The sequence below is a fragment of the Antennarius striatus genome, chromosome 14 (genome assembly GCF_040054535.1).
Source record: "Antennarius striatus isolate MH-2024 chromosome 14, ASM4005453v1, whole genome shotgun sequence".
NCBI classification, from domain to species: domain Eukaryota; kingdom Metazoa; phylum Chordata; class Actinopteri; order Lophiiformes; family Antennariidae; genus Antennarius; species Antennarius striatus.
In genome coordinates, this window is record NC_090789.1 from 6999470 (window position 1) to 7062889 (window position 63420).

The 63420-nt window shown below is 41.2% G+C and overlaps 6 protein-coding genes across 7 annotated transcripts; 2 read left to right on the plus strand and 4 right to left on the minus strand.

Annotated features, from left to right (window-relative positions):
- The first annotated feature begins 1273 nt into the window (after positions 1-1273).
- On the plus strand, positions 1274-3444 carry LOC137607654 (proline-rich protein 15-like). Its single transcript, XM_068333559.1, has 2 exons — positions 1274-1835; positions 2234-3444. Exon 2 carries the CDS (start codon positions 2241-2243, stop codon positions 2622-2624), a length of 384 nt encoding a protein of 127 aa, XP_068189660.1. The 5' UTR covers positions 1274-1835; positions 2234-2240; the 3' UTR covers positions 2625-3444.
- Positions 3445-5165: 1721 nt separating this feature from the next.
- Positions 5166-11679, plus strand: wipf3 (WAS/WASL interacting protein family member 3). 2 transcript variants are annotated; one of them, XM_068333149.1, is made up of 8 exons: positions 5166-5465; positions 7047-7129; positions 7734-7866; positions 8439-8600; positions 8684-9346; positions 10382-10522; positions 10682-10786; positions 10884-11679. In XM_068333149.1, exons 2-8 carry the CDS (start codon positions 7064-7066, stop codon positions 10922-10924), a joined length of 1311 nt encoding a protein of 436 aa, XP_068189250.1. In that variant the 5' UTR covers positions 5166-5465; positions 7047-7063; the 3' UTR covers positions 10925-11679. The 2 variants fall into 2 exon arrangements, with proteins under 2 accessions (XP_068189250.1, XP_068189251.1); XM_068333150.1 differs by having other exon boundaries at positions 10685-10786.
- A 136-nt stretch (positions 11680-11815) lies between these two features.
- Positions 11816-15151, minus strand: LOC137607435 (peptidyl-prolyl cis-trans isomerase FKBP14-like). The gene is made up of 4 exons (XM_068333203.1): positions 14887-15151; positions 13694-13845; positions 13364-13491; positions 11816-12999 (listed from the first exon to the last, which is right to left on the minus strand). Exons 1-4 carry the CDS (start codon positions 15078-15080, stop codon positions 12841-12843), a joined length of 633 nt encoding a protein of 210 aa, XP_068189304.1. The 5' UTR covers positions 15081-15151; the 3' UTR covers positions 11816-12840.
- Positions 15152-15297: 146 nt separating this feature from the next.
- wu:fc38h03 (acetylcholinesterase collagenic tail peptide) lies at positions 15298-22260 on the minus strand. Its single transcript, XM_068333363.1, has 18 exons — positions 21994-22260; positions 21280-21391; positions 21073-21182; positions 20873-20983; positions 20650-20694; positions 20489-20515; positions 19557-19628; positions 19387-19449; positions 19281-19307; positions 19143-19187; positions 18805-18840; positions 18652-18732; positions 18396-18492; positions 18147-18286; positions 17952-18071; positions 17518-17647; positions 16907-17009; positions 15298-16146 (listed from the first exon to the last, which is right to left on the minus strand). The coding sequence occupies exons 2-18, from the start codon at positions 21377-21379 to the stop codon at positions 16077-16079; spliced, it is 1377 nt and encodes a 458-aa protein (XP_068189464.1). The 5' UTR covers positions 21380-21391; positions 21994-22260; the 3' UTR covers positions 15298-16076.
- Positions 22261-22613: 353 nt separating this feature from the next.
- cycsa (cytochrome c, somatic a) lies at positions 22614-24527 on the minus strand. The gene is made up of 3 exons (XM_068333346.1): positions 24349-24527; positions 23967-24144; positions 22614-23249 (listed from the first exon to the last, which is right to left on the minus strand). The coding sequence occupies exons 2-3, from the start codon at positions 24133-24135 to the stop codon at positions 23101-23103; spliced, it is 318 nt and encodes a 105-aa protein (XP_068189447.1). The 5' UTR covers positions 24136-24144; positions 24349-24527; the 3' UTR covers positions 22614-23100.
- Positions 24528-26534: 2007 nt separating this feature from the next.
- Positions 26535-27740, minus strand: npvf (neuropeptide VF precursor). The gene is made up of 2 exons (XM_068333625.1): positions 27612-27740; positions 26535-26888 (listed from the first exon to the last, which is right to left on the minus strand). The coding sequence occupies exons 1-2, from the start codon at positions 27738-27740 to the stop codon at positions 26535-26537; spliced, it is 483 nt and encodes a 160-aa protein (XP_068189726.1).
- Positions 27741-63420: the final 35680 nt, after the last annotated feature.

The following is a 63420-nucleotide window of genomic DNA, read 5'->3' on the forward strand; positions in this document are numbered from 1 at the left end:
GCAACCACTTTCTAATACTGCTTATATCAATTTTGATTAACCTAAGTTATGAATCACCAAAGAAACTATGCTCAGTGACCATTCATGCTGCAGGGCATGTGGTCAATCTAGGTATTTGGATAATTTAAGTGAAGGCCATGCGATCATTAAGTTGTTGCCTTTCAATTGAAAATAACGCAGAGCTGTTTTAAGTAAAAGTTAAATATTAGGAAGAAAATCTACCAAGATATTAAAGTTAAAATGGCACATTTAGCATTTTTAAATGTGACATTATCAAATAATTAATCAATTGTGAATATTTGCGTAAAGTGACAAAAATCAATGATAATTTAGCTCTTCATTTCTAAATTATTTTTTAATGTTATACCCCCAACCCACCCCCAAGCGTTGCATAAAGCATTTAAAATATTCGACACCTCTGCCAACCTAAAGTGGATTACATTATGAGAAGAATTTGGGTTTGAACACAGATTTTGCAACATCTTTTTCACTTTCTTTATCTTTTAAACAAAAAGTTTATCACATAGAAGCAGGTCCACTGACCACTGAAATTGTCCGTTCACTTCTAGAACTGAGATGGGGTAGAAACACCAATCTACCAACATACAGGTGAGAAGATGTTTTAAAACCCTCCATACATCTGTGAAAGGTAAGAATTATAGGAGCATTATGAAAAGCAAATCCGGATCTGCAACATAGGATGTATTTTTGTTGGTAACTAATAACAACAAAACATCCCAATAGAATGCAGGGCCAGTGAATTAATAGTTATTTATTTTTGGCATAGGAAGATCCTGATGACAACACCATGACGCCATCACCACGTGTTCCGTCCCTTCTGTGTTTGTCTGTATTTATGACAGGAGCATCAGTGCTGGAAACCCAGTCCCTCAGTAATTCCCACACATCCTAATGTTTTTTGTTTTTTTTTTAATAAATGGAACCCTTATCCTGGGCAGTAAATGATGAACCACGTGGGCGCGCTGGAGTCAGACACACAGAAGTAGAAAACTAACGATCCCTTCCAGGTGATCTGGAGGCGGACGCATCCGGACGCATGGTTGGGACTGGCGCCAGGCCAAACTGCTTCCCCTCATTTATTATTGTGAATTTACCACCAGCAACAATTTGCACGTCTGGTGCGGCCACGTCCCGACGCGGGACACCTGTGACGACACAGGTTGACGTCGCAGCTACAATAACGCGCAACCTGTTTTTTTTTTTTTTCACCTGAGCAACCGCATGACAGTCACAGGCGCTCATTGTTCGGGTAATAAACTGTAGCTGGGGTTGGGTTCTGCTGATACAAAGACATTTTTTTTTTGTCTTCCACTGAAGAGTCTTAAGCTTCCCATAGGCTATGTTGCCAGGCAACCTCAGGCCCCACCCACCATTACAGTGGCTTCGACTGAGCGAGGCTCACGTGACACGCAGCGCGCCTTCATCCAATCAGAAGCGAGTACAGGTGTATCGAGATGAGAGTTTCGAAGGCGGAAACCTGCTGGTTGAGTGGACGAAAGCCGCTCCTTAGAAATGTGTCAGTTGTTTCAGGACTTTTCTCCAAAACTGACGAAGATTTTTTTTTTTTTTCACGACAGCAACAAAAAGAATAATTAAACTGTTAGTCGGTGGGAGATGTGAGGAGGCGGGACACCTGGATGGTGCGTGAAATGGATACTTGCGTGACACTTTGAAGGGGTTCATTGCTGTTTTCCACCACTGAAGAAGAAGAAGAAGAAGACACTGACCTGTGGATTTAGATCTCAGCGTATCCATAGGTGGAACATTAACACTTGACACCTTGTCTTGGGTCCACAACACCAGTTGTTTCGCGGGTGAGTGTTCAGAGTGGGTTTTACGCATTGTTCACCTGTGAATCACGGCTGCTGTTTGCTCCCTACGTTGTCACGACTCATTAAACCTGTTTTACAGAAAGGGTAATCAGAGTTACACTGTTTAGTTTTTTTTTCCCCCCCTTGGAATCAGTTGGAAGGAGGTTGTTTTATCAGTGAGAAATGCTGATATATACGGAGAGGCAGCATAAAGTCTCAATGAAAGTATTTCAATTTGATAGGGCAAGAGATGCAAATAGAGAAATGGATATCTGATGAGGGCATCAGGGTATTATAGTGATAGGTGATCCTTCCCTAACAATGCAAAAGCTGAGGTGAATGTTGCAGCTACAGCTGATTTTCTGATGACATCTCATTTGATGACGCTCTCCTCCCACCAGGCGAAAGATGACGACAGAAAGGGCCAAATGGTGGAAAGCGTTCCTGCCAAAGAAGAAGTCTGGAGGTTCCAAGGACCCCGCTGCAGCTCACACCTTTGACCCAGACTTTGACCCTTTCGCACAGCCCGAGAAGCATATAGATCCCCCTTCGACAGCCAGCCACCCCAGCGGTGACCAACCCAAACAAACTCAGTGCGAGCCCAACAACACCTCCAGCCACTACTCCGACGATACCTACGACGACTCCAAGCTGGATTCGTTATTCAACGAGCAGTCGTGCCGCAGGAACATGAAGGTGTCACGCTCAGGGCGGTTTAAGGAGAAGCGGCGGGCCCGTTCAACCCTCCCCTTGCAGGAGAAAGACACAGAGATTTGTGAGGACAAACGGTGAGGGGAGGAGAAGAAGATGATGAAAGACTGCTTCATCCAGACGCTTTAAGTAAAGAAGGATTTAGGTACATGAAGATACTTCATTCTTTGGAGGCATACCTGTGTACTTGATAGCTGCTGTATTTTGGGTAGGGTGGTGTTGAAGATGACAAGGAACGTTCAACCTTTAGCCCAGAACTGGTAGGAATAATGTTGTGTTACGTGAAATATTTTTAAATTGAATAATTTTGTTTGTGGACTTGGGCCAGGGGACCACAGTGATCGGAAAATGTTTTATAGTTGTTCTTGATGATGGTTGATGAACCATCTTGAACAACATCCCATAATCATCCTCCCCAGAATGGATGCAATACAAATGTAGTTTGATATGTAAATGATGCCCCTTCTGTGTGCTTCAATATTTGGCAACGACCTAATGTGACTTTTAAAGAAAGCACAATCTTTCCGTTTTCTCTCCCTACACCAGATAAAGTGTGAAATGCTTTGGGATTTAATATTGTGTATATGATGTTTACACTTTCATAATGTTTTATGATGAAGAATGTTCCTTTTTAAAAATGTTTTTAAAAGGGGTTAGAGGATATTTATGAAGGTATAAAAAGGACTTTGTTTTCATGTGTGATTTTTAAAAAAAAAATCAATTTGATGGATCAAATTAAGGCTTTTAGTCTGACACACAGCAAAATGTGGCAGAATGAAGGATGGCGTCCTGTCCACATGACGGAGCAGGTCTGCTGAAGACAGAATCAGGAGCTTTGCGTTTTGCTTTGCAGTGATTACTGTACGTTTGTGATTTAAATGAAGGCAAAATATGAGTAATAAACTGGGAACTGCTTCAACTGAGAGTGCATGTGCTTCATTAGTCTGTTTCATCGCAGAGGTTTCAACATGGATAAGACAAGGAAACTAAGAAAACTTGTTTTATGTTTGATATAGTCGCACTGAAAAGAAAAAGAAAGATATTTTACTGTTAAAGGGTGACAAAAAAAAAGTTAAAACCAAATATGTGCAACTCACAACAAGAAAATTAGTTTTTTGTTTGTGTGTGTGTGTGTGTGTGTTTGTGTGTGTCATTCCCAGACATAATTATAATTATCAGGTAAAAGGTGCATACCTGGTTAGTTTGTCACTTCTGAGGTGTGTGTGTGTGTGTGTCTGTAACAGTGTTTATATTACAGGATTATGACTGATGCACCATTGATGGTTTGTTTATACGTCACTTTTTGAAACTCAAATGAGATTCATGAACATAGACTAGATAGACTCGGAGAGTAAAAAAACCTCCACTAATGCAGGTAAAACAGCCAGTCCAGAGCATTTTTTTAACCACCTTCTGTGACATATTGAAATATATCGCTGGTAGAATAGTGTTCTTTAATTTCTAAGGGAATAATTCATGGATTTTGATAAATCTTCATTAAAAAATAGGACCTATTCAGAGGAGTTGGTGTTTATGAGTGCTATAAAACACTCATAAAATTCTGGTTATAACACATAAAATATATTTTTCCAAAGTGTATTCAGGGTGAATGGTTACTGGGCCATATGTCTGATATTAGATGAGGCTTGACTGAATGAAATGAGACTGTTGGGCCTTGACGAAGATACACGCCCTCCCGAGTGTCATTCTAGTTATTAGTTTTTCAACCACAACAATATTTCACTAATGGCGGCTTCCTTCAGGATCCAGCTCAGTAACTTTTAAATATATCTCAAGTTTGTCATGTAATTGCCGCAAGTCTATTATTATTATCTGTTATTTTACAGTAGGGAATTTCCCTTGATCTATGTGAATTGAAACCAGAATATTACTGCATACATATAATCCTGTGGTGTGGGGAAGTAATCTTATGATTTTATCCTGACCATTGAAGGTATTCTGAATGACATTAGATAGAAAAACGCAAAATGATCATTATAAAAATGATGAAGATGGTGATGATCGCCAACAACAACCTTGGATGACCTTTCCGAAAATATCTTCCAGACATCAGGTATCCTGCTCTCCAATGAACATGTAGCAGATGACACTGATTTATTTAAAATGCAAAAACAATAGGGGGGTGCGACAAAACTTAGTCCTCTAGGTCAGTGCGTGTGTGTGTGTGTGTGTGTGTGTGTGTGTGTGTGTGTGTTTATGTATGTGATACGGCCTGTATACTGTATATGTGTGTGCAAACATATAACTGTGGAAAATAATTTCCACACAGGGATCACTATACGTTTAATACTGTACTGTACTCGTTAAAAAAAATTGAGGAGTTGTAATGCCCTATTTTCAACACGAGGGGGCGCAAACGCCACACAACGAAAGAAATAAGTTTGAGTTACACAAAAAACCTTTTAAAAAAAATAAAACTAAAGGACGCGCAGACTTCTGTTGAACGGAACCAGTTGTTCTGTATGCGTGGTATTTATTTTCCCTTAAATATATCACCTATAAGGTGAGAGAACCCAACTTCACCTATCAGTCGAGTGGATGACCCACGTCCTCATTGGCTCGTCGCGCCGCGCGTGGATGGGAAGGTGTGGCCTTGTCCTCGTCCTCCAACGCAACGAACGCGCAAGGAAACAATCCGTAAACTGTCAGAGCCTAGAAGAGTGTATTGTGGGGTCTGTCACGTTTTTTTCCACCAACTTGCATGTGGATATAAATATGAAAGTTCTATTTCTCGTACAGGAACCAGACACTGGATCAGTGTTTTGATATTTTTGACAATAAATAACTTGGAAGCTTTTCACTGACGCGCACTGCGGGGCGCGATGAGTCCAGCTCGCTGCGCTCCATCCAAAAAGTGAAGCTTTCCCTGCAAACAGGTGGACTTGGGTTTATTAGCTGAAGGTAAGACTTTGCGCATGCATACTCGTTATTCTTGACTGGTTATTCTTGTCTTGCAAAACCCCGTGATGAAATGTGTAAAAAAATAAGTCAAGGATTCCGTATTTACAACAAGTGAGCCGTGTTTTTCCCGGCACCTTCTGCTGTCTATCTGAAAATCAAGGAAAATTATGATTTTTTTTTTTAAATAAAAGGCATGAATATTTAAGAAAGGGAGTTAAAGTTAAAAAAAAAACAAACAAACTAGGCGCCAAAAAAAAAGAACATTTATAATGTGTTAAGTGTTAAAGTGCTTACCAAGATTTTGTTTACAAAAGTTTCCTCCACATACTAACAAGACAACATTTTAATGAATCTCCAATAAGTTAAATGACACTGTGTAGTTGAAGTTTGAGTAAGAAATTCAGCTTTAGAACTACTGTCAGCAACAAGTGTGGAAATTCTTCATTTGACTGAGACGCCAATCAGAACGTCGTGTCAACAACGATAAGGATTTGGTATTTGTGACCTCTTTTTTTTTTTTTTTTTACAAGTCTTCCATATAAAACAAGCAGAAAAGCTGCAGCAGCTGCTGCTTCCAGCTGCTTGTGGTTTTCAGGTTGTTCTGGCTTCAAATATAACACGCTGCACTGCAGGTCAAAAAATCCCAACAACTGGTTTGAGAGGTGCGAGTTCACGCATGTCCCAGCTGCTCCTCTAAAGCTGGGTTCACCCACATCCAGATCCCCTCCTGGCTCCCTTTAAAGTGTCACCGAGGCTGCTTGACACAGATATGAAGATAAAAATAGCAACACAGGATAGTCTGCTTGTTGTTTAGGTGGTGGCATGAACTGCACAGACAAACACACAAGGACACGCCACACAAACTTGGATAAGGGCATACAGATTCAATTTAAAAAAAAAAAAAAAAAAAAAGGTTTTGTTCAGTGTTTTGTTAAATTGGTCATGCGGAACGTCTGCAAATTCCAATGAGAAGAAAAAAAAAAATCGAGAGACAAATGAAATGCTGGCTTTCAGCTCCTCCAGAACATAAAGAAGTGTGGGCAGAGGTTTCAGTCACTGCTGTGGATCAGTTCATTTCAGCTGAAGTGTCAACAACACGATGAGATGTACACCAGAAGTTGCTTTTGTTAATCAGTTTCATTAATTTATCGTCTCCTCTGGACGGTGAAACCAAAACAAAACCTATATTTGTGTTATGTAAGAAAGGAGCGCAGTGTGTGTGTGTGTGTGTGTGTGTGTGGCTCCTTTCTATCCATGTTTTTACCGCCTTTGGTCACTGAGTGGCTGAAGGGTAGGGGTCTATTACTTTTCACACAACATACTCCATTGTTCCTCCTCAGAGCCAAAGGGCATTGTGGGAAGAAGAGGAGGAGGTTGTTGGTGGTGTGTCAGATTTCTGTGCAGAGGATGGAGCGTTCGCCGTTTCCTGTTTTTCTCCGTGCTTTGGTGAAAGCTCTTCCTTTCCAGAGTCGAGGTCGTGGAATGTTCCCCTTATCAGAGTAGAGGTTTCAGGAAGGGAAATAGAATCCAGGCAGTGACTGTGGTGCACGATTAGCAGAAGGACTCTGTTTGTTTCTGCAGGTATCTGAGGCCTCAGCATGCCAGCCCCCCCACCACCACCTCCGCCTCCCCCGGCTCCCCCTCCACCACCAGGAGCTCCACAGGTGAGGCTGTGTCACTCGAACTCTCTCATGCAATTCTAAACGCTCGCTCGTGCCCATCTTGGAGGTTGGTTGTTTTTTTTTTGCATTATTGATTAACACACACACACACACACACACACACACACACACACAGTAAGGAGGACAGCAGACTCCAAGTAGAACAGTGTTACGTTCCCGCAGCAAGTAAAACGGTTACCTTATGTTAAATACGATTAAGCAAACACTGAGATCATGTGAAAACACCCAAGATGTCAAAAAAAGATGTCATCAAATTGTCGCTTTGTTTGAGCATCAGTGCATCTCATTAAAAGGAAAAGCAGCAAACGGAGCGACTATATATTCTTTCTAAATGCGAGAAACTAATAATTGATAGACTAAATAATTTGCAATTCATTTAACATTCAGAGTTTATTAATTTTTTTCATTATACAACACATGGTTGTACAGCAGAGTGTACACTGTAGTTTTTTTCTGTGACATAAGGAAAAAACTTTAATTACTCTCAATTACAAATCATCAGTTTCTGCACTAGTACTTAACGTCTCAGCGACACATGCAGAACACAATACAGAACTCTTTTTTTTTTTTTCCTGCTGTGTGATAGTATCCATCAGAGCCTCCTAAGCTCCAGCTGGGTGGAGGAGGAGAAAGGAGCGCCCTGCTGGCCGACATCCAGAAAGGAACCAGGCTCAAGAAGGTCACACAGGTCAACGACCGTAGCGCCCCTGTGGTAGACAGTAAGATCTCACACACACACACACACACACACACACACACACACACACACACACACACACACACACACACACACACACACACACACACACACACACACACACGCACACACACACACACATACACACCCAGTTCACACTTCAGCGAGAAATGCTCTACAACAGAAAAGGATGCAGTCAAAAACAGAATGATTGCATTGAAGAGCAAACACAACACACAAGATGTGTTTGGAATTGGATTCAACTCATAATCTGTTTTAAGACATATGAGGAAATGGCTGAATGATAATGTTACCAGGTTCACAGTATTGTAGTTTACAGTACTGTAGTGTGAACCTGCTGAGGCGTAAAGAACCATTCCGTGTCATGGAGGGCTGTCTGTTGGCCCTCAGGGGTTTCATGTGATTTAGACGGTGCAAAATGTACTCATGTTCCTCGTGGTGTTGAGTTAGAGTTCCACACCCTTTAAACAACCGAACACATTAAAAACGGCTTAAAGTCATCCTGTGTGAATGTATGGAGCGATGAATCGGATGCTGAGACCGTTGTTTGGTTTTCTCTGTGTGGCTCCTCAGAGCCAAAGACCAGCTCTGCTGATGTGTGCAGCGGCGCCGGGGCCTCTCAGGGTTCCTCGGGAGGGACGGCGCCCACGGGACCCCCTCTGAGTGGGCTGTTTGCTGGAGGCTTTCCAGCTCTGAAGCCAATTGGACACAGAAACTTAGCAGGAAAGACCCCAGGTGGGTGAGGAACGCCTGTTTTAGTGGAGTCGATGTTTTTTATTCTCATCCATGTGACTCGTGTGTTTGTTTGTGTGTCCAAGTGTCGCGGTCCAGCTCCTCCACCTCCCTGAAGCCCCAGTGGAACGCCCCCCCGCCAGCAGACACAACCAGCTTCTCTGCCCCGCCTTCCCCCCCACAAAGCTCAAAGCACCCCGTCTCGTCTCCCCCGCCCCACCCCGCTCATCCCTCCATGCCTCCTCCGCCTCCCCCACCCCAGGCGTTCTCAGACCGCCTGGCCAGCAGGCCCCCACCTCAGCCCTCCAGTCTTCCTCCTTCACCTCCATCCCAGAGAACCAAGCCCACCTGGCTCTCCATCCAGCACTCCCAGCACACCACCATCTCCCAACCCTCAACTCCTCCTCCTCCTCCACCTCCTCCACCTCCTCCACCCCCTTTCCAGCCTCCCTCAGCTGTCCCACGGGACCGCTCCTCAGGGTGCAACTTCCCTCCACCCCCGTCCCCAATCCTCCTCGAACCTTCGAGGTTCCAGGTCATGCGGGACGGCCCCCTGGGTCCTCCTCCTCCTCCTCCTCCCCCTCCACCTCCTCCCCTTCCTTCCCATCCACCAGGTTCTTTTACCCCAAGTTCCCTGTCTTCCTTCCCCCCTCCACCACCCAAGGTGGCCCCAGTGGCCCGCCCTTTACCCCCCTCGTACCCCAGCAATGCTCCCACCCGACGACCGCCCGCAGTGCCTAGAGCTGCAGGTGAGTGGACATCCCATAATAACCTTTCTATTCAGAGCAAATTGAGAACTGTTTAAAAAAAAAATTAAAATAATATTAACGATTCTATTAGTAAAAGTAGCTGTAATAATAAAATTATTATCATTATCATTATTATTATTATTATTGTTTTTGTTAATAATAATAGTAATAATACTACTAATAATAATAAGTATTATTATTATTGTAGTTGCTGCTAATAATAATAATAATAATAATAAATACTACTACTACTACTACTACTACTACTACTACTAATAATAATAATAATAATAATAACAACAAATAATAATAATAAAAAATAACAATAATAATTATAAACCCGCCGTTAAAGTTTTTGAAATGATTGTCAAATAAGCTTAATTCCAAAAACAGACAAAAAAAAAACCCACTTTGGAGCCACTGTCGGCGTCCTCCTGGGTGTACCGGTCTGACCTGTCACAAAAGCCTCGGAGTTGACATATATGCAATTTTAGAAGCTCACAGGCACAAACATGTTGGAAACCGCTGCAGTGAGAATAAACCCAATATTGTTTGCAGAAGAAATGCAGTCTTTTCTTGTCAACATCAATTGAAAAAAAAAAGAAAATTTATGTCTGACGTGCTTTTGGCACTTATATAGTCTTTTGTTACAGATACTTTAGGTACTTTAAGGTATCTTAAGGGGTAAAATATGGTTGAAAATGAATGTTTCTAAGGTGTTGAGGTCTCTGTAGTGTTCGCATACATTATAGGATTTCATAACTTGTTCATGGTTGAAAAATATTATTTGGAATATTTTTTGAAATTGTTAGTTTCATGTTTTTCAACGTTTATAGCTTCTAACCAAGTACAGGTTAGAAGCTGTGGCAGCTGTTTTGTTGGTAGGGTGGTCATTAAATCTAACGTGTGCATTTGTCATGTAAACGTGACCAAAAAGCTTCGCTGTGTCACCAATCATTAGACAGGATGCAGGTTTTATTGCTGATACCCGACACCCCTTTGACTCCCCGTTTCTTTTGTCACCCATGGCAACAGGTGCAAACCGGCTGGCTCCTCCTCCCGCTCCTCCTGCGCGTTCGCCCTCAACTGAGCTTTCCAGCCGCATTCCTCCACCTCCACCGCCACCGCCTCCCCAGCCTCCTTCAGCCCTCAGGAATGGCCATTTGCTAAGTCTGGGTGAGACTATGAGAACCTTTATAACTGCATAACAGGTGAAGACGGTGTGTTCATTGTTGAAAAGACAGATTTGCGCCACAGGAGGCAGAGCATTAATAACCTTGCATAGTATAAAAATATTATCCTGTAATTACATCCTTACTGTATATCTACCTCTAGCAGATGACTTTGAATCCAAGTTCCAATTCCATCCCGTGCAAGACTTGCCCCCTCCCGATGAATTCAAGCCTTTTCCTCGGATCTACCCCAGCAAAGCAAACAGAGGTAGCAGTTCTGAGAACATTGTGTTCCACAGCTTTATCAGGACTACAATAACATCACCTCAGCTGCCTTTTTCCTTACTATTTTCTCTCTCTTCCAGTGAACGCAAAACCACCTGGGATAAGGACACACCTCAGATGAGCCAATGAGCCCCACCCGTTCATCTCCCTCACGCATCGGACTCATTGTTTCAATCCTCCTCCTCCTCCTCTTCCTCTTTCTTCTCCTGACAATAATGTAAAGCCACAGAGTTGGTTGCAGGGTCTGTATGTATGTTGTTTGTTTCTGGTGAATGTGAATATGTGTCATGCAATCGATGCGATCTATGTGGGAAGTATTGAATTTGTGTGAGGAGGGTCTCTATTTCTCCTGCTTATATGTTACATGACTTTTTGGATACATTTTGTAAGCATTCTAGTATATACAAACTGAAAGGAACATTTTATCAATCATACAGCTCTAAAGACAGAAAATTAATGTGGTTTAACAGGAAGCGCCGTATAAACTCCATAGGTGTCTATGGAAATGCCTGACACAACATACTCCTACTTTTTCCTTCTTGTTTTATTTTAAAAGTTAAATAAAAACAGTTTTATTTGTTTTAATTTTGAGAAAAAAACATCAGATGTGATCCCTAATAGCAGAATATAGTCACTGGCACTGCTGGATGTGCAAAGTTAATTTAATTAAATTCTCTAGTTAAAATGTATCCATAAAGATATAGAAAACTCCTATGTATCTGTTTTGAGTTGTGTTATATAATTATATAACTATAAAAGTTTTGTCTTATCAAGTGTTTTTATCAGCCAGCAATAACTTATGTGACGACAGTGCCACCTGCTGGTCCAATGTCAGAAGTATTAGAAGGAGTGTTCACCAAATAAACCAGTCTTATTTAAAAAGTTGTCACTTTTTTGATCACACTGGTTGTAACCCAACGTTAAAATCAACACTTCACTTACTGAATTTAGTTGTTGATGTGTTTACATGAAAGAAGTCGAGCCCAAAGCTACAGAAACAGGAAAGTCCAGATTCTCCTAGGTATTGTGTATTGCGCAACTTCAGACTTGAGACGTCCCAAAAGAGCCTCCAGTACACTGTTAAAAATAAGTACCTAGATTATCATAAGGACTCAGAATCAGAGGAAATCTTTTATTATGCATATTTCTAAAATGAAGAAGGAAAGATTTTTTTTTGCCACAGTGACTTGAAATGGGATAACATTGCAGCACCGAGTGGAGCAGTGCATTTTTCAGCATTGATATGCTAATGTGTGCATGTGTAATATTTCTCACAGGTGTCTCTAAAAACATTTATAATGGACGGATTCCAATTTTTTTTCTAGTTACACCTGTTTTTTTTCTTTTAAGTTCAAATGTTCATGTTAACATTCTTTGTCAACGTAAGACTTCAGAGGTTAGAAAATGAAAATTCACACTGCAAATAACCCAAATTGTTCTTTCCTCAAGTGAAATGCTTGGCTCAGAAGAGTCAAACAGTAAAGTATTGTTTTTCCTTCCAGAGGCTAGAGGTAAACTGTATTAATCCGGTAGTATTCACGAAAGGAAGCACTTTATTCCACTTATGGAGGATTTCACAGCCAAATATAGAAACAAGTCTTCTCACATTACCTGACAACAGGATGCATATTCACTCCTTTTGTTTAAAAAAAAAAAAAAAGAAGATACACAAGCAAGAGAAAATATAGTCCTTAAATGAAGTGGAAATTTTCTACTTTGGTCCACTTTTCTTAAAATTATGGAAATGTTCTAGAGGTGGTGTTCAAGTCAACTGTGGAAAAAACAACATTAAAATAAAAAGGCGTCCTAAAATAATTACAAAAAGCACAAAACATTTAAAAATGGATGTTTGAAACCCAATGGCTCAAATCCCACAACAAAAGTCTTCTCATGGACAAAAGTTTTAATATCACGACACACAAATGCAATTCTGTGTCAAAAAATACTTTCAGGAAACCTGACTCTGAGTGTTTCAGTCATAAAACTAGTATACAGATGAAAAAACTGCCTCAGTAAAATGTAGCACAGAAACAAACTTCAAAGTTCATCGTGTTTGTAAGTAAATTCTCTGGAGGATATGAAGCCGTCTTTGTTCTTATCCTCTTTGGAAAATATATCTTCCACCATGTTCTCATGCAGAGTGTCATTGGGAGGGTAGCCGTGACGCTCAAACTCCTTCCTCAGGTATTCTTTCACCTGGTAGAACAGAGTAAGAGAGTAAGATAAATAGCAATTCATATAAAAAATAATTAAATGTTACAAAAGAATAATAAGTCATAAAGCCTTTAGAGCCACAACCAATAAAAGCAAATCTCATTTTAGATCGTCCTTTTTGTTGGATTGTAATAACAGTGTAGCTTCATTAATATAATTATGCTGTATGATGATAGTATAAAAATATGCTGTAGGTATTACTGCTAAACAATAGATGATACTTGAATTATTGATCACACCAATGTTTCAATTTCAACTAGTGAACAGCAATGATATCCAGTGAATTCAGGGATGAGACGTTCGCCAGCTGATCTACGAAATCAAAGGAGGTGAACCTAGTCTTCACCTCCTGCTTGGAGAGCCTCCAGTCGTCATTCAGGTCCATCTCCTGGAAGGATTCATGCGACCTGGGCCCATTTCTGAGCTCAAGCACCTCAATGATGAAGGTTAGTGTGCTCTCAGGTGGGATCTTACCTGACCATGAACAAAAAAACAACACAGGATGAGCGGTCAGTCAAAACTCAGACTGGCTGTGAAACATACTCCAACTTGAAGAAAGGGCTGTGGAAATAGTGTACCTCTACAATGATGCAACACATTACATGCAAAATAGCAGGTTTTTTTATTTTTTAGCTGGACAGTATCAGTACAGCAGCATGCAGTGAGGCTTTAGTACCTTTCCCTTCCTTCCCATAGGCCAGAGCTGGAGGTATGACCAGCTTCCTTTTCTCTCCTGAACACATGCCTAGCAGGCCATTATCCCAGCCTTTAATCACCTCTTTGATGCCCAGTGTGAACCACATGGGTTGTTTGTCACCATGAGTTCGACTGGTAGACAGATGCAGACATTGGGGGGGGGGGGGTCATTATGATAATGAAAACAGAAGGACAAGGAGGTCTGACATAATAACAGGTAGCAACAGGAGAAATGTGTATTATTTCAACAAAAAACAATCATTATAGCGATGAAGCTCTTTTAAGTCAAGTGCAATCCAGGCTTCAGAGGTCACCTTTAATAACACGACTACTGTATATGATTATAAAAATTACAGACCGTCCCATAAATAAATAGTAATCTTTCAGTACAGGCACAGGGTGGCAATAATAACTAATAATAACAACTGGAATGGGAAAATATTTCCCCTTACATGGAATCAATAAAGCTGATTAGTTTTCTTCCATGATAACTATTATGAATGAGACAAAAAGCAGAGTTACATCATATCTTAAAGATATTTCAGAAAGTGAAACTCGAAATACAGTACACAAGGGAACTAACCCATGATATCCCAGTTTGATGAGACTGTGAGAAACATTTCAATCAAGCTCTTGTGTTTTGTTTGGAGTCCTAAAGACTAACTTCACATTACAATTTAATTTGCTCTCTATGGTGGAAAGTATCAAACCAACTTCACCTCTGACCTCTGCAGGTCTACCTTTAACCACACCTGGAACGAGCGTCCAGATGCCTTCATGTTCAATTTGCAAATGTTAATAAGATTAGAAACATCTGATCAAGCTGCAGGAAAGTTTATGACAATGAAAATGATAAAATCCTGTGTGAGTTTTCCTTTACCTGATGCACTGATCACATTGATATTCCTTCATAACCTCAATGACAGGTCAGAGATTCATATACTTGATTTTGAACTACGTTGATAAATTTGTTGTTGACGCATTCAAACAATAAAGGCGTGTTTTACCCTTCAAAGTGTGGGCCTGCTGCGAGTATATGTTCAAGGATCAGCATCTGTCCTAAATTATAATGTCCTGGAAGGGAGGGGGGGTCTGTGCCCCATTAGAATTTAATGTCTAGTAACGCCTCTGCAAAATAACCCAAGAAAACAACTTCCTATGCTGAAAACTTACCTGTTGTGGAACATGGTCCCGTTCTCAAAGTATGCCTCATGATGCACCAGCAGGATGTCTCCGTACTTTGACTTCCGATGACAGAGAAACGGTCTGTGCAGGACCTCCAGGGTCACCTCCGCCTCGGGCAGCTTCCCGCCGCTGACGGCCGCCAGCGCGGAGGCGCACAACCAGCTGAGCAGCGCCAGCAGCATCCCGCCACCACGACTCACGGACACCAACCGAGACCCAGCAGAGAGACTCGGCCATCCACGTGGCAGTTTCATCATACTAATGATTGTGGGAAATCTACTTCTGATTGGCTACTGTCGCTCACAAACCCCGCCCACAGCCTCCGCCTGGAGACTTCAGCAATTCGAGATTCCCGTGTGTTAGTCTGCACTTTATTCACATGGTGTTTTAGGAAATTCACAATCATGCAGGCAGATTATCCTCTAATAACATCTTAGTGAATTAAATGAGACGTAACCGAGCTGCTGCTCCATGCTTCAGCCACAATCACTGATTGGTTTTTTGTTTTTTTGTTTAAGTCTCTTTCTCCAGATATTTGAACATTCACTTCAAGAGGTCTGCACTTGGGTTAGTGCATTTATAAGCAGTCAGCTGCACATTGAAACATACTTTCATGCATTATCACAGCATTGCACCTCAGAAATACATGTTGTGTAATATATTGCACAGAAATAAACACATTTACACACCTGATTTGCATTGTTACAGTACAATTGTTTTCAGTATCATTGCCCCCTTATGTAAAAGGCTCCTTTTACTTCAGTCATTATAAAAGTAGTTCATAACATAGCTTATTTTCTGCATCAACAGTCAAGTCATACATATGGTTAACTATCATATGATACAATCATTAAAATGTTCCCAACAATCACCAGTGTCCATAACAGTGCTGTAGCCGATGGAGTGACAGAAACGGTTTCGCTGCTCCCTGAGGTCAACAAAAGAATCACACCTCCAGGTGAGCTCTGGGGGGAGTCGATTCAAAGCCGACTCCCATGACTTCATGGCTCAGAGCAGGAATAGGAGACTTCCATTCATACACTCTCATTCTCTCTCTCTCTCGCTGTCTCTCTCTCTCTTTCAGTCCATCTGTTTTTCAAAGGGTGAAACTTCAACAGAAATCTCAAGTATAATCCCTGCAAAGTTGCAATCTAGACAACTGCATTTCACTTCAAAGTTCAGGTGAAATACTTGCAACCCGTAGAATCAATGAGGCAGGAGTCGGTGCATCTGAGCTGTCCAAAGGATCTGCAGAAGACACGGACACAGAATTGATGTTGATATTTGGATAAGCGTAGCCAGACACACACTCATGAGACGTGAATCAGTCTAGATGTGTGACATGTAGGGGTTTATGTTGGGTTTATCACCAATTGACGTCTTTATAATCAAGATAAATAAAGCAAACAGATTCTGATGTCAACTATGTGTTTAAAATAAAATAAAATAAAATGTCTATATGTATGTATATGTATGTGTGTACATATATAGATATTGTTTTTTTTATTAAAAATATATATACGTATATATATCAGAAAAAGAGTTTCACTTTTTTAATTGCCTGAATATATGTTAACATATATCACAGTAATATATGAATGTATTATCTAGTGTTTTATTAATATATTTGTAGTCAGTATATTGGAAAATAAGGCAAAGTCTCTGTAAGTCTCTCTCTCTCACACACACACATAAACACACACACACACACACACACACATACACACACACAGAGAGAGAGAGGGAGAGAGAGGGAGAGAGAGAAAGACTAAACTTACATTTTAGAAACTTGCATTTTATCCACAAGAGAGTTTGATTTACGATTCTAAAAGAGAAACTGGTGCCAGGATGATGCACCATCGTTTCTAAATGCTTTCAGAGACTTTAAGTGAAACAGACACAACCATTAATTGTGTAGTATAATTGTGCTGAGGATTAAATGGAGTAGAATTGTGCTCTGTTGGAAGAGAGGAAGTGTGAAATGGTGAACCTAAACCGGTGAACATACCCAGGGAGATAGGACTTGCATGTCTGATAACCAAAGTCCTTTCCGTCGCACTCCTCCATTCCTTCATGCCGGTAGCCATCTCCACAGTAGGCCCACTTACAGTCTGAAGAGATGGAGGAAGGGAGACGAGGAGAACACAGTCAGGAGAGAGCGAGAGACGGGAGAGAGGATGATGTCAGTAATTGCTTTGGCACTCCTGTACATTTTACAAATGCCAATGCAGCATTTTTTTTTCTTGCTCATGAAACTGAACAGAGGAGTGAGAGGATGGTGGGTATGGAATGACCAGTCAAGGAAAGGGTTCGCAGTGCTCACTGCTCCTAACCTCTGACATGTGGGACAGCATGGTGGTGTTTGTGCAGCAAGAAAAAGAGTTCTTCCTGTTAAATTATCTTGCTGCATGAACAGATGATTTCACTTGAGTTAAGCCATGTTTTCATTCTTTATTTAATGACTTGTTCATGTCTTTTTGCAGTGACCCTGTTTTACGTTTGGAGAACAGTTCAGCCCTTTATTTTTGTGGTTGATTTCAGAGTTTGGTTTACATTATGCAGAACTTGGATTACCACAGAACCTGGGGGACACGACAGAACAACAGTTGTGTGACTCACTGAGACAAGCGTCCGTGACGATCTGGTTCCCGTCATCACACTCTTCTCCATGTTGGGCTTGCACTTTTCCGTCGCCACAAACGCCAGCTCTGTCCGGGACTTTCTCTGTGGACTGGAACGGCTGGAAAGGCTAGTGAGGGTGTTGAGGAAACAAAAACTGTACATGAAGACTTAGTAGAAGTCAGAGAGAAGATATTGATCAAATGTATTTTGATTAAAACATGTGACCAGATTAAAAACATAGATAACTATGATGCATCATAGAACTCAGGAGATACATCAACCAAGAGAGGAAACCTTTCTGACAGGTGTAGAAGACTGAAATTGATCAGAGACAGTGCGCACTACCTTACTTAGAACTTCAAGCACTAGTTAAGTGTTATTAGTGTTAACACTTCCTTATTGTAGTTACACAACACTCTAATAGCTGCTACCTGAACGGGCTTCCATCCCTCTTTGTCTTTGAAGTACAGCGCCCTCTGGTCTTTCCTGAAGGCTAATGCATTGTCGAGATGTAGACGTCCCATCTCTTCTTCACTGCTTACCACAAATATCTACACACACACATACACGTTCAGTTTATTCAGCAGTACCATAAGGAGACAGTTTGACGCGAGGGGTGTTCTTACAGCTGGAACTTTATCGGAGCCGCCCCGTTGTGTGTAGCTTCCAAAAGGAGCGTTATTTGGACCGAGAGAGTAATCACAGTTGCAGCGACCCGGTGGACCTTGAGGTCCCTTCTCTCCTTTTTCCCCCACTAAATAAAGACCTGCAAAATACAAAAAAAAAATTAAAAGACAATGGAAGTCAGGCAGCAGAAACATGTCTGTATTATATGAGATACTATCACTTTTAGTTGACTGTTTCAGTTACATTACCTGACGCAGGGGGACCAGGTGGTCCTGGATGACCGTTTGGACCAGGTGGTCCTGGGGGACCCATAACCCCTGGGATTCCAGTGTGGCCCTTCAAGCCCTGAGCAAACCAGGCATCATACCGATTTTAGAAAACAGAAATATTGTGACCTACATTCCACTGCCACTTGTATATAATTATGAAAATATAGTTCATGGGTGCAGTGTGTGTGTGTGTGTGTGTGTGTGTGTGTGTGTGTGGGTGTGTGTCATCATTCACTTGTTTGCCTCTTTTCCCAGGTCTCCCAGTAGGTCCTCTTTTCCCTGCGACTCCTTGCTCTCCCTTTGGTCCCTGCTCACCCTGTGAAAGGAGTTCAGGTATATTCAGTTTACATTAAAAGCTTGAATATCTTTATATCTGAGTCATTCTTACCTTCTGTCCAAGCATCCCAGGAAAACCCACAGAACCCTGAATAGAGATAAATTTGGAGGTTAATGTAAATCACCATCTAAGTGGAATAGGAACTCCTGAAATGTTTAATGTTAATAAAATCTGCTTTTGGGACAGACGACTCCAGAAGTTTGAAGTGTCATAAAACATGAACCACTTTGGATTCTACCCAATAACTGTTAAATGATTAAGTACATGCAATGCAGTATGAGCTGGAGCACTCATAGTCCAAGTACAGCATTAAGCTGAGCTTCCAACGGAACACGGGGAACTTTTCAAGGGACAATGTAAGGATCAGAAATATGTATTTTTTGCTACACCTTCTCTCCTTTCCGTCCTCCTGCTCCAGCGTCACCACGAGCCCCCTTTGTAAACAGAAAACAAAGAAAAATATTAACTAAATAATTGTCTTATAGTGTGAAACGTCCAAAAAAAAAAAGAAAAGATCCTGAACTCACCTTTTCTCCTTTAAAACCAGGTAAACCCTGAAACAATACAACACCAGACAAGTTATATCTTGTGTAAACTATTCATAATTATTTGATTGTGCACGATTGTTAAAACCTTTGTCCCTGGTGGGCCCCTCAGTCCTGGTAAACCCATGAGTCCCGGATCCCCTTTTTCACCCTGAACAAAAGAAATGTGAGAGTTCATATTGTAGAATGTGTCACGTACATTTGGGGTAAAACCTAAAAGATGTACTTAAATACATCCAATGACATCACAAATCCTACCTTGGGTCCCTCTGGACCGGGCCACCCTGTTAGTCCATGTTTCCCTGGGAGGCCTGGTGCCCCTGTGCGACCCTACAGAAACATTAGCACTCACTTAAATACTGAATGTTGCTTTGCTGCAGCTAAAGCAAAGCCACACAAAGACAATTCAGATTAAGTGATGTTAAGATTATCAAACTGACCACCAATGGTTTCAAATGAACAGTGACAAAGCACAAAATCGAGTGTGTGAAGGTTTGCATGATGGTTGAGTTTTGTTAATTAGAGGACGGGAATGAAAGTTTAATTGTTGCACTATTGCCAGTTCTCTCCAAGCAGCAGAAAATTTATAACACAACTGCCCTACATCTCTCTTCCACCTGGATGAGCATCCCAGAGCTGCTGCCATGGTAGCAGTGCGCTCTCATTTAGTTGGTTGTCATTAAAATGGCAGCCCGTGGAAGCGCCGCGGACCCGCTGCTGCTGTGTGAAGTGATTTATCATGGGGAGCAAAAGCACTTAGGGAGATTAAAGCGCAGCAGTGTAGTGCTGGAGAGCCTGGATCAGCATGACTGGGGTCCAGTATGAGGACTAATGGATCCAAGCCAAGGAACAGAAGAAAAGGAGATGTAGAGGAAAAAAGAAGGAATGATGGAGAGGTGTGTTAAGCGGGAGGATGCAGTAGAACACGCCGAGATATAATCAAACTTTTCCGTGTGGTTTGATATTCCAGTGAGACTAATGTAGCCTCATGACCCATTTAGTAGAAACAGAGGTTATTCTGAGCACATCCACAGACAAATTACATCACGGAGACGTGGGGATCGTGGAGACTGGGGGGTGATGGGAGGGTGGGGGGGTATCCAGATTCCATTACTTCAAGGGCAATGCAAGATACACCAGAATGAGATAAGTGAGAAGAGGAGACATGCAGAAGGGGAGGAGTGGCTCACCTTTGACCCTGGACGTCCAATTTCTCCCTAGCGAAGAACAAATGATGGGAGAGGATATGTAGCACATATTAGAGCATTAAGGACAGCAAAGACACACATTTCTGAGGAGGAATACATTAGAGACATATTTCAAGATGAATAAAAAATGAAAAATTACACACCTTTTCCCCTTTTGGTCCTCGAATGCCAGGTAATCCGCTGTGACCCTACAGAATGACACTAAATTTAGATCTGTAGCATTCTTTACTGGAGCATGATGGAAATGTCAGCTTCATTTTAATGATTATTTTGGAATATTTCCCTTTTCTGTGTATACGCCAGGCTGATACATCTGATCAGACTGAAAACTGGCACAACCACTAAAGTGCAAAAAATGGGCCTTACCTCTGGGCCCCGGGGTCCTGGAGGTCCTGGGGGTCCCGGCAAACACTGAGTTTTCTGATTTTCCTTTTCCGTGCCTCCAGATACACTTCGCTCTAAGATGCTAATTTCAACCTTCAATCAAATGTGCACAAAATCCAAGAGAATACAGTCTCAGAGCGTGGAAAGCATAAAGAAGATGTCTGTAACGTGTGAGGACTTACGGGACTGCCCCTCTTCCACAGCTGAGGCGGAGGAGGGAAGAGCGGCGGCGGAGGTGGTGACGAGAGACAACAGGGTTCAAACCTTAGCGGCTCATCCAGGAACCTGAGAGCTGGAATGGGATGGAAGGGGGGGGGGGGGTTCACGGATGATCTGCATTGAAGAATCTCAGGACATGCAACATACATGTTCTCCTGTATCATACTCACACATTACAGAGCGGATGCTGTCCATAGACGACTGATGGGACAGAGACCACACAGAGCAAAGAAGAACATGGAGGGACACGGCAAACTTGACCAGCGCCATCCTGACGGCTCCCTACAACACATGCAAACACTCTATTTCTGCTGCAGGGTTTAATGCAGTTACTGGCAGCTGTCACTTTTCCTTACTCCTTCTGGAAGGTGTCACTATTTGATCTCCCCCCTTTCCCTCTCTCCCTCTCTCTCTCCCTCTCCCTCTCTCCATAGCATAATAAACTTGTTGCAGCTCCACACTGCAGCAGATGCACCCACCTCTGTAATTCCAGTCGTGCCCCTACCCCCCCTCCACCACCACCCACCTCAGTTTTGTGCCAGAATTAGACCTGCGGGGGAGGATGATGACTTCTGGCACTAAATGACTGAAGTCAACAATAGTCAGGTTGGTTCACTTATGCAAACATTTCCAATACCCTCACAGGTCAGTCGTAGTGGATGCAGGGAGATCGGAGTACTACAGGATTATAATCTCGTGTTGGTCCACGTGCGTTTTGCAGGAAAAAAAAAATGCTGCACCGGATTGAAATACAGTGATAATGTATATTGACATTCACAAAATGACAATTTTGTCAAAATGAAATTAAACCTATAACATGTTTTAATATGATGCGGGATTATTACATAAATAATATTTTTTTATTGCACAAGATTCCCTCTTACCTTCCACTTGGAACTGCGCCGTGCTGGTCGACACGCTCTCTGCTGCTCCTCCAACCTAAATGGATTGTGTGTTGTGCAGCCCCACAGACTGTGACTCCTCTGACATTTAGAGAGCTGCAGCCAATATGTACCACTAATAAATCTGATCTCCTAATCGAACTACTCTTTTCCCTCCTCCGGTCAATACAGCACAATTGTGCGGGAAGGACCTTATCTTTCAGTGCAAAATGCCCAGGAGAGGCCAGTGAGGGGTGGCAGTTCGGTCCCGGCGCGTCTGGATCAGAAGCTCAGTGACTGCCGTGTCGTCTGGGTTCAGTACAGCTGGCTGGATACAATGGTTTAGCCCTGGTATTTTAAGTCAGCATGCCTACCTTCAATTTGACACATTTCATTTGGCGCTGATTTGATTTCAGCGTTGAAATGGCGCCACCTGCTGTTTGTTGGATAGTATTTCAACCTCCTATTAGCAAAAAATAAATAAAAATATGTAAATAAATATCATCAGGCGACATTTAAAATTCATAAAAAATCTAATCCTAGAGAGGAAAGACACTATTAAAAGACAATAAGAAAGGCTTGGCACTGGTTGTGATTAGACCCAAGAAAACATTAATGTCCTCAAAATGGAATGTTTAATTGTCAATGACAAATATTTCACCAAACTGTTCTGAAGACCAAAACAGAAATACATTATAAAAACATACCAATTTTAATCTGCACCTTTATGGCAACATTATACAGTGAGAAAACAGCACCATTTAACACAGTTTGTGTCCCCAAGTCTCGCCATTTTAAGTACTAAACATACTAGAAAACTCACAACCCTAAGTGCAGAATGAGTTGAAGTGCATTAAGTACAAAGTGCAAAGTGTCTGTGTAAGCAGAGGTTAAATGATTAGGTAAACGCCTCTTTTTAGCAGATCCCAAAAGACAGTCAAAGGCAGATTCTTGGTATTTATAAATGAGACAGAAAAACAGCGCAACAGCAATGTGGTCATGCAAACCCGAAAAAGCCTTGTAAAGTAATAATAACTGGAATTAAAATAAACACTTTTTTATTTTCTAAGTAAACATGTGGTAATGTAATGGTTCTATGCAGAAAATATATTAGGATGAAGTGGCTTCCTTTAAATAGGCGATGAGGTCTTGTCTCTCCTTTGACTTTTTGAGGCCAGCAAAGAGCATCTTGGTCCCAGGAATGTACTTCTTAGGACACTTAAGGTAGATATCCAGAGTTTCCTCATCCCATATGATACCTACAAACAAACACACACACGCACACAGACAATTCATATGTAAAGTTTGAACTCTTTATGAGTTTTATTTTCTCATGTTACAGCAAAGCTCTGTCCTGCTTGTTCAGACCTGCTTCTCCGATTGTAAGCTACATAAAACACAAACTCCTTAGCCCTATAACTAGAGCATAATTATTACCTGAACACTCAGATTAATATTTATATTTTTTGGGGAGCAAAAACTAATTCCACTAAATGCAAGTCTCATTTAGAATCAATATAACTCAAGACTTTTTGTAATTTCGATGAGATGGGCTGTGACTGTGTCTTCTTCCTGGTTCTCTGGTGTGTGTCTCCTCCTCCTCTCAGTCTGGGTATGTGTCATGGGCGTATCTTTGCTCACCTGTTCTTGTTTAAATGGTCAAGCAGCACTTCAGGAACCCCAGCTCACCTCACATGCAATGACTGATTATTCAGCTGACGACGTGACAACTGACTCCACCCTTTCAAGTATTTATCTCTATTTCTACGTGACCTCAGGAGTGATTTCCATGTGTTCAGGGATCCTGCATCTGTCATCCCTCTAGTTTCCATCTCTCCATCCAGAGCGACAGAACAAAACACATCCAGGATGTCTTTTTCTATATTCATACCTGATGCTACAGTTTCATTTGATAACTTATTTCCATGAACAAGTCAACAGATCGTTTATTCCCATGAACCAGAAGTTATTCATACCTTTTTCAACATTGGCCTTTGTGTAGGTGAAGCCAGGGGCCTGTCCCGTCTTCCTCCCGAACAGACCCCACAGGTTGGGTCCAGTTTTGTGGTGTCCCCCCTCAACCACCGTGTGGCACTGAGCACATTTCATTACAAACACCTTCTTTCCTTTGTTGACGTCCCCCATGGCAGGCAGCTGGGGGGAGAGGAGCAGTGATCAGTGTGTGTTTCAGTCAGCTGGAGGAACTACCCATCCCATGGATGAACGAGAAACAACATCCCTCCTTTCGCGTGTATTCCTCTAACGTGGAAACAATTGCAGATCTTGATTAACTAATTCAATGAAGCCTCAGCATTCAGACGCGTCACCGCCAAACAGGTCTATCAGCAAAGGTCTCACCTGTCAGGTAAGTATAGTTGTTCAAGCTCCCCCCAGGTAGAAGATCCGCCTCCCTTATCGAAGTCTTCTGTTTGTGTAGTCGTGTGTCGCTGTTTTGGTTGTGAACTTTTCACGAATGGATTTGAATCTCGACGAGCGGAAACTACGGGTCGACGAAAAAGTTTTAAAGACCGACGGTGTTCGTGCGTAACTGGAGACGACAAACACGTGTCTGAGACACACCCATCTGGCTTCCACTGCCAAGTGAAGGAATGTAGGAAATGTTTCTACACCTACAGCCGTAGCTGCGGTGAAATATCATCACACCCCCCAGTGGAAGCTCGCCTGGGTTTGAAGTTTTGGGAAATGGCAGGATTGTGCGCCCCCACGCCGTTTATTCACCTCCAACCTGGCTCCAAACTCTATGTGTATGTGACAGGCTGATGACCTATGGCGTGTTTACACTTAAAATGTCATATTAAAAAAGATTACTTTGATCACATAAAATATTAAAAAATCATCGTTCCGTATTATAATACTGCCAACGCGGCAAAGGCGTTTCACTAATACAAGGGCAAAGAGCCCTTAGTCCCATTTTAGCAATTAACAATTTTCCTCATTGAATTCCTGTTGTGTGTAATTCGACAAAGTTCTAGCTTTTATTTATTTCTTCATTATTATTTTCCTTACCTTTAGCCATATATGTACCATTCTTGTAAATATGAATATTTCATTCTTTATTTTGACTACTACCCCCGTGTCTGTTCCATTTTACATTTATTTTAGTTTATGCTGTTCTATTTTGTTCTATTGAACACTTTACACTCTCCATCCATCCATCCATCCATCCATCCATCCATCCATCCATCCATCCATCCTCTTGTAAGTGAGACAAAATATCCAACATAAATTAACTGTACAGTTCGGACACACGGTAAATCAGTAGCGTTTATCTCATTTAATGTTATTTTCATAAATCTGTAATATTCTGGAAGATGCCATTAATTTGCATACATGAGGATCCAATGTTATTTAGCAATTTTCTTCATTTTTCCTCGTCCTCGTTTAATACCACTCTCACCAAATTTGCAGAAAAACACAACAAACTCGATTTTGATGCTTCACTTTGAAGAGGTGACCACACGTCACACTGAAACGAGTTGAACCGTCCGACTTTTATTTGGTGTTTGTCTCCCTCTAGTGGAGGAAATAGTTATGGCAAATCCTCTGTCATACTTCACTATCACTGCTGAGGGGTTGTACGCTTGTTGTTGTTGTTGTTGTTTTTAATTTAAAGAGGCTGATGGGCCTGGAGGTGTTCCACAACACCACAAGACACAACCACATATATAAGTAACTGTTTCTGTATATCAGCAGGTTTATTTTTATTTATGTTTAAACTTTGCTGCATTACAAAACTTAACAACTATGCAGTACATATACCAATGGAAAACACTTATTTAAAATCAAATTAACATTTTTGTTTGGAATATTTGTATATGAATTTGTATACTATAATACATATTCTCATACAGACAGACATTAGGCAAATATGTTTCCAATAAGTGTCCTTATAATGAAAAAAATATATAACTCAAAAATAGAGAAATAAACCCCCAAACAGTTATTTGAGTTTTTATTTGGCATTTTCCATCAAAATAATGATTTTTTCCCCCCAACAAGACTGATGAAATCAAATATATCAACAAGTTAAATTATTCTTGAAAATGTCCCTTCAAGAAAAAAAGGAGAAAAACACTGTGCACTAATACTAAAATGCTACAATCGACCATTGCGTTGGCCTACATACTCATTTAATATAGTTCTTTCTGTTGCATTGCCAATGCGTCCGAGCTGGATGACTAGTCAAAATCTTCAGCCCTGTAGGAAGAGAGTTATTATGTCATTCATAGTTCTAAGTGGAAATATGTGCTCAGGCTATTGGGGAAAACAATCTTGTCATAGATTGGTGTTTCTATTCATAGTAAATTATAGGAAAATCTGGACTGAAATCATGAAGAAAATCTTACATGTGACTTAATGCAAAACAAGTAAAGCAAATTACGTAACTCACTAAATAGATGAATCAATACTGGATAAAACAATGTATGTTTCAAATGCAAACCATTTAGTTCTTGCACAATAAAGGAAATAAATTACACATCAGTCATCATGGGTAAGAGTTACCTACCGTGGCAAACCAGTGTTTAGTAACTGTTCCGTCTTAGAGACCTAAGAAGGCTCTGAAACAGGCTGCTTCTCCCGGGTCTCTGAGGTTTCTTTGGTGCGTCCTGGATATTGGAGCAGTATGTACACGGCTGAGTCACTCCCCAGGACCTTCCGAACCTCTGGGGCATGTTGGGGGTTGAGTTTGCCGTTCTGACTTCATTGTCGTTACTATTCCTTCCAAAACGCAAGGGCAAGTTGGTGTGCAGGTGGAGAGGATTAGAAATGGGTGGGTCAAGCTTGAGGATGTTTGGGAAGGTGATTTTGCCGGTGGTGGGGGTCATGTGTACTTTAAACCTCTGTAGATCCAAACTCCTGCGAAGTTCTTGTTTTATCTGAAGTAGAACATTTTGAACTCTCATTTGGTCATCTGGTTATTTTTGACATAAAAAACATTCTTCCTGATTAACCTTTAGAATCACTGTCAAATTAACAAATAAACAATATACTTGTCAGGGTCCTGCCCAGAGTTTCTTCCTCAATGAGGGAGTTTTTCCCCTCCACTGTCCCTTATGCTTGCTATGGAGGGTTCTGTTGGGTTTTTCTGTCTGTCAAAGCTCTTTGAAATTTCTGTTGCCATGATTAAGCGCTTTATAAATAAAACTTGACTTGATTGATATAATGGTAAGTGAAAAAACACACAATTTAAATGCATATCGGTTTGTCATTTTGTCCATTTGTTAATAATGAATGAACAATTATGATTCCACTGTTGTTTTATAATATAATAAATGTTGTTTGGTGCCATAATGACAAGTAGCCTCAGAAACTAAGATAATTGTCATTATTGTGGTAGTTGTAATACAGAATAGAAATGATGATAACTTGCAATTAACATTTTTTTTTAATCTGAATGTTTTTTTAAGAATTAAAATAGAGAAACAAGTCTTAAGATTTCTTGCCATATCTGACCAATTGTTCCAAACTGCTAAATAATCAATTTGCCATCAGATCTGACCCAAAAAAAGCAGCAAATCCAAGATATTGTAGGTATTTTATTTTTATTTTACCGTAAATTAACTGAATTTTGCAATGATCTACAAAGTGAAACAAAGTACCTGTTGATGTGGCTGTTTCCTCACAGAGTGTCTTCCATCGTTGGTGCTCAAAGTTTTATCACTGTGGATCGGTTTCCCTCCAAGCCTGCTCATTATCAGGAAAGTTGACAGAATCACGGCGGTCAGCATCTTGACAACAGGAGGCTCCTTCTTTCTGGACAGAACTAGAACATATGTCTTGTTAATGACTCAGCCATGGAAACATTAGTCACCTGCTTTGTATGATAGAGACGCCCCCACACATATACAACATCCCCCTCATTAAACTCATTAAACTGAACAAATTCCCATCTCATTAATCATCCCACTTCACAAAAACCTATTTGAAAGGGAATGTTTGTCCTAATTGGGCTACTGAATGAACTGGTGGGCCTTTTTCATCTGAATAAGAAAGTTTTCAAAATACTGAAAGGCAGCATAATGCCATGTTGTTCTATACATGGTGCATCATACATACAGTATATTGTAGCTATACAACTAGTTTATATTAGGAATGGATAGGGGTCTTAACAGTTGGACGGAAAACCCATGAACACACATCAATGAAGCACTGAAGGGACTGAAAATTACATTTTCATTAGTTTGAGTTCTGTAGTCTTACGTTTATTTCCTGTCTATTTGATCAAATTCATAATACAGTGAAGGAAAACATAATAGAAATAAGTATTTCTGCCCGACATTTATGACTTCACTTCAGACATGTACAGTATTTTCCACACTATAAGGCGCACTGGACTATAAGGCGCACCTTCAGTGAATGGCTTATTTTAAGTAAAATTTCATACATGAGGCACACTGGATTATAAAGTGCACTGGATTATAAAGCGCATCTGAGAACTCATCTTTAATGAATAGTATATTTTAAAACTTTTTTCATATATAGGTTACATTGGATTATAAGAAATTGAAGAAATTAAAGGCTTTTAGGTGCGCCTTATATTGCGGAAAAAACTGTAGTTAACAGGGCTTGAAGTTAACAGAAAATTTTTATTGTAAATGCTTTCAGCAAAAAAGTAATGACAAAGTGAATTCTACATTCAGCACTTAATATCAAAATAAATACATAAATAAATGAAAAGTCACTGCGACTCTTTTTTCAACATCACGTCTTTGTGTGAAGTCCGGTCCATGTTGCATGGCAATTCTGTGAAGGGGAAAATAGACTTCCAATTGTATACAACCAGCAAATATAACATCGAAATGAACATTGCAGCACTTAAACTATAGAATACTTTATGTCAAATGTTGCACAGCAAGAAACAATTACCTGTTCTCTGTTCTGTCACAGAAAGTCTTCCTCCTCTTCCTATTTGTGTGTTTCTGCACTCTGAATGAACTTAATCTGCCCAATTGGTCGGATCACATTGAAACAAGCGTTAAATTTGGAGTTGTTGCATCTAAAATGTGACAGCTGGAGTTGTGTTTGCATGTTGCTGTCAAAGCTTGTGTTTAGTAAAAGAGACCAGATGAGTTTTGTACATAATATGTTGTGTCTGAACATTGTCTAAAAGTATGTTTGATTTGAAAAGTGAGCTGAAGCCACAGAGATTTTAGTTTAGAAAATTGGGTTTGGTGTTTTATCAGCTGATGAAAACTGTATCCCATCTATCTGAACATGCATGGATTGTGTGAAAAGGTGCAACGTGTCTTATGTTGCATTCATGGGTTTGATCTGGAACAAACATCCTTTTAAAAAAAGGATGAACAACATTTGATATTTTATCCCCTCCTGTTTCCTACATGTCATGGCTATTCATGAATGAAAACTATTGTGTCTATCCTCGACAAGTATTTGCAGCAGCGGAGTGGGAATGGAATCGCTGCCGCTTTGATGGCTTATTAAGATGAATCCAAGGAGATGTGTGTGTGTGTGTGTGTGTGTGTGTGTGTGTGTGTGTGTGTGTGTGTGTGTGTGTGTGTGTGTGTGTCCAGCGTAGGCAGAATGTGAAGAATGCCCGGTGTGAGTCACAGGTTGATCATTACAACCCACGGGGAGCTTTAATTTGATGCATGCATCATGACCCCGACATCGTTGCCATTTGCCATGTTGCCATGTCCAGTCCCACCTCTGAGGATGGAGAACATTTAATACAAACAGTGAAAAAGGTATCCAAATCACATCTGGGTTTAGTGATTCATTATCAACCTTAAGATGTTTTTTATGGCCGTGGTCTATCTTTCTGTATTATCATTTACCTCCCACCTCCACTCAGCCATCTCTTTGTGCTCTCCCTCCTTGACCCCAGCCCCGGCTCTCAGACTATGGGGTTTGGGATTTATGGATCCTGTCTCCAACACTTATCCACAGCCTCATCCACAGTGGGTTTTCTTGTACCTCAAGCTCTTCCTTTGTTCTTTCGCTGAGCTGCCTGAGCACTCCCTCAAAGACCTTGTTCTCTACCACAGTAATTCTTTCTTAATGTTATTAAAACGCATCCCTCACCACTCTGGCGGCCTTTTCATCTTTCCATTTTCTTACTTTCGGGCTTCATCCTCCTCCCCTCTTCTCTGACTCTGCATGCTGTCCACTTGCTTGGAAACAGATGCTGTTTCCTTGATGGAGATAATTGATTTAATAAATAATGATCCCTCCGTATATAACACGTTTCAGGCTCTCTTGTTTCATAATTTTGTATTTTAAGAATTTATCTGAAATCTTCAAATGTATTTTTAATTATTTAATTGAAATTCTTTCTGAACTCTTTCTGAATCTCTCTCAGACAGGTAGACATACATGTGGGTAGATCCAGAGAAAGAGACCAAACAGGAAGTAGAATGATACAGGTCACAGTGGTTCAGTTGATCCTCATCTCTCTTCATGACTGGGCTTTGGCAACGTTCCCAAACTTGCTCTCCAGGACCGGGACATCCTCAGATTCCTGGGATGATTTGTGGGAATGTGCTGTTATCCCCCAGTTGTGCTGATTTATGTGGAGTTTTATCTTCCTCCTCACTCAGACATCAGCCGGGTCATCATCACAACACTTTACATGCCCGTACACTCAGTGAGGAGACACATTCATCACGCCCTAGTGACGGGTTATAGTTTTATCAATGATCAAATCCATTTCTGCGGGATCACTGCATTATGATGTATGGGAAGTCGTGTTGACGCCGGACAGATGCTCACACGCTCACACACAGACACACACAGACACACACACACACGCTTATAGTATCGTAGGTCTATCAATAATTCTGTGTTGGGATTGTGGTGGATTCATGTCTCTCACAATAAAATAAGTGGCAGAAAGTGTTCTGGGGTTGAATGTGCAGAGGAAAATGGAAAGACAAAAGTTTGCAAGAAGAGAGAAAGTTTGAATAACGTCTTACAAATGGAAACATGACTGAAAGCATTTGGAACAAGACAACAAACTGAGTTGTTCACTCCTTAAAAGCAGTAAAGGTTTTTAAAAAAATACTTTATTCAATCAAAAAAGTCTTTATTACCTAATAGGCAAGGTTAACAATATCTTGAATTTTCAGGATAAAGAAAAAACTATTAATGAAACCATTACCAGGTCTCACTCAAGACATGCATCATTAACAGAACAACAATTTTATGTGAAGTTTAAATTAATAATTTATCAATGGAGAGAGCAGCTAGTAAACATTGATCACATTGTTTCCAGCTATATAAGGACCAATAACTGTATAAAAATATACTATGTTCATAGTGGCGAATCCAGTCAGCCAGAGCAATGATAAGTGTTCTCATAGTTTTGGACAACATTTCTGGCACACTCATAAGCTTTAGAGGGACCAAAGAAATCAATTCATTCATGCTTTAGCCCTCACAATAGATTTGTTGATGGGATGGAAAAAAAAGGCACATTTAAAAACAAACCTTTATTTGTTGTTATGGAGACGTATCGAAGCTGCATATATAGCTGGTGGTAGCGATGCATACGAATAGCAATGAAATGCAAACATGTCTAGATTCTAATTAAATGTTAATTTTAATGTTAATTTTTAATCACTAATACCCTCAGTTGAGCAGTCTGCGTAGAAAATGTACATTATTTGTGATAAACAACAAACAAAAACAAACCCATCTAAAAGACACTTTCTGATAAAATAAAAAAACGTAAAGAAAATTTCATGTGAGTTTAAAACCTACACCCCTAATCATATTTAAATTCATTATAACTTTACTCAGTGAGGTTTTGATTAAATGTCATTTTCAGCCCTGAAACACTGCCAATTTTCTGCAGAATTAAATAAAATATGGAAAATAGTAAAATAAGTTTTTTTTTCTGTCATCTATAGTTTACTGAAATTTAAAAAAATATTTTGTCTTTTTTTCCATTTATTCGTGCACTGTTTCCAGTTACACCACTAGATGGCAACCTCAGGTTGTGTGATGAAATGATCCACAGCTCAGACTTCCGGTTGTGCCTCTTGTCCGCCTCTCTCTCTCTCTCTCTCTCTCTCTTTCTCTCTCTCTCTCTCTCTCTCTCTCTCTCTCTCTCTCTCTCTCTCTCTCTCTCTCTCTCTCCCTCCTTTAAAACCTGACATGTTTTAAACGTGTCGTCCAGCAGGAGGCGCTCTAACACCCTTGTTGTCTCATCCGGAGGAGGAGGAGCATGTAAGAAGAGGCGGAGAGTCAGAGGAGGAGGTCTTAGTGAAATGAGGAGGGCCTTATTTAATTGTGGGCGTTTTCATGACGGTGGGCAGGGGGAGGATCTGAAACCAGGGCCAATCAGAGACTCAGAAGACTTCACCAATCAGAGACGGGGAAGAAAAGCCAGGAGTGGCATTCAGGAAAGGGAGCAAATGACCCTTAATGAGAGAGGGCAGGGGGAAGATGGGAAGGATGAGGGGAGGGAGAAAAGGGGCCCTGGGAGAGGGGCATGTGTGTGAAAGAAGCATAGGCCTGTTTTTATTATAAGATATATTCCTTGTTCCTTCATTGAGCTGCAGCAATAAACCACAGGGACAGTGATGAAATAAATAAGAGAGAATATGTATTGAGAAAATACCAATTTAAAAGTTGAAAAAAGTTGATGTTAAAGTAAATGCATTTAGAAAATTCCTTGGGTGGGGTGGGAAACCACACAAATCCCTGTTATTTTGTTGTTTTCCTTTCTGCTGCTCATTTTAAATGTTTACACTTTATCTGCTGAGTGAGTTTCATGATCCTTGAATGCTGGAAACCTCTTAACTCTCAGATGCATAAATCCTAAAGACACTGGAGTCAATAAGGAAGTAACCCTCAATATCTTCACTCGTGTTACCAAATTAAGGAGCTTATCTTTTGTAAACTGGATTCATGCTGGATTCTGTGTGGACAATGTGTGAAGAAAGGAAAAGAAAAAGAAGTAAAAAGGCTGAGAAAATCCTCTTTCTCTTAGTGTTTCTCCTGACCTCTGGACCTCCTGCTCCCAGTTGGACTGCCACTTTGGCTGCTGTTGAGTAGGTCAGAAAGGGTCAGAAGTCATCCTACACACCCACACAGAGAGCTACACTGTGACCTCCAACCCGTCCCCACCATGCAGCTGAACCCCGCTCAGCGCCTAAAGCAAAGCAAGGCAAGAGGAAGGAGGGAGCAGGAAACGCTGCCTTTTTTTTTTTAACACATATAAATCAGATTTGTTTTACTCCAAGATGTCTTATCCAAGCTACTTGTAATTGGCCGTACGGAATAAATTAGAACAAACTAAAAATATTGTGTAGACATGCTTGTGTCTTTCACTCTTAACCACAATAACTGAGATGTGGCCGTTCAACACGATCGCTAATTGAATACATGAGACTGTCTTGCAGAGACAGGAAGCACAAACCGATTCATTTACTGCTTTCTCAGTGTTGAGTGGTAAAGAGGCAAGAAGGCTCAAGAAAAACATCACAAGATAAATACCACATTTAGATTTTAAAGGAAGATTTTATGTTCCTCAACTGAACTTTTGAAAAAAAATGTCATAATGTGGCTTTATGTGGTGAATATACAGGTCCTGGTAGGTTCCAGAAAATAGGTTTTTGGAAAATGAATAGGAAAAGCCCCATCCACCAACACAGATAATAATGTCTGATGAAAACTTGGATTTTAAAATGATTATATAACCATAAATGAATTGTATCTTTTACCTTGTTTAACATATTAAGCTTCCATCAATTGAAATAACAAATGATGAGTAAACTTTCTGCAGGTAAGGAGACCAATTGAACTTTAAAACGTTATACATATTTTAGTGTTAAACCTTAATTTGCATTATTTACACAAAGTAGGAAGTAGATGCATCTTCTGTTAGAGGAAGAAACTCCTGATGTAAATCAAATACAAGACTTGTCAAGTTGTCCAATGAGAAAGCTGCATAGCTACAGGGACTGAAGTGCACTTAGTTCCTGTAGGAACTCTTTGACCTCCAAGAAGCTTTCCACCTCAGATGGATTAACTTCCATAAATTAAAAATGCAAACCATTCATGCAACAATGTAGTTAAAAAAACAAAAACAAACACAGACTGATCTCCACCTATTGGTGGTTTGTTTTCTCTCAGTTGTTTCTGCAAAACGTGAAATGTTATTTGCAGGTTATTTCCAACAAAGTTTTGTGTGAGATATTCACAATAAAAATAGGGGGGGGGGGAACCAGGAGGCAAGAGTTCAATGCTTCCATACACTGTTTCAAGTGTGTTATATTATATTGCTTCACTCGTGAAAATCAAAATGTAATCCTTTCCAATTCTTGTACATTTAGTCCTGTAATTGTGTTACAGATTCTAAGAAAAATATTGTTATAACAGGCACTTTGAGGTGTACTAATTATGAAGATCAGTAGGACCTCCTATTCATGCAGGGGAATTATCAGACAGTTTAATGAAAAACACAAGTGCCTTTCAATTTGATTAAAAATACACGGTATGCTTTTTGTAATATGTCACAATATAAAACGTAAACCCAAATCACAGGCCTTGGAGGAAATTTGGTGTATCTGGCTTCAATAAAAAAGGAAGTGTCGGCTTAGATAGAGCCTACCAGGTTGATTAAAGCAGCATTCTTACATTCTCCATAAAAAACTTGCTGCATCAAAATAAAGTCTCTATTAAAAGCAGACTTTGTATTTATTCTTTGCATGCAATCACATGATTTGTGGAGAAATACTGAGTCAAAACAGAAAGCGTGACCTTATTTCCCACGATTCTGACTGATTTCTAAAATGTGATTACTGTATTATAATCATGTGACAGGATATACTGTATTCTGAATTGTCTAAATGCAACTCAGTACGAAGAGCCACCCTGTTTTTTTCATCAGCTAGAGCAAATAGACTATGTGAAGGGGCTAAAACCTATGGAGCTCTGATTTCAGAAATGTTCATTGTTATATTCATATTGCTGTTATTTTAATATACATCTATCATGAAGCAATTTATCACCATGGCCATGTTGGTAATCATTCAACCACCTTTCTTTAAAGGGAAAGCAAGTAAAATTGCATTGTGGGTAATGAACTTCTAATCAGCGCTCAGGTATGACTCATGTCCATATTCAATTTCTTAATTTTAACTCAGGATTCAACGTGTATTTGGTCAGTTATGTTTGAATAAAATACTATAAACCTCTGATGGTTTGTGATGGTAAAAGTATCCCCACTTCCCCCTCATTTCCCCTCCCTTTCCCACACTCTCCCCATGCCATTCCCGTCAGCTACAATTGGAACATACAGAATGTGTATGTGTGTGAGTGTGTGTGTGTGTGAGTGTGTGTGTGTGTGTGTGTGTGTGTGTGTGTGTGTGTGTGTGTGTGTGTGTGTCTTCCATGTACACACAGAGGGAACTTGATACAGACAAAGCTATCAGCACAGCCTATAGGACCTCCAGAGCTTTGCAAGAAGATGTAATTAAGGAGAGGGAGACAGTGAGAGACTCCAATTTGAACTCAACAAAGCTTTTCAGTAGTGTACACACACACACACACACACACACACACACACACACACACACACACACACACACACACACACACACACACACACACACGCACACACACACAGTGAGTGGTAGGGACAGCTGTGGAACAGTGACATCATCTCCAGTTGCCAGTCTGTGTGTTTGATCAGGGTTGAAGAGAAGATTGAAACTGAAACAACCAGAATGCTCCCTGGACCAACATCCTCTGCCAGAAAAAAAACCAGCACTGTTTGTGTGTGTGTGTGTGTGTTTGTGTGTGTGCGCGCGCTTGATTGTAAGCGTGTAAAGGTTTAAGAGCCCCAATAAACCACAACATCGAGCCATACACTCTCTCCTCCTCTCTCTGTCTGTCTCTGTCCGTCTCTCCCCTCCTGCCTCCACTCTGATAGATGTTGTATATATTCCTTGTGGTAATCAGATCCTGATCTTCCAGAGGTTGCTGTAAATACAGCCTGCTAAAGTGCCAGTCTGCCAGGCAGACTGTCTCTGGTGGGGATTTAGCCAACCCAGTTTGGGCTGGCATTGTGCTGCGGAGGCCCCCCGAGGGCATGAAGGAGCACATGATGCCTCCCTAGCACGCTAACTGTGATTTGTGCAAGAGAGAGGAGTTTGTGTCAGCATGTATGTGCACATTCATTAAGCGTGTGACTTGATCTAAGCAGTAAATTAGATGTTACATGGAAATGAGGAGTGGCGAGGTGGTGCGCCAATGCTACTTTTTGCAGCTCAGTGAAGATGAAAACAGATGGAGCGCGCGCGTGTGCAAACACACACACACACACACACACACGTACACAAATATAACAAACCCAACCCTGTGCCTGGGGTAAAGTGCAGATTTAAACCGAGACAAATAACCTCTTCCACAAATTTAAAAGTCCACTAAGCTGTTTAAAGAAAACCAAATACAAGCACACAGACAGAGGAAGGATGCTATTCATGTCTACCTCGCCTGCTAAATAACATGGGGCCATGTCTTTTTTAGTTTTGAGACAGTTTCATTTACATAAAGATCATCAGAACCAGCAGATGAAATAAAATGAACAAAGATGTCAGATTGAATGAATTGTGTCTGAGCTAAAAACGAGTAAAGCCTAAAACAATAAAATATGTCCTCAACTTTAATGCTTACACTAATATTAAAAAATTTTTAAAAAGGCAAAAAAACATAATTATACTTCAAATATGTTTTCAGTACCCACACATAAAACAAAATGTTCAAAGGAAATGCAACTAATACAATATATACATTTTTCTATTAACTAAACTGAAGCACTGAGATGCAAGAGGATGACAGACAAAGAGACAAAGCAAGAGAAGCTGATGAAAGCAAGCAGAGGGATACCACCCACTGAAGCAGACAGCACAGACTGTCTCACTCTGACCAAAGTCAGCATCCACACAAAAGGTACAAATGCCATCTGGGCTAGGCAGCTACGCTACATCCAGAGACAATAGGGGCTCATTCACGCTACCCAGTCCAACCAAGACCATCTGCTCTTGGTGAGAGTGAGTGGGAGATGGGACCCCTTGTACCTCCAGGACCCCCAAAGGACCAAAAATACAGCAGGACAGCAGTCGGAAATCAGCATAATATTCAAATCAGTGGAAAATATAAATGAAGATGATCAGCTGTGTGAAATGAATACTCAATAGAGGTGATGACTAAATCAGTTGCATGAGGCTGCTATGTTGGGAAGGGAGACACGTGTGTTGGTGAGACAATGGTGAAAGGGGAGCAACTGTTACAACAGCGGGGGAGAGGTTGGTGGAAGAAGGAGCGTGGATGCATGCAAACATCTACACATATAGTATGCAAGCACAGATGCATGCAGAGCAGCACAACAGTGACAATTCATCATGTATTGGAAAACAAAACAAAGACATTAGCAAACTCAATCTGGTATTGTTTGGGTTCAGAAGTATGGTAGATGTATGGAGATTCACATCCCACTCAAGCTACGGGAGGTCTGTCCTCTGGTATGATGAGTATTCATGCAATGATGTCATGTCGCTCCATAGCATGACAGTCAGACGGCTGGAAAGTGAGAGCATGTCAAGAATTCGAGTTTGGGATGTGCAGGGCACGTAGGAGCGAAACCACACTGACACACATGAGCACACGAGTGGCTATAAATACTCTATATATACAGTATATCTATATGTGTATCACACATACTGCTCATGCACATTACATGCAACGATCCGACACATGAACACATGTATTGTCCTCATCATTTCCCACTTACAATCTCACTTATTCTTTATTGATTCTTTTTCAGAGACAGCTATTCTAAAAGTTTTTAAGTTACAAATGAAGATGCCAAAAATGTCCAACGTCACAAAAAATGTCTTCGAACTTAGTTTGTTAGTAGCTTTGGTTCCAAAGACCAATACTTGATGTTTCTGACATAGGCTTTTAACTGATCACATTCATTTCATTATCTTAAAATCATGACATATTTACATATTACATTTCCATGTGGAATGTGAAGGTTATTTTTGTTTGAAATTATACAACAATGCAGCAACGAAGACTCATCTATGTGTTGATTTTTCATATTTACAGTGAACATGCCAAATAATGTAAAATGCCTCTGAGGCTGGTGACACAGATGAACTTATCTGCAGAAGCAGAGGTGACTCATACTTTCAGCTGATGACCTATTAAAGCTTATTGAGAGAATGCCCAGAGTGAACAACGCAACAATCACAGCAAAGGGTGACTATTTTGAAGAAACCAGAATATAAAACATGTTTTCAGTTATTTCACCTTTTTTTTTGTTGAGTGCATAACTCCACATACATGTTTTAGTTTTGATGCCTTCCTTGAGAATTTACAATATAAATAGTCATTGAATGAGAAGGTGTGTCCAAAATTTTGGCCCGTAGTGTATAACACAGCATCATCTGCATCTAGAGTGACATTTTGCATATACTGTATATCATTTGCTTTCTCTGTTACATGGTGTTTGACCTTGTCCCCTAGTCCTGACCCTGCCATATTTACACAGTTTGCATATATTTGATTTTCTTTTCATTTAAGTTGGATGCTAACTGCGGCCAGCTGTTTGGTTATTTTTTATTTCTAAATCACACCACCACACCTATTTCCTGTCACACTGCCTTGCTAGCTGACTCTGTTCATGGTGACTTGGTGCTATTACTATCTCTACTACTGGCTGAGAGGTGGAATAACAATGATCCTGTGCAAAAAGGGCTAAAGGAGGCAACTGACTAATGAATTAATATTTATTCAGTGATCGGAAACACAACACTCAATGAATGCTAATGTCAATTTGTTCTTCACCAATTGTTACTGAGGCCTGTTAAATTTTATGAGATGATAATATTGTGTTTGTGTGAGGCCACACTGCCACTGTGTCCTTGTATAAGGAGAAACTGATGACAGTCGTTGCAAAAATGCGTTTGTAAGTCGGAGACAATGACAATTATTCTTTTGATTTATTACTGAAGTGATCAATTAATCAAAAAAATGACAATACATACCCTGCTTACGAGTGTGCCATCTTGTTTTGGACAAGCCCCTATACCAAGATGTGCTGTTCGGTTCTCAGTCACATCCAGTCAGCATATCCTCGCTCGTTTCATCCTCTTGTCCTCTGGCTCCAAACAAATCTAGATATTTATGGCCTTCATGTCAAAGTGGAAGCTTTGAAACTGCTGTTCAAAAAGTGATGGCTGACATCAAGACAGGTTTACACTTGTCTTACAGCCAGCTGCTCTGCCCCCACGTGGTTAGAAGGTCAAGTCTTGGTGGTTTCACCAACAAAAAAACATTTAACTGTGTTTGTTTGCACTTTTCCATCGACAAAAACAACAGTCTAGCTGAAGTTGAGCTAATAGACCAACACCAACAGCTGGCTGTCATCTGCAGCTATTGTTTACTTGGACCAGATGCAATCACAACATGTCAGATTCATTTACGCCAATGTCAACACCATCGGCTCAAAGCTTTTGTGTATTCATCCAATGCTATTGACAATGACTGCTTTCACTCCTGAGGTTTGTGCATACAGGTTAGCAAATTTTCTCAGCCTGTGTTAAAAGAGATGGACTGAGGATTGTCTCATTACTTAGAAATGAATGCCAACGCGTGTAACTGTACAGCTGTCTGCGAAAATTTACGAGGGGCAGCTCAAACACAGACGTCAACCCAATTGCTGATGAGAGATCTCTGACAAAATTTATGCCTTGTGTTAACGAACAGGTTTGTTCTCAAACACATCCAGAGACAGAAAGTGTAGAAATCCCCTCTTGGTTGTTGACAGACAGCTCTCAGAGGCCTCAGATAAATGAAGTAGTCTCTCAGTGAGCCAATTCCCGAAGGCTGACATCGTTCACCCGCAGGTCTTATAAGGCCTAGAAGTGTTACAGACAACACAGGAGCTGTCAAAACTGAATACATGCCTTCGAAAAAAAGCTTTGCTATTTTACGTCTTTTTAAAAAATGTATTTCCTGCATAGAAAGATCACCTGATTGCACATAAATGTCCATCGTGCATTGATGGGCGGAAACAGGTGTCATTTCTTTTCATCTAATTTAATTATATGTTGGTATTCCACACAAACAACAGAGTTAAGTAATTTATCAGCGAGAGGTTGGGTTTTTTTTTTGTGATTTAACTGGCCTTCTTTTTGGATATTGTCCACAGATCTTTCATCATATTTTATCACACAAACTTCATCTGTATTAACTAAGAAGAGAAGACATAGATATGTCTGTTCCACATTTAGTTTAACGTCTGTATTTAATATGTTTATTTCTCTTAAAATTTAGTTATATGTTAAATTAGCAGTTTGGTTTACAGTAAACATTTTTAATCATTTCAACCCAGCAGAGGCCTTGTTTGTTTTGAGGGGATCTTTTGAGTCACTGCTGCTTTTGACTGTGTGTGTGTTTGTGTGTGTGTGTGTGTTGTGTGTTGTGTGTGTGCGTGTGTGTGTGTGTGTGTGCGTGTGTCTGCGTGCATGGTTGTGTGTGTACATCTGCAGGGTAGAAAGAGGTTTGTGACAAGTTTTGACAAGTATGGCGTGGTGATAAACATCCCAGCTGTCAAGAGAACAGACAAAAACTTAGGAAACAGGACATAAGGCGTGATGATAAAAAGCAAGGAGAAAGACTGACTGAAAGCTAAGCTGACTGTGATGGATACAGAAAGGCAAAACACTGAAACAATAAATTACCGGCTGTCACTTTTTCCTTTTTCATCTAGCCTGTCTCTAATTCCTTTCACCTCCCTCTCCAGTGTGATTCCCTCACTTAGCTCCCTCGTCTTTCAGTGACCGGTCCTTACCTGGACAAATGGTGAAACTGCACCACGCGCTTCCTTTTGCACGGGCAAATCTAAATACACCTCAAGTGTTCTGAATTGTCTGAACTTGCCTGAGCATGAGAGAAGGTGATCTGTGTGTGAGCATACAGAGAAATGGAAGGGTCAGGAGGGAAATAAATGTGAAGAAAAAAAACAGAGAGTGCATTATGAAAAAGGTAATGCAGTGTGGTGAAAGTAGGTGAATAAGAGAGGGACGTCTGACGGTGTGTGCATGTGTGTATTTCCTTGTAGAAGGACTGTTAACAGTTTAGTCTGGGTGTGCTGTCAGTGCATTTCACCCTGACAACCAGGCCTGTATTTCACTCACTCTCTAAACAGAACGACCAAGAGAGGCCCCTGGCTTCTAACCCCATCAAACCCACGTATACAGTCCAGTACACACACATACGCGCGCACACACACACACACACCTCACACACACATAGCAAATTCATCCTCCCTCTTCATTTAGCTCGCCCAGCTAGTGATTCATTCCACAGAAGTTACACAACCTGTTTACGTCGTGCTGAAACCCTCCAGTGTGTGTGAGAGCCTCACACAGGAGCCGTGGCCCACCTGGCATGCCAGATGAAAAAAAACAGAAAAGAAAAAGGTAAGTAAGGTCAGGGGAAACCAGACTGTCTGTGTGTGTTTTTTCCCCGTGTCGCGAGGGTCACAGGTGTGCCTGGCCTTATGGCTGTGAAAGCATGTGTCCATATTGGTGGTTTTGAAGCGTTCTTCACTTCACATCTGTCACCATAACTCAGCAGAGAGAAGTCACAAGATCACAACAACAGCACCTCTAAGCACAAAAGACAGGATGGACAAATGAATGGAGAACAGACGCAGTGAAAAGCAGATGAGTTTTGTACCTTGAAAGACGAATCGTCTGATGGACAGATCATTTAAGCGACAAGAGAACTGACAAATGCTGCTGGATAAATAGATGGATTGACAGATAGATGAGAGACCAGACAGATGAATAAAGACACAAGGCGACAAAAAAGCTGGCAAAGAAAGAGCAACCTGTTTTCTGTCAGGCAACAGCGGAAAGAAGATACATCTATTCAGAAGGCGATGACCATCAACCCCCGACTCGAGCGTTGATGAAACATTTTAGGCTCAACCTGAAGCTTGAAGTGTTGACAGCTTTCAGAGAAAATGACAACCAGCTTGTAAGTCAGCTCTGTTGGCCAGCAGACTTCCGATTTCTCCTGCTTGACTGGGCAGGCAAAATAGAAGTGGTGAGATTGGAGATGATGGGGGTGGAGGGTGGAAGGTTGGGGGGAAGGGGGGGGGTGTTACTGGCATTCCCTTGCTTCCCCCTCACTCCAGCCAGCTGACACTGAAAAAGGGGAGATCTCCTCACTCCCTGCCTCACCCTGTCACATTTATCAGTGCTGTGGCTGAAAGGCGGGAAGCGGAGAAGATGGGTGGGCGCATTTGACTAATACATCTGAACTCCATAATTACTCCTACCCTCATAAGGCTTTTGCCAGTGGTGTGAGTGTTGACATTCTGCTATTTATGTCCCTGCTGTTGCCCATTTGTTTTTCCGTTGTCTGTGTTAACAGCCTTTTGTTGCTGAAGACAAACGGTCTTGTAGGGACTGTTATATTAATCACTTCCGTTACATATTTATTGAGAATCCAACCCACAAGACTAGAGTTGGTTATTTCTATCCACACTTATGATTTCCTTTATATTTTTATAGAATTCACAGTACAGAAACAACTTTTTTTTTTTTGCATCCATGCAGATGTCCTTTCAGTGCGAGATTCTTGCAAATTGATTGTCAAAGTAAAACTTTTCTAGTCACCAAAAATCTGTAAAAATTATAAACTTTAATCAAAGTGGACCTTAGACTTTTCTGAAATCTCTAAAATAAGAAAGGACAAGCTTTTTCCCCACAGCAAAAAAAAAAAAATTCCATTATATCTCATGGTCCAACACCAATTACAAATAACTTCATGAGTCCAGACTCATGGCTTGGAGGAGGTTGAATCCAGAATATGCCCCTGCCTACTCATCCATGTCTGGACTGGAAAATGGAGCGAGGTCAGGGAAAGATGTGAAGAAAAGGTCTCATTGAGACCAAATAAGCCATTGCTGTGAAAACACCATCATTCCCATTCATTTTGACTGTGGGTTGTGTGTTCAGGCTGCGGTGGAGCCTGTGGTGAAAAGTTGAAGCAGACTCAACTTCTGGTGGTGCGCAATTTGATGTCATGCTGCAGTGGCCTGTCATGATGGTAGAAAGATCGGGTGATTAACAGTCCTGTTGTTCAAGTCATTTGCAACTTCCTTTGAGTTATTATGTTGGGCGGTACATCAACCGACGTTGTGGTGCCGGGGAATGCGTCAGCATTGGAGGAAAAACCCCAGAAAAAGCCTCTCTGGAAGAGTTGTTTCATCCAAGCCAGGAGCTGGAGTGTGAAACTAAATGATGATGTTCTACCAGCATTGTTACACTAATCAAACCCTGTGATTTGTTCTGATTAAGTCTAATTTATAACTTTCAGAAAAGGTAAATACAGTGCTAAAAGAATTTGACTGCAGTCATGGAGGAGTTAGTTTCGGCATACCCAGTGAAAAATATGGAATAACAACAGAGGCCATTGAGACAGAGAGGACGTAATGGAGGAAGAGTTAGCTGGTTCACGTGGATCAGGATGGGATACAGATTCTGGATTGGGTTTTTTTTTTGTTTTTTTCTTTGTTCCTGCAGATGTTGCGAAGAAAAATAAAAAGTTTCAACAAAAACACACACATGCTGATAACAAAGTTCCACTGCTATATGTAACTGAACCAGGACCTGGAACATCAGTGGAATCTGTTGATTAAAAGATATAGCCTCTTTCTGGAGGGGGGCAATATGTAATGCCTCGGGGTGGAATAACAGAGGAGTAGACTCATGACTTCTGAGGCAGCTGAGATACAGCAGATTCAGGGTTCTTCAAATGGACTTTATTTTAGTCTTTCACAAATTCTAGCTGCTTTTGCGATGGCTACCGGTCAAACAATGCAATTGGTGACACACAATGGCACTAATTGCTATTGGAAACGAAAGGGGCATCCTCAGAAGGTCTATTCATTCACATGTAGATGAATTTATAGATACACAGTGTACTTGAACTTCATTCGGTTGTAGAGATCCTGTATTTATATATTTATACGTATGCATTATATTATGTGATTTCTGAATAAAATAAAGGAACATCTGAAAGGCTTTTTATAATATGCGCTCTTTTCAATTTATGTACTAATTGTGGCACCTGGGTGAAAACTACAGTCTCAACAAAGGTACAATACTGTTTGTTGTCCATTAACATTGAATACACCTTTGCATTTTAAACAAATAGATTTCATATCTGGAAAAAAGTCCCAATTTGTCATGTTTTCCCTTTTAATTAATTTTCTAACAATGAAATATTGTGGGGGTTTTTTTTACTACAAGCACACAGTTGGTGGGACCACAGTCCTCCCTCGGGGTTTGAGAACATCATTCTGATTTACTGCTAGTTGAGAATGACATCTGCCAAGAATATTGCGTTAAACCCGCTACCCATGTTTTTTGGGGGGTTTTTTTTGGATGCTGAGGCAGATTAATTCCTCTTAGGTTCACATGACAGATCTACTTATGCTTGTCATTTTTAATCCGATGACAGACTGATATATTTCTTCTTTCTGCTCGTTGATAGATGTGGAGCAGCCGGAATCGTAAACTCGCCCATCAGTGAGCTTCAAGTTGAAATTATTACAAACATACACATGCAAATAATCATTCTTTTCTTTTTCTGTTTCATATCATGCACAGACAAGACTAATATGCACATACACACGCACACACACACACACTGTATGCATTCGTCTGCTGACCCCTAGGTCTTGTCCACACACATATATTCAGGTCTCTCATTCATTAATCTTCATTTCAACACAAACTCTGGCCGCCGTCAGCACATGTGCTCCCAACGATCACTTGGCACTGTGCACTCTCTCTCCCTCTCCCACCGACACACACACATAAACATGCTCTCAGAGGGTGAGATCTGATTGCTGACACTGATATCAGGCCCCCTCCTGCTGCTAAGCTGTCCATCTGGCTGCCCGATCAGAAGGCAGAGTGGGGTCTTCGCAGCGGGGCTCCTGTCACTGCGTATTAAGAGAAAGCTGACGGCGGATTCGAGCTGACATTCAAGATAATATTGGCATCAACAGAATGCTCCGATGCCTGTCTCACATCAGGATTTTGGTGGATCATGATGACATCCAAGTCGGCCAGGTAGAGATGTTTGGTTTCCCCGAATCAGCAACACCTTTTCCTGGATTTTGAAAAAAGTTTGGGCTGCGTTTGTGAAACAAATCTCCCTGGAGTGTATGAGAAGGTGGCATTTTCACCTTTTACCCTATTTCCAGGACTACATTTGACAAAAACTGATATTTGACTTTTCTACATCATATTTCTGTTCTTTCATCGGATTCATTAAATCAAATCCTGGCCTCAAAAGAGGTATTTTGTTGGTAAAAAAAATAAAAAATCACAAAATACCCACATTGATGAAATGTCAAGCCTCCAAATTTTGTTCACAATGACCCCCAAATGTTTGGTTGAATCTATTTTCTAACTTAATCCAGTTCTTTCCAAAGCGCTGATTCTCTCTAACAGAGACAAATAAACTCCAATCCTGCATTCGGCCAAGCCAATCAGTGCCGCTGAATGATTCAGTCCCACAGTTTATTATGATTTTTACGCCATGCATTCCAAATGAAGCCCTGAGCACGAACAAGCATGTAGGAAAAACAGACACTTGTGTTTTGCTTATTCCTCTTTGCCCCGTTTTCTGTCACAGCTCCGTCAAAAAGCCTCTTGTTCTATGAGACACATTTTTGATGCTGTCATGCTGTCATAAGGGTGAACTATCTTATAGAAAGAAAAAAAAACACCTTTGGTTTTAACTTCATTAAATGTTCATTCACAAATTGTACTGAACAGAGAGAGTTGTGTGGGCTGCTGTATTTTTACCCTGGCGTTCCCAGCTGAGACTCGGCTGTCAGTGAGATATTTGGGGGTGCTGGCCGGGGGCGACAGGAAGGTTTAGGTGTTGTAATCAAACCCTCCTAATTCCCCCCAGGCTCGTTACAAATGCTCAAATTCTGCACTAATTGCCCCACGAGTCACATGGCAGCCAGAGACCCCGTCTACGCAGTAACCCTTGGGGATAAACGAGAGAGGGTATTTTCTAGACTCGAACGAAATCATCATTTAAAACGTAGCATGTTGAAACAGGAAATACAACAGACTACTGTTAGGATGATTGAAGCGTAAAAATGCACGTTGATCAGCAAAGTTATTACTGAGAATTGAGCTGCTGCTGATGAATTAAGCACAAAATAAAGTGTGTTATGTTGTTTCGTGAAGGTTCCTCAAGATGACTGCAAATGGTTTATGAAACTAGAAGTGAATCCAAACATGACCAAGTACTAAAAATAATAAAGTGTAGCACATAAAACCATTGTGATGCACCACTGTTTTTCAATAATTGGAATTGGAGGATAGACAATCTTCCCTCATCTGCTCTTCTATCTGAGGAACCACCCCCACATTCATCTGCCCTCTACCTTCTTCTTGTCCAATCGTCACTTTTCTGTCGGTGCCTCCCTTTCTGAGGTTTATGGTCATCCATACTTTGACTGCTGAACCGTTACTCCAAAAAAGCAACAAACTGATCCATGGTCACACTTTATAAACTGTCAGCTGAACCGTGCTCCTCCGCCGACAGGTGAGGAATGCTTTCATTCACCTCCTCGCCACGCACATACACACACACACACTTTCACAAAAGGCTAAGAGCATCTTTTTTTCTCAGCACCTGGGCTTAGCACTTAAAACATGAAAGGAGCAGAAGACGGTGAATGAGAGGCGGAGGAAGGTGCGAAAGGCGATCCATCAAAAACAAAAAACAACAGGGTTTCTGATTAAGCACAAACATGACTTCTTCTTTTTTTTTTTAAGGGAAAGATAATAGTTTGGGTTAAAAATATTTTTTTTGGTCAATGTTGGGTCATCTTTGTTGTTCTGGCCAATTTCATAGAGAAAAGAGGAATGAAAAGCAGGTTGATTGTTTTGTTATCCCATCCTTACAACCTGAGCATCTCACAACTCTGATTCGCCCTGTGCACACTCTATAGATACTTCTTCCTCCTTCGCCATCAGACACATGACAATGATTCTTACATGAAAGGAAAAACATTTATTACAGTTCAACCATTTAAAAAAAAATAACAACCACAGTTTGAGAACTCAAACCTTTAAAAACAGGTTCTAGATATAATCTTTTGAAGAGAAAGTTATTTCCAAAGTATATCTGCTGCACCAATACTGATGATGTTGATTTTGAAAAGTTACACCGCTAACGTGCTGCTATGAAAAACTTTCTGTAGTTTTTTTCAGATCTAAATGCAGGATTAATTTCACAGAATGCGGATTCTTTTTTTGATAACATCGAAATTATTATTTTTTATTATTATTATTTATTTTCAAATTCAGCATGACTCACAAGACAGAATTGTTTAAGCTCTTACAAAACATTTTCTCTTAGTAACAGAACATAGCCTGAAGTTTGTGTGGCTGACATTAATTTTCTTCTCTAAGTTTGGCTTGTAAGCTACGCTTTGTTCCATTTCTCTTTGTGTGGAGCTGTATGAACCATGAATTACTTTGTGCCTGTGTTTCTGATTAGAGGGCGTTCGATGAAGGCTTAGACTTCTTGGTCCGACAGGTGCCCACCCAGTTGCAATCTTGGGTAGCTGCTAATGGAAGAGAAGGATTGTGGGAAAACATGAAGACCTGGGGTCTGCGTGTCAACATCGCTCAGCATTCTTTTGACCTCGTTGCAAAACTAAACACACACACACACACACACGCACACACAGACACACACACACACACACACACACACACACACACACACACACACACATGCATATACACTGTCATACACATTGGCCAAACCATCAGCTTGTATGTGACGTTAACGCTTTGACAAAGTCAAGCTGGCCCAGCAAGCTTGATTTTAACTAGCTCCAGGTGAGGATGGATGTAGGCCACTTTGACTGTGTGTATGATAGTGTGTGTGTGTGTGTGTGTGTGTGTGTGTGTGTGTGTGTGTGTGTGTGTGTGTGTGTGTGTGTGTGTGTGTGTGTGTGTGTGTGTGTGTGTGTGAGTGCGTTTAGGCTTGTACCTACAAGGACACAAGTCAGCTTGGTTATGTGTCTACTTCTTCATTCCCTGCTCCTGTGAGGCATAGTTTCCTCTTCACAGAACATGGCAGTTCACCATCAGGGGGCAAATGGGCCTGTTGTGAATGTACGTGTCAGTGTGTGTGTGTGTGTGTGTGTGTGTGTGTGCGTGTGTGCGTGCGTGTGTGTGTACGTTCTCCAAACAATGTGGAATTTTAAAAAAAAGTCATCTACTGAAAAGGGAATCCAACGCACTTGCTGCTGATTGAGCCACATCTCCACCCCTTTGCTTTCCTGCCTCTGCCTCTTCTGTCCCCCCTCCTCATCCTCATCCTCTTCCTCCCCTTCCTCCCCTGCTCAGCTGTGAGTGATTAAGTTGAGCCAAAGGGGTGGGTGGGTGGGTGGGTGGGTGGCTCGGTGGGGGAGGTGGTGTAAGGGTGAGAGGAGGGGACAGGGTACTCAGTCACTGGCTGAGTAATGGCTTCCAGAGACCCCGACTCCCCGGCTCTGTACAGCACAAGGGCTAATCAGGAGTGACGGCCCGGCCCATTTGGACAGCGTAATAGCAGCCCTGCTCCTGTCAGGCACAGACTTGGACAGTCACCCCCCTCCTCTTTCCCCTCACCACAGGACCCCTGCTGCTAGGCTGCTAGTCCATGCCACAACCATCTGACAGGGAAATGTTGGGTAAGAAGAGAGAGAGAGAGGAGAAAAGGCTAAAATGAGAGATTAATTTAAGCAAGTCGAGGCTGCTGGAGAGAGCACACTGCAAGCCCTGTGCACCGAAGAGGGGCTGTTGCCATGTGTTGGTTTTGTGCTTGTGTGTGGTTGTGTATCAAATTGACTTTGTGTGTTTAATGGAACCTCTGAGCTGCTTGGGGAAACCCATCATGTTCATTTAACAGTACAAATCTCAGGCAAAAGCAATACTGAAGTTACGGTGCCTATATGAGGCCCGTGTCCACACGCGTACATGTTTGCGAGGGACACAATGCGGTCTGCTGATTTGTGCTGTTTCCACGGTGATTGGTTTCCATCACCAGTCCGAGGGCTAAACCATCGACAGCGCTCCCTCCTTCCCCGCGACCCAACTTCTTTTCATTTTTCAATTTCACTTTCATCAACCGCTGCCGCCTGTTTTTTCATTTTTCCTGCTCCCGGCCGATGACAGCAAGCGTGTGAAGTGTGAAATTAGAAAGAGCGTGTGTAAATAATGGCGTGTAACACGGAGAACACACGCGTGAAAAAAAAAACCTCTATGAATACATACGTACGCTATTACATAAGCCATGAGACAAAACTCATTACCTTCAAACTGAGAGATAAGAAAAACTGAATCAAATGCATACGCTTGTCATCGAATAACATAATTTCAAATGGAATATGATAGACGGAATTATTTTTACTTGCTTTCATCAAGTGGGCATTCATGATATTGTGCAAATCTTAGGCCTGAGTTGCTTAATGTCCCCGGCTGAGACATCACCAGCAGAGATGTGTGTTATTCTGTTCTTTTGGTTCTCTGAGGAAGAACTGTTCAATGTACCCTCTTTGACTGACAGACAGACACACACACACACACATGCACTCACAATCATCTTGTCCCCCCACCTGGATTTAACTGTCAGAGTGAATTGGCACGATGGAGGGCTGGAGAAGGAGGTCAGGGGCGCAAGGGCAGTCAGGTCCCTCAGACGTCCATCAAATTGACAGGTACCCCAGCCTTAAAACTCCTTGACCCACTCAAAAACCTAGTTTCCCTCCTTTTAAGCAGACGTACACACAAATGCGAGCACACACCCACACACACAGACATTGAAAATACCAGGCCTAAAAAGTAGCCCCGCAGCGAAGGAGACCAGCTCTCTGCAATTAGGACATTCTGTGGCCATGAAATCATTCTGAAAATTAGCTCCAGGAAGCGAGAGGAGGGAGACGGAGTCCTAAAGACAGACAAAAAGAAAGGGAAAAAACGAGTGAAAGAAAAAGTCAGGGGAGAAAGAAAGTGTTCTGGATCTCCTCAGCAGTCAAATGGACAGGCCACATGTGCTGGCAAAAACGAAAGAATTTAGAATTATCCCAGATAATGACTGCTGTTAAGATTAACTATTAATCCTCTGGCCTCGTGACATGTTAGATTTAGATCTGGGCAAATGACTCGTTTAGGTGTGAAAGGGTTCCAAAAAGAACTCAGTCAGCTAAAGTGCTTTCTCTGTGTATGTGAGTGCCCCAGTGGCTGATAGTGTCCAGGCCCCAGGTCCTGACAGGAGAAGGAACCAGGGTTTGGATCTCAACTCACAACCGAAATCTTCTCTGTTTTCCATCCATCCTTGGACTTGGCTAAAACGACTTATGTTCTATTTTCTGTAGTGTTTCTGTCACCCCCGGTTTACCCTGCTGTGACCTCCTGCCATTACACAAACAGCATCTGCCAGTGATCAGCCCCTGAAAAGCCCTACGCAAGGCCCGCACAACATTACCCAGTGCCACCGCAACCCTCAGGCTATGCTGTCTCTTACGTTAAACATTTGAGAGATAGACTTGGGGATCACTTGCTGTTGGGCGTTTATATTCACTTCAGAATAAATGGATGTGTGTGAGCCCAGCTGTGGGTTGTTAGTAGCAAACTTAGCTCAGTGGGGAAGGGGAACCAGATGGTTGGCAGGATGGAATGATTGAGGGTTGAAAGGAATAGGTGTAAATCGCAATTAAAGAAGACAAAGAAAGTCCTTTGGAACGAGGAAACTTGGAGAAATTGAAACAGCCATGAGCCAAAGGTGTACTTTTCCATCACCTTAATCTTCAAGCATCCTGCAAAGACACAAGCTTCATCAACCGACATAGTGTCTTTGTCCATATGTGAGCGTAAGTCTACTATATATGAGGAGGCACATGCCTGTTCACGCATTACTATGATCGTGTAAAGGCAAATATTTCTACCTCGACACGCTTTACAAACTCACTAAGCCCAAGTAATTCCCAAGTACCTCTGCTAGTCTTGCAGGGAAAATGCGAGAACATGTATTGTGGTTCTGTAATTCTCATCTTGCAGAAAACATGTGTTTTTATTGGACTGGGAAAAGTCTTATGGTTAAGACAGGATTACACAATTGAGTGAGCTGCTAATCAAGTAATGGGTGATGCTGGGAATTCCTAGGAGGCCAGAAAATGGAGGCAACAGAGAAACGTTGCAATACCCAGAGCAGAAGTATTGGGGGGAAAAGTCCAGCTGAACAATCTCCCAATGCACACAACATTATGTGACAAATGGCATGAGAAGTGTCCATCTTGATTACAGGTTGTATGCTAGTGATGCACAGCCTTGGGGGGCTGTACGCTTAATTTGTCCGATGACATGTTTCTTTCTCAGTGCTGTCAGCATGTATGAACATGTTAACTTGCTTGTTTGTGGTACGTATATGTATATACATGTCTCCTTACTGATTAGCTTCTGTGTTTTTCAGGTGTCGCTCTTCTTCCATTTCTTTAATCAGAGCCACGGCCCCTGATATAGGCGGAAGGAAACCCGGTTTCAGGAAGAACTTGCTGATACAATGGCCTCACTGTGGCCTCCGCCAATCGGACATCTCTTCATCTGGGGAAGAGGAAAAGTGCCATTCCAATCTGCTGTCATTACCAAATCCCGTTACTACAGAATCCTGTCCTGAATGGGAGGTGTGGTCTCCTGTGTGGTTGTTTTGGGCTCCATGATGTAGATCTTGTTGATGGCTTTGACAGAATACACATTTGTTACAATCCATGAATCAACACTCCTGTATAAAACTTTCTCAGGAATGTTCTTTTTTTTTTTTAATGGGTCAAACTAGAGTTGCTTCTAAAGTGCACCATGGGTCACCGAGCTCTCACTCAGGTGCTGATTGATGATGTCATACCAGGGAAACCACTGGGACAGAAGGAAGGAAAATAAGAGCTGTAGCATAACAAGAGGGGAAAAGACTGAGATTGGAGGTGACGGTTCTGATGTGAATGAGCGTTTCTGGGATCGCCTAGCTGAGAGTGAGCAGTCCAGTTGCTTGCTGGCAGAGTTTCTTTTTTAATAAACAGCCTGTTGAAACATGACGGGAATATTGGGTGAAATCATGGTTGTTTTAGTGCAAAGGTTCCTTGGACGTGGGAGACTAACCAGATTAGGAGAGGGGTAAAGCAGAAATGTTGGTTTTTATTATCATCAGCGGTGACATATTTGGTTCCACTACATTTGGACAAATTGGTGTGTTCAGTTCTGAGTATCAAGTACACTTCCAAACACGGTTCCATGTCTGCCAGTCAAGAATCCATATGACTCAAAGTAAAGTCAGCAATGTACGCCAAAGTGAGGCAGCAGAATGGATTTGAAGCATTGTAGTTTGACCAGTATTTCTATGCACACATGCAGGACCTACAATGCAGTGAATGCATCAAAAACTGTCTGAAGGTGTGCAACTGTATCCCCATTTGAACAACAACAATACCAAAATCAAGTTTTTACCTAATTTCATTTGAACAATTTAATTTGGCCTAAATTGTTTTGTATTTCAGTGCTCATACAATGTCTTGATTGTACAAACGTTAGCATCAACCAGGTAGAAACATACAGATTCTATTTGCACAGAAAGACAAGTCGACCATAAAGGTTCTGTGTAAGACTTATCAATTGTGGGACATGGAATTATAATTGTGGTATTAATTCTTATGTTGTTTATTATTCATTTAGTAAGGCAATAGAAAGAGAAGACCCTAGTTTGCATATTGGAACACAATGTTTCTACAAATCCCCATACTGGATTTTGGAAGAGATTTTATGTTTTTAGTGACAACCTGTGGTTCGAATAGGATGAGAGGTTTGATTGCAATCTGCAACCACCCTTCAAGATGTCACATCAAACTGTGCCTTTAAATCCTACTTGAAAATACAATAATTTGACAATCTTCCTCTCGCTTTCCTGCATCTATGGAAAACAGAACAAAACAGGGAGTGCCAACCACCATCCCATGGCACTGGGGGCTTTCAAAGGCAGTATGGGAGACATTGAGAATGCTGGGGCGAGCAGAAAACAGCCTGGCCTGCCCCGCTCTCTCAGCAGACGTATTATGCTGCTGTTAGGGTCATGGGTGAAAGGTTAGAGGTTAGAGGCAAGGGGGAGGGTATGGTGCTGCAGGGGAGGGGCTTGCCTCCGGATGATGACTCTCTCCTTCATCCACAGACCAGCTGCCCCGACAGACACAAACACACACACACACACACACACACACACACACACACACACACACACACACACACACACACACACACACACACACACACACACACACACACACACACACACACACACACACACACTGACAGCCATGCATAGCCCACTCATACGTGTGTCCCCCTGAACTATTTCAGCATGATGCCAGAATAATTCACACTTTTTAGGTATTTTTTAGGTATGCCAGATTTGTCATGCAGTCTGCTGCTCTCTTCAGCTCTTTTTCACACAGTTTCAATAGCAGCTAGACCAAGAAGACCCTCCTCTACAATTTATAATCATGTGTGTGTGATTTTGAAAGGCATGAGGCTGAATGTATAGGGCATCGTGTGTGACATTTTACTTATCTTGAGCAGCACCTGGTAACAAGAAGAAGACATGCAAAAATGCCAATTTTCCTTTCTTGTTAAATAATCAATCTCTTCTGCTGAGAAATGAAGATGATCCCAGATCACACACTATCTCCACAACCTGAAGGCGTTTTTGGTTGATCTTCTTCTTTGTATTAGCTACTACCAGCTGGTGGCTGCTTTCTAAATCTAACGTGAGTTTCACTCATAATGTGTGGTCAAATCATCTCATGTAATTTGCATGTTTAAACACTAAGCTACTGTCACAACCTCTGCCACCAACAACCATACTTTTGTAACCACTACAAATATTGGTGCAGTTCTCTTCTTACAGTCTGATAAAAGGGCCTTTCTGATGTTGTACAGTCTGGTGTATACAAGCACAGTAGCCGTTTGATGACGATGCCATGCTTAGTGCCAGCACCATCCAGATGCTGCTCATAGGGGCAAGTAGCTAGGAAACTAACAAGCAATGGGCGCTGAAAGGCTGTGAAAGACACAGGTCTACAGGGCAGATGTTAAACTCACTGTGACTGAGGGGCGACAGGTCTTAAGACTGGACTGTCAGAGCATGACTACCGCACCAAACAGAAAAAAAAAACATGCGGCACCTGCCACACAAAATGGAAAGATGGAAAGAAGAGAAAATGTTTTCATGTTTCACTTTGAGCAGGTTCCTCTTTCAAGATCAGACCTCAAAGTATGAAACATCTGCCTGCTGATCAAGTGTAATCAAGCTGTGATCAAAGGGCTCACATCTGGGAAATGAACTGCATATCTTTAGTGAAGAGATGCACTATCAATTTCCTTCCCAGTGGTGCCATGTAGGTCGCAGCCATCAAGATGATGGAAATGAGCACAGGCGCTGATCCGTGGTGCCTGATCGACACGTGTGCTGATCCATGGGCACTCCAAGGATCTCCCCTTCTCCTTCTACTTTTCCTTCTCCGTCCTCCCTCCTGCTTTCCCTTGGTTTCCTCCCATGGTTTATTATTACGGTATAATCGCTTCCATCTGCCTGTCAAGCCACCGGGTAGGTCGAGATCAGGAACAAAAGAAAATGAGAGCAAGAAAGAACGAGAGAGCAGAAGGGGTTTTTCCTCTCCAATACAAACACATCTCCTCCCTCTCCTCTCCTTTCCAAGTCCCTCGTCAGACCAAATCAAAATGCTGCAGAGTCACTTTTCTCCCTGTCCGGGATTTTATAATTTAGAATGACTCCTGGATTGATTCATGCACAATTAGGAATTCAACAGCTCCAGGCAAAAATGTGATTTAAATTTGTTCTGTATTACATTACTGTTTACTTATGATCTATCCTGCCATCTCACACCCTCTCAGTTTCTTGTTGAGGCTGTTTTTGTGTGTGTTTCAATGCATGAATTCACTTGCATGTATAGTATATATGGGTAGCCAGTGGGGACTTTTGAACTTAAACTTCCATCATTGTCAGGGAAGTTGTAGCTAGCAGCATAAACACATAAAAGCTGTCAGGTTGGTCTAATCCCAAATCACATGCCAATGCCCAATATCAGTTGTGTTACAAATGAATGTGTTTGATGTGTACATCTTGGGTCAACAGAGTGGCAAGGGAGTACTCACTCACAAACCACACAGGACCCCCAGTCCTGTGATCTCGAATCAGATTAACCCATCGCCCCAATTACAGCCAATCACAGCCAATTCAATCCAATTATAACCAATTACGGATAATTTGAATGCTCTGGAGATTGATAGCACAGAGACATGGGGCAGCAGACTGTCACTTTGAAGAAACCATGGTGCCTCCGTTTCTGTCAAAAAAACACAGACCTGAATCTTTTCAAATCTTAAAAAGGAGACCGACATGATTGCAGAGCAATCGAAAAAAAAATAAAATAAAAATAAAATCACACAGAAATGCATTCAGTTTTTGCTCGCTAGCCCATCTGAATTCTTTTTTCCATTAGATCCGCATCACGGAGATTCCCACTAGAAACTCAAATTCTTTAACAGAGAAAAGAAAGACCACCTATCTAAACTGTACGGTTCCCATTGCCGATTCAAGGTGGTTTTTCTCACTGCTTTTGTAGCACATATATTCACTTTGATTGTCAGCCATTTACCACAAAATTATCTGCTCTTTTGACAACCGGGTATTTTTGGGGTTGTGGTTTGTGAGCGTCAAATGAGAAGATGCAAAGACATGCTTTTATTCCCAATTACAGTTCATTTCAAAAGCAATGTTCTTTAAAAAATACCAAATGCCATTCACGTTTTATCCGGGGTTTTCCTATATGATGAATGTTTTCACAATAGTTCAGGCCTTTTCACTGAGTGGTATGGAATGTCTTAGAGTTCTGTTTTTACATGGATTTTAGTTTCGGGCTGTCAGGGTGTTGATGTTTGACTTGGATTGATGCAAGGTATACACACATATTTCCATCTTTTAGACATTGGGCAGATGTAGAGAAATGTGGAAAATTAAACAGATCTTCAATTGCAAATCAAGCTGACATTCTTGAGCTCCACTGGTCCATTGCATTTGTCCATCTCACCACAAGGTCCCTGTCAGTCAAAGGGTCAAACTCTGACCATGCTCTGTTCACCCTTTGTCATCAGTCAGTCCACTTTAGGTAGTTACAAAAGAACTTTTCATTTAGACAATTCTGTTTTCCATTCTGGAGAATAGTTGATATTATCATTTTGATTAAAATCGCTGCTTAAAATATTTGGCTCTAACGCCTGACAGAGAATAATGAGACCCATTCAAAGTCCAGCCAAGATAAAGTGCGGAGCATACTCTTTTGCTATTTTGAGCATTTTGATGATTGAAATAATTACGACAAAATACACACATAAAAGCTTCCTTCTGTTTTACTTTGTAAGATTTCCAAGATATTTCAGGTTTTCTCTTTGCATGGACTCTGAGCAGGACTGAAATGACCAAAACATGATGACCCCACGTGAGATTAACCTTGTCATTGGTCATCAAATGAAATCATTGCTGTTTTGGGTTGGTTCTACATTAATCAGTCTTTCTCTGCTTGTCATTCTCCATTACAGTCCACCACTGGACCTATCCATTTCCTTCTTCCTGTTGGATTATACAAGTTCATATGTATCTGCGTGTGTGTGGTTGGGGGGGTTCAAAGGAAACAAGGAGGATAAACAAACAGCCTTGCAGAACCTAAGGCTCGGCGCTGATTGCTTGTCTTAGATTGACTCTGCCCTGGTTTATTTGTCTGTGTCACTGAGATAAACATCACAGAAACCCTTCAATAAGAAAAGTGAACACTCACGCTTGAGACCAGAAACCACTCACACATGTTTGTGTGCAAATGCTCAGATTTAAAAGTGCACCCACAAAAACACAGGCGCTTTCTATCTTGTAAACACACATTCCTTCATGCCTTCCTCGGCCCCTGCGATGAAGAGACCTCTGTAAGAGCTGTCAGTCAATGCTGGTCACCATGGAAGAGACCGAACTTTTTAACAAAGACCCTTAAGAGTTTCTCACAAGGCAAAGCAAAGGCACACCGAGAGAAAGAACAAGAAAGAGGACAGAAACTGACAGAGAGAGACTTACCATAAGACACTTTCAACACTCGCTAAGCACAGAGACTGATTGACGAACGTCTGACACAAAACACATCTGAAGATGGATTGAAGATATGAAAAGCAAATGGAACAGAAACATATCAAGTAGACCTTTGAGAAGTGTTGAGAGAGTTGGCGAAGACGAATTTCCAGGGAAGCAGAAAAGGGAAGCATATTTTCTTCTCTTAATATACACTCTACCAAAACACTGCTGGAAACCCCTTCCCTACAAACGCAGACATAATACTTACCCTGAAATACTACGTTTACAGACACACATGTATATCTTTCTGTACATGTTAGAGATTGGAGGCCAATGTGGGTGGTGGTGGTGGTGTTGGTTTGGCTGAGTTGACAAAAAAAAAAATCTAAAGGGAGCGTGAGACTGTGGTTTAAGAGTTGAGGGGTCAGCTGGTGCAAAGGCCTGGGCAATGGGCCTGTAGCTATGGGGTCAGATGGGTGTGTGGGCTTCAGGCAGAGTGCCAGGCTCTCTGAAGGTACTTGGGTGGGCTTACTGTGTGTCCGATAAGAAGAGCATGAAATGGGTGGTGGCGATCCAGGAGATAGTGTTGGGGATACATACTACAGGATTTCCTAAGTTTAAATGCATAAAATTATTCGAGAAGAGAAGAGAAGAGAGGAGAAGAGAAGAGAAGAGAAGAGAAGAGAAGAGAAGAGAAGAGAAGAGAAGAGAAGAGAAGAGAAGAGAAGAGAAGGAAGTTTTTATGGCCAGAATAAACATTTGAGAAATATGACCACCATAGCTAAACTGTCTCTCTCTCTTCCTCTCAAACACAGACTACTTCATACAAACTGGAGTCGTCCTCCTTCAGCCCTGTGTCTATTTTGTCTGTGTTTTAAACATTTTTCATCCCAGTTTTGACTTGAGAGACAGAACTGAGAGGCAGTCAAGCTGCTTCTTAGGATTCTGTGACACGGTGATAGAAAACAGCACAGAGCGGTGACAGACAGACTGAAAGGGACTAAGTGAGGGGAGGAGGAGAGACAGTGAAGAAAGACAGAGGCCTTCAGTGGAAGAGAAAAATACCCATAGCAAACGAAAGAAAGAAAGAATGAGAGGCTGTTTTGAATAAAGGCTGAGAGGATGAGAAAGAGCCAAAGCGAGGAAGAGGAAGGAGAGGCCAAGATGAAGGAGAAAGAGAGAAGAGAGGTGTAGAAAAAAAAGACAGAGAGAGTTAAAAAGATTACTTTCAGGTTCAGAGAAGTGCTTTCTGGCTGGTTACTGGCTGTCACTCAGTGCCCGGCTCCTAGGGGGAGGGACGGCTGGCTCTCATTGGTGTCATTCACCTGTCTATCAGCCTGACAGGCGGACCATAGGGCCCCATGTTGTGGTGCGGAAACTGTCTGTCAGCCACGCAGCAGCTGCATATGACATCATCCAAGATCAAGTTTGGAACATGCATACACAAACTGTGCATGTGACAAAGAACGTGTTAAATGTGGAAACGCAAACTATGGAGGTAACTCACCATTGACACCTTTTGCTGGCCAACCACACACATACACACATTGTGACAAGCATAAATCTTCAGAGTTGCTGTGGATAGCGCTTCATAGCCTTGCCAATCGCCTGGCTGTCCTCCCCTCCACTTTGCTCCCCTAAAGCCCTTGTTATTGGCAAGACATCAACCCTGAGACATCTGCACTCCAGCACACACGGATAATGCAAAGCCATACACACACACACACACACACACACACACACACACACACACACACACACACACACACACACACACACACACAAATGCACGTACATCTGCACATACGACAGCTGGACAGTCAGACAACGAAAGAGGAAAGACAGATTTGTGCATACATTTTAGCTGTAATTAGACACATACACAACTGTAGGAGAACAGGACATGAATAAAACCTGTCTCGCTGACCTGCACACACACATGCCCAGGACACACACCTAGCTCTCAGAAAGAGCAAGCTTGGCAATGAGACAGCGCCCATCTGTTTTGAGCTAATTTAACATGGTCGCTAAAACAAAGGAGACAAAGGCCCGTCTTGTGAATAATGATGAAGTGACTGTCAACTGAAAAACACTTTTGGCTCTTGTCTATACAATTTACCCTGTCCGTCTCTATTGGTTCATGCAGCACAGTGCAGTGTTTTGATTGGAGACTCGGGACATTTAAACCATGAGATGCGCTGCTGTTATGTTCTTGAGCTGCATGGCAGGAATCAGTTGGTAAGAACACAGGATGAATTTTTCCACATTACTCCGTTATGTTGATGGTAATTGTGGATGATGTACAACAACGTACGGAGTTAACAGTATGAATGGTCTCGTGCAAAAAGTTTTATTTGTTGACTTTGATACAGTGAATATTTTCCTTTTCACATTTAAGATCAAATTTAATGATCATGTATAGCCACACTTTTTAATTATTTATGACTCTTCACAACTATTAACTCTATTATTACAAATTTATAACTGTACATATTGACTAATATCTGAAATATTTAACATATGATCATTTTATCTAAAAGCATGTGTATGTGTCTATTTTAAATTAATAGTATTAGAAAAAAACACATACGTGTTCAATACTTAGCATGTTTTGTTGTAATTATCATGTAAATATTGTGTGGTGCTGGTCTTTAGTGAATAATATTGCTACTTTTATTAAGTATAATATTTATTTAATCACTGATTAAATTTCAACTAAGTCCATTCCCTCAAATGTCATACTTCTTAAAATACTGCTCGACTATTGGTAAGATATTTCATATTTTTCACACCATACCACAATACCTCACATTATATGACACTTAACAATGTAATATATTATAAAATACATGAATGAATGGATATTTTATCTTACACGTTATATCTTACAAGTTGTTTAGTCTTTGCACATGTAAAAAAAAAAAAAAAGCATATATAAATATAAGCTAGTAATGAAAGTGAATTTCAACATTCTGGGGATCAAAATGTGATCTTTATTTTTATTCTTTTTTATCATTATATTTATTTGACTTGAAAGAGTCCATAAATAAATAACACTGACACATATGAAAATTTTAGTGTAGGGTATAAAAAACTTTTTCTTTTTTATTAACAAAATCTCTAAAAAGCAAACTACTGGGGTAACTGAGACAAAATCAAATGGAGATCTGTGTTTTCTTTATATCAGATCAGGCTCTTTGACATGAGAAAGTCTGGGAACTACTGCATTAATTCAGCAGTAATGACAATACTACAACAACGTAATACAGCATCATGACGATTTTATTGTTCTGTGAGTATTTTTACTGTTATGCTTTACTTTAAGTAACATTTGGTGGTAATAAATTTGTATTTTTACCGAAATAAAATTATGAATGCAGACAATCAAGGTTTTTAACTGTATTTGCTGAAGTTATGTTTGTGTACACAGACACACTCTCACATGTGCTTTTAATGGAAGCAAGCCCTACACACACAAACACACAGTTGATGAGGAAATGAGAACTGTTGAACCATATCATTGTGACAGCTATTGTGACAGATGACTGTATCAGAGAGCAAATCCTTCTCTCCTCCTCATGAGTGTCTTTGAAGCTCTGATCAATCTCTGTCTCAGCAGCCTGCCTCCGGTTTTCTGTGCTGGGGGGCAAATGGTGACATTTTCAAGGTTGCGTTAGAAAAATCAAACCATAAAGAACATAGACACACTTCCAGAAAAAGAGATGGAAAGATAAAAATTGAACACCTCAATACTGACAATAGAAAAGGCTTTTGTGCATTTGTTTCCAGTTTGAATAATTTTATCCATTACTGATTTTGGTAACCATGTACCCCTGTAATATTAGAAAGAAAATGCTTATTGTTTCAAGATGAACTCCTTCATCTTCAGTATACACCAATCAAACACAGGCAGGCAGACATCCTTTGTAGAAAACAAGCTGCACTGCTGAATGTCCTTTCCCTTTGTCTGTGATGTGTTGCCTGCTGACAGTTTTGTCCATTGCTGAAAGCAGCCAAGAGGTTGTTCATACACCGTGACACTCCACAGATTCCCTGAATGCTTGCATGGATGCTCAGAGGGTTCAGAATGGTTGCCCAGATACTGTTGCTCACAGTTATATTTCATTTGGATCACATAAGGTCGCTGCTCATTAAAGAAGATCCTGGCATCCACATGCTTCTTGATATCATCTCTGAAATGCTTTACTTGATGTGTCATCCTTATTAGCTCGACTTGATGACAGTAAATCTGTATTCTCCTGGAATTGACCTTTGGAGTAGTACAAATGGTTAAAAAAACAAAACAAAACATGGACGAAACCAAAATTTTCTCAAAAGATCTGCTGATTTGAAAATGTTTCAGCACAGATATGAGGAGAGCAGAATAAGCTTTTGGTGCAACCTTCTCAGTTCCTTTCTTCTTCTCTGTCTTTCCTCTCTTTGGCTCATCTGTTTTTCATCCTTGGTTGTGCAGCTTATAGTGATGTTGATTTCCAGATGGCTTGGTGCTATATGGACAGGAGACAAAAGGAATACTGCATTGGAATTATGAAAAAATGTCAGCATGCAGACATTATTATGGCAACATAGATCATTCAAGCGCCCCTAGAATTACCTCATGGCCTCATGAAGAAAAGTACTAATAATGCGTGTGTGTGTGTGTGTGTGTGTGTGTGTGTGTGTGTGTGTGTGTGTGTGTGTGTGTGTGTGTGTGTGTGTGTGTGTGTGTGTGTGTGTGTGTGTGTGTGTGTGTGTGTGTGTGTGTGTTGTGAGTCTCCACATTTGTACAGAGCTCAAAAGTCCAGATTTCAAACACATGTGCATGTTTATTCAGATGCTTCTATAGCAAATCATATCTATACTAATCCAATAAGCTTTACATCTAACTTGGAAGCCAATACATGACAACATGGAGGTAAATAAAAAACAGAAGACAAACTGAGACACACAGTCTCCACTGCAGAGATGAGCTGCGAGAAAAATGATATGTGTTTTACATTCCTCCTTCATGCGCTGTTTATATCACTCAGATTTGTGCATGGGAGAAAGTCTCCATGTGAGGTTCAGACTCTTTTAAAATCTGCCTCTGGTGGGTCCTGAAAGTGCCCCCTGTGCCAAATGAGCAGCTTAAAGAATGCCCCAAGACATGGCCCAAAACGACACCCAAACAGCAAAGCTGTCAGCCCACGAGCCAATGTACTAAAACATGATCGCAGCTGAACCGTTGGGTTTTATAGCCTACAACTCCCAGTCACAAGCTCTCTAATGCCCCGTTTAACAAGCTGAAAATCCTCCATTTATTCCCCTGCATTTCCTTTTAGTAGCTCCTCTATTATCATTCACAAACAAAGCTTGGTTGAGGAACACCCCATACTGTGCTTACGTGCCATTAGCCTAAATCGCGCCAATGCATGTGTGAAAAATGACACTCTTGAATACAGTGTGCACATGCAATGCCTATATTTTAACCTTCTCCTCCAGCAGTTAGATCACTAACTTGGTGACACTGATCTGCTTCTCCGTCTAGGTAGATTTATGTGCGGACCGTACTTGCACTGGACTGGACACAGACACATGCAAACAGTAAGTCGATTGTAGCATGAGGAGAGGAGCAATATGGAGGAAAAGTGATGATGTTGTTGGGTCCACAGACCTGAGGAGAGCAGGGGTCACTCTCTCTGCTCTCTCATCATGAATGTGGCAGATTGGATGAAGAGTTCATTAGCGTTACACTCCACTAGTCACAGTCCTGTGAAACCACTACTTCATCACCAGTATACACACACTCACCTCCTCCTCCTTCAACAATGGCATCACTCATGAAAGCCAAAGAGACACAGGGAGGCCTCCATCGTGGGCATTAGCTATGGAGATCAGTTGCTTTAAACAAGAGAGGAGGGTGTGTTTTTGCAGCTTATCGTGTAACAACTGGAGATGAATACCTTTGAAGCTTCGCCTCTATCTATTAGATGTGTTTCCATTTCAAATTTGTTTCTACTATTAGAAACGTAGCAGCATATGCAGCGCATGGATACCTACCTATTAAACATGTCTCCACTGCGTTCATACATTTAAATCATCTCCAGATGTATATCAGGAATTTCATTTTTAGCATACGTTTCACCGCTTTCTGGGGAATTGCAATGCGTTTCT

Excerpts from the sequence above, each read along its gene's own strand:
- LOC137607654 (XM_068333559.1), top strand. The coding sequence starts at position 2,241 with ATGACGACAGAAAGGGCCAAATGGTGGAAAGCGTTCCTGCCAAAGAAG.
- wipf3 (XM_068333149.1), top strand. The coding sequence starts at position 7,064 with ATGCCAGCCCCCCCACCACCACCTCCGCCTCCCCCGGCTCCCCCTCCA. Across the intron at positions 10,523-10,681 it reads TGGCCATTTGCTAAGTCTGG|CAGATGACTTTGAATCCAAG; the intron begins GTGAGACTATGA and ends ATCTACCTCTAG. Across the intron at positions 10,787-10,883 it reads CCCCAGCAAAGCAAACAGAG|TGAACGCAAAACCACCTGGG; the intron begins GTAGCAGTTCTG and ends TCTCTCTTCCAG.
- LOC137607435 (XM_068333203.1), bottom strand. The coding sequence starts at position 15,080 with ATGCTGCTGGCGCTGCTCAGCTGGTTGTGCGCCTCCGCGCTGGCGGCC. Across the intron at positions 13,846-14,886 it reads GGGACCATGTTCCACAACAG|TCGAACTCATGGTGACAAAC; the intron begins GTAAGTTTTCAG and ends TCTGTCTACCAG. Across the intron at positions 13,492-13,693 it reads CTATGGGAAGGAAGGGAAAG|GTAAGATCCCACCTGAGAGC; the intron begins GTACTAAAGCCT and ends GTTCATGGTCAG.
- wu:fc38h03 (XM_068333363.1), bottom strand. The coding sequence starts at position 21,379 with ATGGCGCTGGTCAAGTTTGCCGTGTCCCTCCATGTTCTTCTTTGCTCT. Across the intron at positions 19,188-19,280 it reads CTGGTTTTAAAGGAGAAAAG|GGGGCTCGTGGTGACGCTGG; the intron begins GTGAGTTCAGGA and ends CTGTTTACAAAG. Across the intron at positions 18,493-18,651 it reads CTGGGAAAAGAGGCAAACAA|GGCTTGAAGGGCCACACTGG; the intron begins GTGAATGATGAC and ends TGGTTTGCTCAG.
- cycsa (XM_068333346.1), bottom strand. The coding sequence starts at position 24,135 with ATGGGGGACGTCAACAAAGGAAAGAAGGTGTTTGTAATGAAATGTGCT. Across the intron at positions 23,250-23,966 it reads AAAGGCCAATGTTGAAAAAG|GTATCATATGGGATGAGGAA; the intron begins GTATGAATAACT and ends GTTTGTTTGTAG.
- npvf (XM_068333625.1), bottom strand. The coding sequence starts at position 27,740 with ATGCTGACCGCCGTGATTCTGTCAACTTTCCTGATAATGAGCAGGCTT. Across the intron at positions 26,889-27,611 it reads GGAAACAGCCACATCAACAG|ATAAAACAAGAACTTCGCAG; the intron begins GTACTTTGTTTC and ends GTTCTACTTCAG.